The following is a 72,089-nucleotide window of genomic DNA, read 5'->3' as shown; positions in this document are numbered from 1 at the left end:
TTTTTTTTGAAGCTGCTCCTTTTCCAAGTAAGTATCTAAATTTTAACAAAGTCATTCAATGGCTTGTCTCTGAAGGGTATATCTGTTTCAGACTCTTCAGAATTCATGTTCTCCTTCCCATCTTCTACAATATTATCTCCCCAATGGATGATGCGTTATTTCATCATTCCAATTCTCCCTCGTCTAATGCAAGAATGGAGTAATCTAAATTTGACGTATCATTTGCGAATAAAAGTAATAAAAGGATCGCCTTGGAAACTGCACAACTGTCTGTCCAGCATCAGTTGTCGCGATTGCATTAGAAATAAATAGGAGTGATCGAGTACATCTGCACTTGAAGAGGCATGGATTGATCAGGGAATGTCAGCATGGATTTGCTAAAGAAACGTTCACAAATGAGATTATTTTTTAAAAGTAATTCTTTTGAAGGATTCGGAGACGTTAGCAAGGCCTTTGGCGAGTTTCCAGATGGCAGATAGGGCAAACTGGAAAGAGCCCGTGGGAAAACGGCAAAGTGGCACATTGGGTTCAAATAACGCTGCATATTTGAGAGGAGGGATAGAGTTTGATGGAAGATGAATCCTTCTGTGGTTAGACGTCTGTTTCCAGTGAGATTTCACAAGACTCAATGTTGGGATCTGTGATTAAGTACTCCACATTTATGATTCGTCTTCATGTCGGGAATATGATTAAGGGGGTCAAAATATCGTGAAATTTGTCACGGTGGTAAACAGTCATAAAGATATTGATAAACTTGATAAATATACACATCAACAGTAAACAGAATTCCAACACGAATAGATGGGTGAACCATGCAAGGTATTACTCTATGAATGTCAGCATCATACAAAATATATAAAAATCGGGCATACCTGATTGTGCATATAGATAGATACCTGAAGATAACAGGCAGGTAGAAATTGTAGTTAAGAAGTAATATGGAATATTTGTCGCTGTTGGCCAAAGCATAGATTACACAGGCAGTGACATTATTATCGAAATGTATAAATTTTCTGATCAAGTCACACCTCGCGATCTGTGTCTCGTTCTGGTCACTAAATCATGGAAAAGGTGTGAGTGCACTGGCGAAGCTGTAAAGGAGATGAAATAGGTTGCATTCTGAGTTGATGAATTTGAGTTCGGAGAAAGATTGTATATACTGCTGTTCCTTTCCTTTGAGCGTTGAAGATTGAGAGAAAATCATGATTGAGCTGCAGAAGATGAATAGGTGCACATTAAGAGAGGGTAGGGAGGCATTTTTTCTATCAGTAGAGAAGTGGGTAAACAGGAGGTACAGGTTAGGCAAAAGGCAGAAAACGAAGAAGAGATTTTCTTCACTAACTAAGATATGACTCCTCTTCTTCAGAAACAGTCCTGAAGAAGAATGATATCAAAATCAAAATGATACGACAGTTTCTTTCCTCAAATTCAGTCAAACCTGTTCTGTTTCTTCAGCATTTTCTGCATTTGTTTCAGATTACTAGCACTCGTAGAAAATTTGCTAATCTTTCTTTTTCTTTCTTTCTTTCTTTCTTCCTTTCTTTCTTTCTTTCTTTCTCACTTTCTCACTTTCTTTCTTTCTCCCTTTCTTTCTCTTTCTCTCTTTCCAGCTATCTATCAATTCACCTACTTATGTTTCTCTTGATCCATTTATCCATTCCCCAGTTAGACACTCAACAATTAATGAGACTATCACTGTAAAATGGGTCCTGATTTCTCCGTATACATCAGCACATTTATCTGTCGTTCAAATTTACCCCCATGCAAACTGGCACGCTAAAATTCCCAGAATCTGGTAGTGGCTGAAATATTTTCCAAAATTTTGCATGAACTGCAATAACAATATTTTTCAAGTCACTTTTTGAGCTTCTCTCCATTTATTTTGTACATCAGCGTGTTATTTTCCAATGATTTATTCATCTTTTTGCGTACATTTTTGGCTTGAATTAAAGCACCTAAAATAAGGACACTATGTGGTAGCCAAAAGCTTTTTAACGGATGAAGTATTTGATCTGTGAGGCTTTTCAACTTATATTTTCTACTGCACTTTGGGATGCTCTCAGATGACATTCACATATTTACGAATGGTCATAAATAGAAACCAAATGGCTTTGGCACTGTCAGTTTAACACCTGTCACAGGAAAATAGTCGACTCCTTTGTCTATCTGTCTGTCTACCTACCTGTCCATCTAACTATTTGTTTAGCCAATTTTGCTCAGGAATCCTGCTCTCAATTTTCCAACAAATATTTGTGCAGTTACATAGTCGAGGCATATATATTTATGCAGACATCACAATGAGATTTTCATACTCTGGTGAGGATTTGTAATATTTTCCGTGTCCACAGAATAATCTGCAAATGAAAACAAATTTCTATGCAAAGTTAGTTATTGCAAACTTCCAAACGTCATTTGGTTTTTAGATATTTGTGAATAAGTACCCGATATGTACGTCTGTCGCCTATTCACCTCCGAATAACAAACTAGAATACAAGAGGATCTTCTGTTCAACCGTCTGTCGTTGAGCGTTTGAATATATTCTGTGTTAGATCGCTCAATATTACAACACCTCGATACTTACTGGGATGTTGCCTGATATTGATTATATAAATTGCTGCAAAGAAATGGCAGAAAAGATTCACCGTTCTCCCTCTAGTTTCTGAACTGTTATCTGAAAGGTTTCTGAGGTGATAGTTTCGAATTCGATAGATTTTTCTCGACAACCGTAAGGCTTTGTCATGGATGACCTCAAACTTTACCTGTGCTGTTATATATCTGCGTATGATGCAGTGATAATATCACATAGCCTTATATTGTTTTCGCATGTCTATATTGTGACTTGGCATAATTGCCCATGAAATTTAACTGAAATTGCATTTTTTGTCACAGCCTCAAATTGTGCTGGCAGCAGTTATTAACATATGTTAGAAAATCACATTATTTTTTCTTTCATGCTGCTTCCGGTCATTGTTTTGAGAAATTAGCATGAGACTTCTTGATCAAGCCGGCTGCTTCTTGCCTTTCTTGTATGGGTTGATCCACAACAGTGGAAGGAGTGCTGTGGCAAGTTTGTCATTGTTTTGCTGCAGGATGCCTGACCAGGAAAATCCCTCGTACTTACCACCTGCAATGAAGCTTATTGAAAGGGGGAACAGACTGATAATCAAGTGTTATGAAACAACACATTATGGGACAAATGCAATATGCCTGCCAGCATCTGCAGAGAAAGAAAGAGTTATTATTTCCAGTGCAGCGTGACTGTTCTCCAGAAGTGAAATATATTGAAAAGAGCTTCTATTTAATGTTTCTGCCTTGGCAGAGAAGGAGAGAAGCTTACAAGTAATCTGAAGGCCTGGCGCAAAAATAAGCGAGTTGATAATTAAGTTGAAAGAGAAATAGAGATTTAAAGTGGGTGCACATTGAGGTGTCAAGCAACGAAGACTGGTGCTCCCAGCTGAAAGAAAAGCAAAGTAAAGACGTAACGCCAAGGTCTCAGTCGGATCCTGAGGGATAAAGCGAGGAAAATTGATAACAGACATCATGTTATTGTCTGTCAATCTATGGAGTTCAATATTGAGGCTTGGAGTCTGGGAAGTTCCTAAGGGGAAAATTCGATGAACAAAATGGAAACACCAGGAAAGATTGGAGGGCGAGGGTGAATGGAGATCATATTGCACTATCAACAAAAATTAAAGGAGTTCAGATAGTTATGAAGACAAGACAAAATATTGGCCCCGAGTAGATGAAATGGTAGTGAGAGCTTTAGTTCCAAATGACATAAATCACTCTGAGGAAAGTTTTTTTTTAAATTTCTGAGGAAAGGAAAAAGAAACTTCAAAATCAATGACGTTGTTCATGCACTGCAGTTGTGAAGCTGAATGTCGAATCAAGGAGGCTGTAAAAGTAGATACAACTTGGATTCAGAATACCTATGATTTTAATTTCGTTTCGGATCTTCCAACATGCTTATCTTTCACTTATGGACTGTATTGTTCACATTCTGTTTGGCATCCTATGGGAAAGTGTGAAGTGCAGATTCGTAACTCTGTAGCATATCTTGAGAGTTAAATTTGTGATCACGATTTTCATAACCTTAGTTTGTATTCAAAAGAATATAAACCCGAAAAGTACTGTTGTGTTCTCGCGCTGAAAATATCAAAAGTGAACATTCAGTGAATATTTCTATTTTTCTTTGCTTTTTTCAGACAATCATAAATGTAATATTAGAGGTAACAAATGTAACAATGGAATGAGTAACTATACTTACAAAATGGGCGATATTCATTTCAATTGTCTATCATGTGGTTTGAATAGAGATTTCAAGACAAAGTGCATCGATTTTAATGAGGTCAATTCAACACCTATTCTGTTCAACCAGTTACCATTCCAGAACAAACAGATAGTGTTTGCAACAATCACAATATATTTCTGTGGCAGTGTAGGCTTAAGATATAGATTGATCTCCTCTTCCAGTGTTTCACTTCATAGCTCGACATGTGGTTTGTGCAATGTTTACTTACAATTGAAACTGAATTTGAAAACACCATGGATGAATTATCTCTGGGATATACGATACTCAATGATATAGAGGTAGATGCTCAATAATTATATATCCTCTTGGAGTTATGGAAAATTAGCAGGTGTTTCCAAGATATCTGGTCTGGTCTGTCTGATTTCTCTATTGATAGGAACATGAAAGTATTCTCATTTCTAATACTGTTGCACTATTCCGAGGACTTGAAAGAAAATAATCATATCTTAAGAAGCAACGGTCATGATGATTTCTAAGAAAGGAAAGAACAAAATTATTTTGAAACACTGGCTGGAAAATGATTCAAATATTATGAGTAAAATCCAATAACAGGCCACTCAAACTTTGTGTATTCGCTGGAATGTCATATAAAAGATGGACAAACGCTCTAGGATCAAGTCTCTCCTGTCCTATAGGTGTGTCCAAATATTTCGAGAAGGTGAATTGAAATTTCTATAAAATATGTTTCACGGTATGATGAGCAACACGTTGTACGACAGGGAAATCAAGAACAACAGTTTTGGGCCAACAGTGTTTTTAAACACAACTAATATGCATCCATCTCCTCAGTGCATTTCTCAACCCAAGCTGAGTCAATCTTACAGAATGATTGACGAAAGGAAATGTCAGAATACGGCATACAACATGCAAACGTACAGCAGCTTGCAGAACTCGATAAGCATATTCTGCTCAAACATCACAACAAGCTGTGGTTAAGTTTAGAATGACCCTAGTACTCCAAGCTGATCATCACCCGTTAAATGTCAACGGCTTGCAGACGACATTGGACCACATCCTTTCGGCATTGAGAGTTTTCAGCAAGCTAGCGAGTCTGTGCAGGAAAGCTGCCTGTCACTGATTACTGTGGTGAACGGTTTCTATGGTAACACAAGTCTTGGAAGAAAAACAGGGAAGTGACAGAGGAATGTATGTATTAGTGTTGCCACGTTTGAAAACAGAACGGTACACAAACTTACCAATAATATGACCAATTGCAAATAAAAATCTGTATCCATTTTATTCTGACACTGCCCACCCTTTAACCCTGTAAAAGTTTGCAACCAATCATACATCCCTGTTGCAATTGTCTGTAAACGTGACTACAGTGAAGGTGGTCGATTGGGTGTCAACGCAATGGACGGCTTTTCTCGGCTGGTGTATGCTTCTTCTGTGATCGTGAAGCTGTACTCATCCAAGCCAATGGAAAACTTCCATCACACACAGGATTCCTGATTTATAGTTGTGGGAAAAATATTCTGGAAACAGGAGGCGAATTATGCGGTGTAAAATTGGCACTTTTGGACGTGTTCCTGCAGCTACGGTGTTTGTATGATTGTTGCAGTCAATTACTGGTCATTCGTAGCCACCCAAGAGTCTGGAAACGGCAATGTGTCGAACGAAATTATATTGAACGTCAAGAAACAATGTTGAGATTTTCTCTTGATAGAGTTGAGTTATTGCTTCACATTTGTTTGGTGTGCTTCTTGCCACTTATGTGCAAAGCCTAGATGTTCTCTGTTTTCCGATGGACTGTTTCAGATTGTGAGGAGTGTCAGATTGTGGTGAAATTCGTACAATAATAAACAATCTTTGCAATTTCTGACAAAGAAATGTTTTTGATGAAGCAGATAATTATAATTAAAACTATTTTACACCCGACAATACCTGGTGTCCTCAACCACCATAGCAGACCTCAACACTCTCTCCGATATCCGTTATTCGCTCTGAAAATGCCGTCACTGTCTACTGCCCCATCATACATTCTAACAATGCCAAAGTAGTCCCACAATTGCCCTACACTCTATTGACTGTAAAAATACCTGCAGACGAAATTGCTCAGTCGTCAGCTCATGGTCCAGTGTCATTGCTAAATTAACTGTTCTGCCTTCTCTCAGCATGCTGTATCAATACTACATTAAACTCAATGGCCACCTCTCTCTGTAATGCCCGACATATGTTCCAACCTAACGACTGGGTTTTCTCAGCCTCCATTTCACAATGAAGATCTGATTCACCTCTCTCAACGTAGCTCCGTATAAATACCAACGAATCTCTCGGTGCCACACAATCTCGAGAAGCAAGTAAATCCATAAACCATGCCATGATCTCATCCTGCATGTATAATTCTGTATTGAGCATACACAACATTGCTTTGAGTTGTCTCATTGTCTAAAAGCAGCTGATTCCAAATTCAATCACAAGGATAATCGAGGCATAATTTAGTTATGGACGAATTTCAACCTTTTGCTTTCTGCCGAGGTTGTACTATCAGTCCCCAAAATAACATAGAGAAAAAATCTACATGCGTTCAAAAGCTCACCTGGAGCTGGGCTGGGTGTCTTGAGATATGATCAGCAATGGTTTGCTTATTCTTGTCTAAAATGACAGGAGCAGTGAAGGAAAGGCCAGACACTGTGCAAACAACTTCCGGGTGACTTGTCTGCTCACCAAAGGGAAATAGAAAGGAAACTAATGCACGTAAAAATAATACATTTATCTTGCAGATTGTATTTGCCTCAACATAGTGCATTGACGTTCAGGAGTAGCGTGTACGGAGTGGTGACACACTTCTCTATGGGAGAAAAGAAAAATCATGTTGGTAAGCCCTTTAAATGATTTTAAATGAATTGCCACTGAAAAATCAGTGTACTTTTCCTGGAGATATGGAAACAAAGCAAAACAGTGATTTGTCAACAGTTTTGTACATTTATGTCAGTTAAATGTTTATCGTTATGGAGCAAGAAGGAATTGTGTAATCTTAATGTTTAAATTAATTCACGTTTCCCGAGGCTTTTGATCAAGCATTTTCTGTCCTTATGAATCTGAGGGATGATGAAGAAAAAAACTACAAAGAGAGATAGAAGTGAGTAGATGGAAGGAGAGGATTAGGAACAGAGTTTGCGACAGGGCCAGAAGCCACAAAATTCAGAATGACTGACTCTGATAAATGCTTTTGATTACGACTGTGATTGGAAAAAGTGAGATCTGCACGCAGAATCGGCAAGTTTTCTGTTCAAAATACTCTTGTTAAGTCACGTGGCCTGATTGCATAAGGAATGCTGTACTGTACTCATATTTTTGTAATTAAGTAATGCGTGAACCTATTAGGAGGCATGGCGTGTTATGCACCACTGAGTGAAATAAATGAATATGGACAGATTGAGGCAATAGGTAAAAGCTATGACAGATACAGCCAAATGACAAAAAGAAGGAGGCTACCTTGTTTGACTGTTAAAAGGTCGGGGAGCATGATGTGTCAGAGGATGGTGCAGCTGCCTTGCAGAACCAGAAACCTCAGCGTCTGTCTGTGTGTAGTTTGCACTATTCTCCTGGATTCCTCGCACAATCCAAGAATGTGCAGATGGATTCCCCATGGGGAGTGCAGGGGTGCAGGAATGGGATAGGACATGGAATGCTGTTTGGACGTTCGGTGTGAACTCAATTGGCCAAAGACTCTGTTTGTAAAATGTTGGGATCGTATAATAAGTGGCAGACAGACAGAGCAATGCATCAAGGGGACTGGAATACAGAACAAATGATTGTTTGCTGTTGAGAATTTTGCCTGGACTGTACTACCATCACTTCATTACTTCTGGTCTCTATTCGACCATACTTTGTTGTTGGAGGTGTATCTTAAAAGTTGAAGGAAAAATCAATTCTGTGTTTGGGGTTAAATTATGAGAACCGGGATCTAGAAAGAAAGATTATAAAATGTGAGGCTGGATGAACACAGCAGGCCCAGCAGCATCTCAGGAGCACAAAAGCTGACGTTTCGGGCCTAGACCCTTCATCAGAGAGGGGGATGGGGAGAGGAAACTGGAATAAATAGGGAGAGAGGGGGAGGCGGACCGAAGATGGAGAGAAAAGAAGATAGGTGGAGAGGAGAGTACAGGTGGGGAGGGAGGGAGGGGATAGGTCAGTCCAGGGAAGACGGACAGGTCAAGGAGATGGAGGTGCGGCTTGAGGTGGGAGGAAGGGATGGGTGAGAGGAAGAACAGGTTAGGGAGGCAGAGACAGCTTGGACTGGTTTTGGGATGCAGTAGGTGGAGGGGAAGAGCTGGGCTGGTTGTGTGCTGCAGTGGGGGGAGGGGACGAACTGGGCTGGTTTTGGGATGCGGTGGGGGAAGGGGAGATTTTGAAGCTGGTGAAGTCCACATTGATACCATTGGGCTGCAGGATTCCCAAGCGGAATATGAGTTGCTGTTCCTGCAACCTTCAGGTGGCATCATTGTGGCACTGCAGGAGGCCCATGATGGACATGTCATCTAGAGAATGGGAGGGGGAGTGGACATGGTTTCCGACTGGGAGGTGCAGCTGTTTCTTGCGAACTGAGCGGAGGTGTTCTGCAAAGCGGTCCTTAAGCCTCCGCTTGGTTTCCCCAATGTAGAGGAAGCCACATTGGGTTTTACAATGGATGCAGTATACCACATTGGCAGATATGCAGGCACATTAACCTCTGCTTAATATGGAAATTCATCCTGGGGCCTGGGATAGGGGTGAGGGAGGAGGTGTGGGGGCAAGTGTAGCATTCCCTGCGGTTGCAGGGGAAGGTGCCGGGTGTGGTGGGTTTAGAGGGCAGTGGGGAGCGAACAAGGGATTCATGGAGAGAGTGGTCTCTCCGGAAAGCAGACAGGGGTGGGGATGGAAAAATGTCTTGGGTGGTGGGGTCGGATTGTAGATGGCGGAAGTGTCGGAGGATGATGCGTTGTATCCGGAGGTTGGTGGGGTGGTGTGTGAGAACGAGGGGGATCCTCTTTGGGTAGCTCTGGCAGGGGCGGGGTGTGAGGGATGTGTTGTGGGAAATGCGGGAGATGCGGTCAAGGGCGTTCTCGACCACTGTGGGGGGAGAAGTTGCGGTCCTTGAAGAACTTGGACATCTGGGATGTGCGGGAGTGGAATGCCTCATCGTGGGAGCTGATGCGGCGGAGGCGGAGGAATTGGGAACAGGGGATGGAATTTTTGCAGGAGAGTGGGTGGGAGGAGGTGTATTCTCGGTAGCTGTGGGAGTCAGTGGGCTTGAAATGGACATCAGTTACAAGCTGGTTGCCTGAGATGGACACAGAGAGGTCCAGGAAGGTGAGGGATGTGCTGGAGATGGCCCAGGTGAACTGAAGGTTGGGGTGGAAGGTGTTGGTGAAGTGGATGAACTGTTCGAGCTCCTCTGGGGAGCAACAGGCGGCGCCGGTACAGTCATCAATGTAACAGAGGAAGAGGTGGGGTCTAGGCCCGAAACGTCAGCTTTTGTGCTCCTGAGATGCTGCTGGGCCTGCTGTGTTCATCCAGCCTCACATTTCGTTATCTTGGATTCTCCAGCATCTGCAGTTCCCATTATCACCTCTAGAAACAAAGGGTGTGTTCTGTGATGCATAGACGGAGGAGGGGCTATGTAACCTAAACGAGAGAATGGTAACGATTTCAAAATCGATTTTCTGAAACTCCTCTTGCTGCTGTGATAATCGGATTACGCCTAGCACATTCAGGAGTCAAGGTATTGTCACAAAGCGGAGAATTGAAATCAGAAGATATCTCTCTCAAAAGCTAATAGGTTATGCGAATGGTAACAAGTGGTTTTGCTCAATCTTTGCTTAAGGATGTTTAAACAATATAAAGTCAAGATTGCTGAACTGATGTAAGACACAAGTTAAACAAGATCTGAGTTCATGGAAGAATAGACCAAATGTGAGTAGCTTCCTTCAGTTCCTTAGAACTTACATTACTCGAATTATCCACAAGATGGCGCACCATGCTGCTCCTGAAATCAAATTGAAACGGCACCAGCAGCGACAAATCACCAACAAGCACAAATTATCAGCCTTTCTGCTAGGTATCGATTCCATTGACTTTACCTAATTTTGATAGACCAGTAATTGGTTAGTTTTGCTTTCTGAGCTAAACGCTTAAAACTCCAAAGTTTATTTTATTTGAAAACAAGCATTAAGCCCTCAAAAAATAGAGAATGCATTATGCATTGGGAATTTCATGGCCATTTGCTCAGTCCATGGGAAAGACAGAGGTACGTTATTGAAACCGTGTAAAAGGTATGGCATTCTGATTTTTACCTACAACATTTTAAACGCATTTTAACCCTTACCTCTTGACTTCTTCGTATTAATTTCAGACTATTTTGACATAATTTTACGTCATTGCTTCTTTTCAACAAATTCGTTTGACACTGACAAAGACAAATTGTTCAGCGTTCTTGTAATTTCACTTTTAGGTGACATGAGAACCTATTCATATTTAATGGGATAGTCCTTCTAGAAATATAGAGCTGAAGCACATTTCTTTGGATACATTCCAGATATTATAGGAAGTAAATTTTGCTTCCTAAAAGAGAACCCAGCGAAGTTACTATGCTCAGATGGGAGTACCTTCAATCAGTTTCCAGTTTCGTGAATTCTAAAAATGCAATTTTAAACAGAAGTTGTTGAATATTACATTCTTAGGTTCAGTTTATTTATTGATGTCAGTTTTTGTTTCAAACTAACACTGCATTAACAGTTCGTCTGGGGGAATTAAAAGCAAAGATACTTGAAAGGTATGATTTCAAAACGGTAGCATGCTGAAAATTGGCGGTGAAATGCGTGCCTCAAAGGACCATGGAAAAACTGCGAATTATGAAACAAAAGAAATGCGGAATTGTCTTTGCATACTTAATCCTTCTGATCATTTCAAGTATGTGCCTCTGGAAGTTTCCAAATTACATTATTGCATGAATATTTTGAGTTGGTTTCCTATAATAGTTGTTTCAACCGTTATGTTCTTAATTCGTTTTTGGGACCATCTCATCACTGTTCCAACCATCACTGTTTGCCTTGGCCTTAGGGGAGATAAGTGGGCACTTATCCACCGATAAATATCTCACCTGTGGCCTCTTCTTTTAGCCAGAATATGAAGGTTTTAAAAGAATCTCTAGACTCGAAACATTAACTCTGCTTTTACCCCACAGATGCTGCTAGGTATTTTGAGTTTCTCCGGCTTTCAGTTTTGCAGCACCTGGAGTCCTTGGTTTTACATTAAAATAGCGTGCCCATGTGAATCTTTGGTCAATTGAAATACTCAGATAGTTGCCAGAATGAGCCAAATTTTCAAGTTTTAGTTTTGAAACCTGGCAATTACTTTAAAGAATGGATTGAAGATTCAGTGAAATGAAACCTTAAGTTCAATTCAGTTAGCTTGAAGCATTCAGTTCTGTCGGAAATCCCTTGGAATTAAAGACTCGATTTAGTTGCCTGTGAATTTCTGCTGCGGTGACGCAGTCCCTGTCTATGACTTTCCATTTACTATGATTTGAAACTTTAAGTACTTTAATTTCATTCTCTTGAAGTGTGCAACCTCGAACGAAATGGGAAGAATGGGCAAGGGAACACTACTGCATATATGTTCCATGCAAGTCACTGACTATATTGATATGGAATTCTCTCGGCTTCATTGTCACTGAATGAAAATCTTGATACTCTCTTCTTGACATATTTGCATGCGCAGCTACACACATGGTAAGCTCACTAGTATCGACTCAAAAGCAATTGGTTTTGCACAATGCTTTACCATACCCATCTCACGCATATCCCAAGAATGAAACGAAAAACAAAATCAATTGACACTTCGCAAAGTGAAAGTTTGCACATTGTTCGTTTGACTGAATTTTGCCCCGGCATGAGTTCATTCAGGTGTGCTGCAACAGTTATGACAATTGAGGACGAATTTTATAAACTTAATCATTGAGGGAAACTGGAAATTGGAAAAGATATATTCTTAAATACTTGTGAGATTAAAATACAGGATATCAGTGGAAAACAGAAATATAACATCCATCATTTTTGTTACAGCCCATCACATTATGTTGGCGAAGTTTAACAGTCAGTTGTCAGTAGAAGAATTTTGATTATAAAATAAAAGAAGCGTAATGTTCAAAGCAAGGATGCACATGAAATCTATCGTTGGCTGCATTCCAATTGTATAGGCCGATCAAGTGGGAAAACGTTCATATCGATTGCGGCTGTTCATTTATGTGAACCATTCAAGATATTGCCTTGAGCGTAATTCAAGATTTTCATTCAGTGACAACGAAGATATGGTCGTATTGTGTCTTCATAACCTGTCTATTTTTTTTTGAAGTTATACCAGATCTTGAGAGTGGTACAAAGTGGATGTTACTTTCATTATATTTGTTTGGGAAAATGAATCAAGTTGTCTTTCTTGCCAATGTATATCTTTAGATGTGAAGGCTTTCTTGAAGGCTTCCTCTTCTGAACCATTGAAGTAATTGTCACCAATATTTAGTTTAGACCATCTCTTCTCTCCACAGAATAACATGTCGATGGATTCTTTAGTGATGCAAACTAATGAGCAAAGGAATATTTACTTTCCGCTGTAAATATTGCTTTAGAATGTTCTGCGGAGTAATCTTTGGATTAATTCTAAGCTCTATTTCTCCACAGGGAATATCTGGATACTGCGTTGTTAAGGAATTCAAGATGACGAGGGAATTTTATATTCTCGGATACTGTATCTCTGAGTTCAAGACGTAGTAGGTAGTTTTTTTTTAACATTACTTATTGTAAATAACTTGATCATTAACGAAGGCCAAGAGCAGAACTCTATCTCTCTTCGAATATCCGACCTAATCATACGAACAGTCATTTCGAATCTGTTTTGATTTATGCTTTGTAACTTCCTCAGTTATTTGTGTGTATTTGTTTGCATTTACGTAGAATTCTACTTCACACAAAAGAAGGAAGACATAATATGAAAGTGAAAAGTAAAAGTTGAGCAAACCGTTTCCATTGTTTAATTGTGACGATATTGAGACATATGGTGCAGTGGCTGCTCATCGTGCCACTGCTCCATGCTCTTCATTGTCACCGGATCCCATGCAAGTTTTCAACATGAGCCAGAAATGAACATCTTGACCGCCCATAGAAACAATTGTAGAAAGAGAAACCAATCAGAAATAGGGAAAGGCTGATTATAGTAACGCTCATGAGCCAAAAAAGCACATAGGAAAAATCAGAGCGATTAATCCTTGATAAAAAATACAAGATGTTTTCGTTAACTCCTCATGAATTCAAGTAATTCTATCATAAATTAATTTTCATCGCATTCCATGGATTTTTAAATGAGCATTTTCACGACGTGATTAACATTCTATTTCAATGATGTGCACCATTCTGCATGGTTGAGGGAACTCTTCATCGGACCCATTCGCTCTGAAATGAACTCATTGTACAACGGCATTGAACAGAATGATTTAAACCCAAAAGTATTTCGTATATATGTTCAGTGGATCCTGTATTCGTGTGAAAAAACAAAAAAAAAGTTTGTTTCCACCACGAACAGTTTGACATTAATCGTACTTTGTTATTTATAGGCATCGCTTGGATTTCTGACGCTTTTAATTGGTAGTTCCCTAAGTGGTTATCGTTCATCATTGGTTTATTTTGCTTGAAGGAAGAGTAAACATGACTTCAATTCCTATAAACTGTCTTTCCCCTCTACGAACGTTGACGGTCTGTAAATTTGAAACAGAAATAAGGAACATTAAGAAGGAAGGCAGGAAACTTTCCTTCTTTATAGTCGGGATCGGGAGGGGCAAGGCTGGAAAATACTGGAAAATATAGCGCTTGCTGTTTGTCTCTGATTGCCTTCAGACATGTGATTGACTTTTAAATGCGCTTTGAAACTGTCTCACAAACCATTCAGTTTAATCGACTTCATAAATTTCTCAATTCAAATCAGGAAAAAAAAGCACTAAATAAGGTACAAGAAACGGCAACAGCAAGCCCAGCCCTGTCGAACTTACATTTCACAATCCCTTTTATCCGGGATTTCGCGACTGAGTTGGTGAAATTGTCTCACAGACGAGTCATAAAGGAACAAAAATCAGAAGTTACCAAAAATGCTCATAATTTCTGGCAGGATCTGTGAAGAAAATTTTCAGTCAACGTATCAGGACCATTGAAACTTCAACAGAACTCCAGTCAATATTATTGAACATTATCATATGCACAGATTCAATGTCCCAAATGCCTCAATCAAAATCTCTAAGTAATTCATGTCCCATTTATAGGGCATATCCAGCAGAGTTAGTGACAGTGGAAAGTCAGGTAGCAGAAACACCACAACATTGACTCCAAACTTCATGAATCCTCGTGGCATTAGGTCAAAAATATGCAAGGCAACCTTCTCAGCGAATGAGCTTATACTGCCATATATTAAGGATTAAGTAGAAGAAACACGAGAGATTGGTAAGATTTAGACAAGGTGGTGACGGAGCCAACATGAAGGAAAAACATACTTGTGTTCACACTCAATAATTTGCCTTCCGCAACTGCACTTGTACATAACAGTGATGGTAACAGTTACCAGTGCTCACTCACATCATCGCAACACAATCCCAACGTCATAGTGAGTATGCCCACCACTGCAGTGTGTACAACTATCGCCGTGGCAAAAGGGCAAAAGTGATGGACTTGGAACAGGTCTAGGAACTCAAAGTGGGGCATTAAGGAAGCGCTGTGACTATCATCACAGGACACCTCTACTACACATGTGCACATGGCCATCATAATCTCTAACATTGCAGTGCGGTTCTCACTCAGCTTGCTCCACGCGAAAGAAAACAGCTTTTCTAGCCTCTGTTTATTGCTAACATGCTGTCATACAGGCAACACCCTGGTGAACCTCTCTTGCAGTCATACTTCTGAAATTGCAAACAAAATCAGAAATTTCTGGAAAATCTATGCAGATCTGGTTCTGAAGAAGTCACTGGACCCCAAACGTTATCTATGATTTTTGTCCAGTGATCCTGCCAGATGAGCTGAGATTTCCCAACTTTTTTGTTTTGCTTTTGTTTCAGATTTCCAGCATGAACAGTTCTTTCAGGTTATTTTTTTCCAGTGGCGTTCCGCCACTCCTATCACGTGCTGACCACTAAAGCACACAGAACGTCAGCTATGCCCTCACCAAAGTTTTCCACCGTTCCATCATAATCTGCCTGGTTTTATAATCTGTACTAAGATTTCTTAAATCACCCTGTCCTTCCCCCTTCAAAGATCTTTGTGCAAGTACCCAATCAAAGCTTCCTTATGTCCAACCATTCATTGAGAAATCTCTTGTCTTATTACTTCTCCCAAAGAACCACAACTCATATTTTTATGAGAAACGTAACTTCGAATTTTTGTTATCATGAGTATTCAGGGTCTTATCGACCCAGGTAAAGTCAATCCTCTCTTTTATGAACATCATTGCATTTGAGCGGAGTTTGTTAAAATACCTTCATAAAACTGCTCTTTCATTTAAACTGTAAATCCAGTTAAACTTGTCAGAACAACATCTGATGCAGGTACTTTCCACTTTTTTTAAAAAAATTGAGACAAAACTTCAACATAGCCTTTGAGATGTGTCCTCACCAATATTCAATTTAAGTTAAGCATAAACTCCTTGCTGCTTTGGTCAATTCTTCCGACAATAAAAGATAAGATCCCATGGCCTTCTCGGCTTTGTGCTACATCTGAGTACTATTTTTTTGTGACTGACGCATGGAAGCAACTGTAACAATCCATCATTCAATAATTGATCCATAGAATTGTTCAAGGTCATTCAAAATGCAGACGATTTATGGAGGAAAATTTTATCTCGTAATGATGTTGACAGAACTCAGAAGACGGTCACATGAAAGTAAAATCACCCTGGGTTAATGCCAGGGAATATTTATTCACCTGAAGAATCGTTATATTTCAAATTCTCCTCCTCACAAAATCCTATGGACTCAGTGACTGATTAGAAAAGTGAAAACAGTGATTGATATATTTTTTGCCGCACAGTATTATCGGAGACATGCAATTTCAATGTGTATAATTAATTCAGACACGGATTAAACATAACCTGATGCAGAATTGCAAATCATTTCCTCTGCCTGCAACAATCCTTCATCAATCAATGATTTCAACATTCCTTCAAAGTTATGGCAAGTACTTGGAACGTCTGTTTGCCTTCTTCCTTCCTCTCGCTTTTGATTTATTCTGCTCGATATTCCCAAACATAACCCAAAACCGACTTTCTATTTTGTGTGTTTCCAATAACCACAATATACTGGCAAGTTAAAGACCTCCCCTGATTGTATATTTAAGTCCCATATGTCACATGCACTCTACTCTTAAAACATCGTGTGCAGTAGGCTTATTGAACTTGTCAGTTAATCACATGTAAATGATTAATGATGTTCCATTTATGACGTGGCGCTCAAGAAATGTTCATCTTTGTAACGTATACAAACTTCCTGTAAATTTGTACAATGCTATGGGATGGCTGAAATGTGGTCTTCGCTTTAGCGTTGTCACAAATGATTTGTACATCATGCTGAGAGTGAACAGGATGACGAAAACGATCACCATTAGTTCAAAACACACCAAAGTAACTGCGGATGCTGTAAGTTAGGAACAAAAACAAAGTTCAGCAGGTCTGACAGCATCTGTGAAGGGAAAAACAGAGTTAAGATTTCGGGTCCAGTGACCCTTTCTCAGAACCTTTCATGCAAAGTCTATATCGTCATTAAAACGTTTGAAATCGTCTTCTTCTACCTCATAGACATTTGGGTCATCTTTCACTTTAGGGATTTCTGGATGGAATTGATGGTTATTGTTATCAATGTGTTCACGTTCAAAGCAGAATACAATGTAGTGTTGATGAAATGAACCCGGAAATCTCGCGTTTGATGATGTAATCGAAGTTGAACCTACCAATCACTAAAACTTAGCTGCGATAGGGTTCGGGCTAGGGGTAGGGTTACTTTTGCAACGTCCACAATGAATAAAAATAATTATGATGTCAGAAGAGTAGAGATCGCATCGTGTAAGACTCAGTAGTAATTTTATATCTGGTCTGTGTTTCTCGCACTGAGAGAAACATCATCTGCATGCATAGCTGACCAAAGCTTCCCCATTCTAAAACAGCCACCAGCAAAGATGTGTACACCCTTTGTCATTGAGCAGCACCTCTTGCAAGCGCAGACTGTTGCTCCAGCATTAGCAGGTACAACAGGCCATCAAGCAGATACCCTCCAGGATTGACAGATAGTTCATCCCAGAAAGCAACGTTATGCAAAGTCATGGTGACACGGTCAGTGTAAACATTTCTATGTTCCATAGAACAGTGCACTAACTGTTGTCACAAAAGGCCCCTCCCATCCTTGTGTCATTGTTGGCTGGTCAAGCAGATATTGTGCAAAGCTGGTTAGTGAATTCTCTGAGATGATTCCTTCACATGACAGATTATCTCATCCAGAAAAAGCTAATTGTTTGTATTCCTTCTTTTTACTGCATTCAGTAAATCATGGTATGAGAGATACTTAACCAACAAGCCCCGTGCAAAATCTGGCACTTGCAGGAACGGATTGTTGCTGTGACCTTTTGTAGAAACAATGTTTATCTCCTCCAATTACAGCTTGGGATTTTCTGGAGGGATGGACCTGGACAGGAGCATGTCAATCAATTCTTGAACCTGTGCCAGAGGTTCCAGTGTGACATTGTGCACATGATGTATCAACAATACGGCTTAAACAACGATCTGGTGTCCCATGCGACATGAGCATGTAACACCACGATTTTGGCAACCATTGGATTAGCAGAATAATTATAAGCATGGAGCCTCATAATTTTTTTTATTATTATTTTTGTTAATGTAACTCCAACTGCCATTGACTGCCGCCAAGCAGACAATACAAGAGCAGGCTGGAGAAGCGGTCAGTATTACAGGACTACGAAAATGTCTCTATCCTCTATTGTTTCACAAGATGGAGGCACGAGTATTATTTGCTGAACTCGAATTGTCCTTGAATTAGATGACTCCGAGGCTATTCCAGAGGAACGATATAAAATAGCTGTGCAAACTGCGTAAGGTGTATCAGGCTTTGTTTACTAATGGGGAATGCAATGAACCAGTGTTGTTTTATAACAGAGAGTCATGCTCGTTATTGCTGACAGTAATTCCAGGCATGTCAGTGGACCTTCGATTCCACCAGCAACTGTGGGGAGGTGACAATGGAGTTCACCAATCTGGGGGACTGGACGAATACTGCAGTTACATTTCCTTTAAATCACCATATCTTTAAATTTTCTTCATTAAAAGAGTCCAAAAATCATTTATTTCGAAACGGACTGCATGACTATCCGAGACAGCAGAATTTTGAATCAAATTTTAAGAATCATTTGGCTATAATCCATGGAGACAGCACCCGAATGGTCATGACCACTAATAACCAAAAAACTCTACATCACACCTCACCATGAGAAATGTTTTCTCTCCTCATTCCCATCAGCGCAAAGTCAATTTCTGTTCTTGATAACGCGTTCAATCTTCGGCCCTTGCTCCTGCTGAAGCTTTCATCCATGTCGTTATCGATTCTCATGACTGTTCTGGGGCTGTCCTGCTGCGTCAAGTCTTTAGCTGTTCGAATTAACGTCTTGCATTATAGAAACAGAAAGTAATGCAGCACCGAAAGTATAAGGCAATGAGGCTTCCAGTGCATGGTTCTTTGAAGAAATAGTCACATATTCCTGTTGCCTGTTTTTCTCTGGTATCCTGCAAACATCATAACTTACAATTTATCTTGCAACGAAGCGATTTCAAAGCTGTTGTAAACTAAAATTTTCCTTGAAAAGTTAGCACTCAAGATACTTCTACTGCACTTGTAAACAGCACGTAATAGTTCCAGATAACTCAGTAGATACAGCTTCTACATCTGACAGGTGATACAGTTGTGCTATTTAGTTAAAACACCTCAAAATTGAGATCCTGCTTGTACAATTACAGTTTCCTTTACTTCCTTTTCAGATTCTAAATTCCTTTTCACGTCTTTCCTAAAGTCTTTCCAACGCAATAAGTCTCCCTGAACAAGTTTGCTATAATTCGTGATACATTTTTAAGGGCCAGGCGTAATATTTTCGCCTTGTATTACATGGTTTAGTTTAAAAATGGAGGATTTGTCCCCCCTCTTTCGACACTTCCGAATTTTACCGGCACCTTAAAAGGTTTGTGCATGTCCAGCATCAGATCTCACAGAAATATTGCCGGAGAAAGCAATGCTGATGTTTTGACAAATTGACTTTCATCTGTCTGGGCTTTTGCATGGGCAATGCACCAGGGAATTATTGCCGGCAGGTTTTGTTAATTTTAAAGAGACACAACGCGTGATTTTTTTTTCTTTTTCACCCCCGCAGTTTACTTTTTCCAGCATAAGACTACAATGAAATGATTTCCTGTTTTCTGTCTCTGAGCGGATATCAGCTTCAAGGAAAGTTGGCTGGTAATCAATTTTTGCAAAATTTGTATTATTTTCTCCTTCAGGGGTCTTTTTTGGAGCACATTTTGCGCTCCAGGGCATGATAATGGCCTAGTGTTATTATTGCTGGACTATTCTGGGAAAGCGAGCTCAAACCCCACCACGGCAGATGGTGAATTTAAATTCGATAAAATCTGGAAATAACAATCTCATCGTGACTGTGAATCTGATTATCATCTGTTGACACACCTGCCCAGCTAACCAATGTCCTTAAGAAAAGGGAAGTTGTGACTTTATCTGGTCTGGCCAACATATGAATCAAGACCTACAGTAATGTGTTTGACTCTTTGGTGCCCTCTGGGAACCTGAGGGTCAGCGAGAAAGGCTGCCCTAGTCAGTGACAAAGTCATCGTGCGAATGTATATTTTAAAGAAAATCTAACGTCATCTGAGAGATCCACAGCGACTCTTCGTTGCCCCAACAAAAGAACTCAATCAAATTTTCAAGCCAGAGCCAATAGCTCCAAGTCAGAAATACCCAGTGATTTATTCTGGCAGATGAGTAAATTTTAAAAAGGTATAAGGTATTGTGTTAGTGTCAGTTGCCAAGGAAACAGTGAACACACGAAGAACAATTTGACTGCAACATTAGCAATGAATATTTATTTATAATGAGCAACATGTAATGCTTCTTCCAACTCGATCTGCGATATCGGATTAAAGCAGGTAGCGTTGGTTAGTTTGAATTATCTTACCCATTTAATGAATAGAATTCTAATCACCAATTTCACTGCCTCCCAAGCTATTGTCTTGGGCTCAGCAGACAGCCAAAGACTCTAGCTTCCTTATTATAACATATTCCTGATTCAACTTATCCGTCACTCTATTGTAAAGATTGTTCACTTCAGCACCCTTCTCCACAGCCGCACTTTTGCTGTATTAACTGAACTGAGTTGCAAAGCAAACTTTCGCGCATACATTAATCACCTGTGAAGTACGCATGCCAGAAGCATAAACGTTATTACAATGCTCTTCTAATGACTGCTCGACTTTACCAAATTCCAATCAATCCTGTCCGTGCTTCCCAAAGACGTAAACGTAAAGTTATTTTTTCGCTCCTGCCTATTTTGGAATATCTACTACCACATAAATTCCCCGACATAGCATACATTCTAGGGTACAAAACCCATATATTGGGTAAAACTTGAATATGGCTGAACTATAATCATAAAAACAGTAATAAATGATACTGTTGAAACTGTAATTTGTCAATTACTCAGAAATTATGTACAAATCATTCTGAAGGGACAAAGGGAACTTGCAAGATGTCAAAGGCCAGATTGAATTTGTACTGTAAATCTTCTTTTGTAAAATAAGTTTAACTGCGTTTTCTTAAAAAAAAAACAGAACATTTCGCCGATGCAGTCTGCTAAATTTCTGCTATCAGGCTAAAGACATAGCAATGGTCTTTCTCCTTTTTTATGGCAGGACAGATTGCCTTCTTTGAGACGATGTACACCACACCCAAAGAGAAGCATTGGAACACTGACGGCAAATTCTGAGTTTTCTTCATCCCTTTGTAAAACAAAAGCTTTAATCAATTTTAGTAAAACAATCGCTGAAAGTCACGCCTTCATTAGCTCAGAAACATACAATCCATTGCTTGTGTTTTGAAAGAACCACAAATGTCTACATCAACAAGTAGCCTAACCCAGAAAGACAAATGGAAAGCAGTAGCAAAACCTCATCCGACATAGCAGCACTGATAATCTGTTTGAAATAATGCTTGTATATAAGGTGTTTGCAACAAAGACATGGACTCAAATCTAAATCGACAATTTGCTTCTTGAATCAATAAATAACAAATCACAAGAGTAGAATCTGTAGGCCAAAGGCTTACTATTCTTATGAAGATATGTTGTTTCTTTCAAAGTTATAACTAACTAAGAAACAGTTTATTTCACTTCTGCTTGATAAGAAAATTTATGGTGACCAATTCAACTAATGAAGCCTCAAAAGACTCTGTCCTTGGACACAGTCTCATCATGAGGACAATTTGATTCACTCGTAAATAAATATTTCGGAGACTCATTGAATTGTAAATTGACTCCTTGCTAAACTCCAGTCCATCTCCTGAAATCAGCTGCTGACAACCATGTGAAATGAGAACCTGGTGGCATCGTGCCCGCGCAAATCAAGTGTTCAATTCTTCATTCTCATTGGTTGGCTGATACAAGAGGCCCATTTTTGAGTCAGGCTATGTTTTTCATTATGGTTATAATTGAAAAAAAATCTTTTGTAACTTTTTCATTTAATGGCTAGCAATAACTTGTCGCAACACAGCACACGGTACAAAATCTTATTACTCGTTTAGCCTTAATGCGTGAGTCTCAATTCATTCCCAATCATTCGGTTCCCCTTGGTTTGGCATGCTCAATGTTAGTCAAGAATCAAAGTCTTAAATTATAAATGAATAAACCATTCAAAGGACTTGTGCAAATATTGTGGAAACAGTTACTTTTTTCGCTTATTTAAGCATGTTTTTAGAGTGACCGGAATTTCAAATGACACACTCTTCTGAAAAAAATGCAATCATTTCTGAAAAACTTCTTAAACTCAGAATTAATTAACTCTTCCATGTCGACGTACTGCATCAGGGCAATTTGCAGAAAGATGTCAATGAGGAATAACTGCATCGGCTTTGTCCTCCCAATCTTTTCAAATACTTATTTTAGTTATCCTACGTTTGTAAACATTTTTTTAACAGGGTTGTTCAAAACTAAGTAATGAATTTAAATACTCACAAATTTTATCCCAGAACCAAATCTGGAAACTATGCTTTAATTGTAACGAAAAAAAGCAACAACAGTTCAAGGAGAGTTAAAAGAAAATAGTTTCTTGAATTATGCACTTCAAAGACTTTCAAGCAAAACAACAATGCTTCATAATTTCCAACAAAATGGTACCCATGCAGCTGTAATAATATTCAGTTGCCAGGAATCTCAATTTGTGTCGTGCCAACACAGTGGAGGTAAGTATACATCACAGCATATCATCACATGCAATCCATGTTGTAATTACTGCAGAAAAATCAACAGATCTTCCAGGATGTAATTTAACTGGTGCAGCAAATATAGTGCAAATGCTTCTCTTGATATTGAGTTTCAAGAAGACATTTAGAACTCTTAGTCACACATCAAATGTTGGAGAATTATGAACATTCTAATGTGAATCTGGCAATATAATTCAAACAGTAATCACGTAAATGAGCAATAAAATCATTCTAAAGCAACAGCACGTTCCTGATAGTTGCAAGAAATATTTAATTATGAGGTACTTAGGCTTGGAGACAGGAATCTGCAGTAAGAGTTGCTGAAATGATGTATGTACGAAGGGTAAAAAGATTCGTTTGCATGATGCAACCAGTTACACAGTCACAGAGATCAATGTAAACATATCCAAACTACATTCCTGGAGAAGCCACAGGTCAGAGAGTGACAGAAGTCATCGATTCATACAACGTGGACTTCGGCCATTCGCTCCTAATAGTACACACCAACAATTTTCTCAATCTAAACTCGTCCGATTTGCTTGTGCTTAGCCTGTATCTCTACAAGTCTTTCCTCTTCCTGTACTTATCAATGTATTGTTTAAGTATTGTAACTACACCTGCATCCAAAGCCACCTGTGGTAGTGCATTCTACACAAAAAACATCTCCCTGTGTAAAACAGCTGGCCCGATGTCCTTAAATATTCATCCTCAGAAATGAAGCTGCATCTGCCACTCCTCAGCCCATTGACCCAATGATCAAGATGTCTTTACAATCTGGGAAAGTCTTCTTCACTGTTCAGTGCACCACCATTTTTGGTGTAATCTTCAAAATTCCTAATCATTTCTCCTATATTCTCAAACAAATCATCCATATAGATGACAAGCAAAAATGGACTGATTACCGATCATGTGGAACACTGCTGGTTGCACGCCTCCAGTCCGAAAATCAACATACCACCACCAAACTCTGTTTCGTACCATCAAGCCAAGTTTTTACACAATTGGCAAGCTCAACATGAATCTCATGTGATCAAACTTCACTAATTCGTCTATCATGCAGAACCTTGTCGAAGATTTTACTAAAGTTCATGTAAATGACATTGACCTTTCTGCCCTCATCAATCTTTATGGTTACTGACTTTTAAAAAAACTCAAATGGTTTGTGAACAACGATTTCACTCGCACCAAACGATGCTGATGACCCCTAATCAGTATTTGCCTCTCCAAATGCATGTAAATCCCATTGGTCACAATCACCTTCAACAAATTGCCCACTAGCAATGCCAAGCCAACAGGTTTATAGTTCCCAGGTTTCTATTTATAGTGTTTCTTAAATAAAACCACAATATTAGCCATTCTCCAGTCTTCCAACACCTCATCCATGACTACAGATGATACAAATATTTTGGCTAGTGGCCGGCAATTTCTTCCCTCACTCCCTGCAAGATCACATTCAGGACACCTATACACCTTATTCTTTTCTAAGACCTCTTCTTCTGGAATGTGGACTCTGCTAAAAGAGTCTGCACAGAGAAAATCTGACTCAAATCATTCATTTTGTGTGACTTCCACCTCCTGAGTTTCAACACATGGATGACCTCATAGATCTTTAAGGGGCCCGAATCGGTCCCTCATTGCTCTTTTGCTTTGCACACACTTTCAGAGCTCTTTGGTAAAAATGCAAAATGCAATCTGTCTCCCTCCCAAAACATGTTTTCTTGCTGTTGGATGAGCAAACCAGAGTTGATATTCCTCCGTGCGAATGTACAGTGACTCATTGTGTTCGCAAATAAATCAATGTGTTTCTGATTCCAGCAGTAATGTGTGGTCTGAGTTGCTGTATTACTAGAACCATCTTCTTGATTGCTGTGGCTAACATAGTAGCTGCACAGTGGTACATTCCAGTGCAATAGTTAATGGGTCGCACGTTACTTGAAATTACATAGCAGTCCAAAACATCCCTCTCCCCCTCCCTCTATTCCTCTGCTGAAGTCTGGCGTCAATTATTTACAATCTGCCTCCTGCTATTCCACAGCACAATTGGCAGCCTCAAAATGAATTTTGAGCACTGAGAAAATAAAACAAGTTCAATTTGTTGCATCGAAGATTTGAAGGTGTTTTTGTAATGGCAGACCATCAGACTCATTAATACACCAAGAATTGCGCTTATAGCTACCACTGTCTTGAGCTCTCAGGTGACTAATTCACAGAGAAAATGCTTTTGGTCCCTTGGGAACTGAAACAAAATATCATCCACCAATTGATATTATCTCCTTGGCTGTTTCAATATGCACAGCTCGAGTCTGTTAGGACACACTTGATGGTTACTGATTCTCCCAAGTAATTGTCGTTCTTGGCGTGAGAGCCCCGATACTGCGGTTCTGACAACTGAGCTTCCGTTAAGACCTGTCTATGAGTACAAACTTTTGTCCTGGTCATAACAATAAAAACGCATAATTTATTTGGTTGAGTCATTTTCTTTTATAATAAAAACTGAAACAGCCATTGGAAGAATGAAAACTTTGACCATTAAGTAGCTCTGAATTAAACGTAGACTTTCAAAATTGCATATTGTGGAATATTACAATGAAGTCAATCAAAATAAATCAGAACAGAGAATAGAGAAGGAAGAAATAGCATTCAGCTGGATCGAGGTGACACGCATGATTAGCTTCTTGGACGACCTTCATTTGATAAGAATGTCAACTATTTGGATGGCATCCGAGTGCTGCTAAAATTTGAATGTTTTATTAAGGTAGACTTTATCGTTACTCAATTAGAAAATTAAAGAGAGCCTCATAAATGGAAGCAATTTGCTTAAAACTAGCCAATGCAAGTCACTATTATTCCTGGGAATGTTCGCAGTTTTTCAACAAAAGGGCAATATTCAGTGAATCTGCAGATGTTTGCTGGCTTTCTCTGGTAGAGATGTCTCAGCATGCAGGGGGTGAAAACCTGATACACTCGAAAAAGTAAACTTGAACGGCTTGGTTACACTGATGCTGGAGTAAATTATAAATCTCAACCAATGTTGCAGGTTATAAAATTTCAGTGTTCGACTTCAGCTAAGAGTTTGAAAATTATGATTTCAGATTTTGCACCAGAGACTCATTATAATATTGACTGGCATGTAGACATAATGATTTAAATAATAAATGAAATTTGAGTTTTGTTTTTATTGGAATGCCTATGAATATTGGCCAACTTAGTAAAAACTTTGAAATTATGAACGAATTATACACGAAGAAAGTTTTGGAGAGATTGAAGAATCTGGAAATGGGATTCATACAGACTATTTAAATGTAAAGTCTTTGGCAGAAGGCACATCGTCGTAGATAGAATTACGAGGCTGCTGCATCATTTTCCAGGATTGCCATTTCGTGTCATGATATTTCAACAGAAGAGTTCTGATCAAAAGTCATGATGTGAAATGATAATTTTGTTTACATCTACTCAGGTGCCGGTCCAGTCTGCTCTATTTATACTCTATTTTGTGGGAAGTTCCCAGCATTATTGTGTGCTGCTTTTCTTTTAGTACAATTGTATATAAGAAACATTTATTGGGCAGCACGCTTCCAGTTCGCACAAGCACATGACTGTATTTCGACCTACCGAATGAAATGTGATTGGAAGAATATTTACAGGCTTGGAACTATTTGGGGAACATAAATAATGATATTACAATACCATGGGGGCAGTTTAATGCGAGACAATTCTGCCACACAAAGAGCGTGAGTACCTGTAATGTGCTGTGGGAGGAGGTGGTGGAAGCAGAAAAATAGCAGCATTCGAGCAGCATAGGTGGGAAAATATATAGTAACAGAACACCGGGATACAATTCCTGTAGGTGAAGACAGTTTGTGTATGGAAGGGCAGAGTGTTTTAGCACAGGCTAGGAAGGACGAAGGGCCTGATCCTGTGCTGTGCTGTTCTTTGTTCTTCGTCCTTTCTGATCAGTCGCAGCTCTAATCGGTTGTTGTCAATGTGTTAAGAAATTATTTTGCATTCATGATAACTGTGTCTGTTCATGTTTCTTCGTGGGCTAGTGTTTAAAAAAAATCATCTTTCATGCATTATCAATTTGACTAATTTAGTGAGAACTTGGAATGGAAGCTCACGGGGCACAAGGTTTTTACATGCTGTATTCAAGTAAAAATTGTTAGAGCGAATGTGTTAGGACTGCTTCTTTTGTGAGACTGTGTAAATCGATCCAACATTATTCGGCGCTTTGAAGAATGAGATGTCTGCAATTGGAATAATTAGGCTTTTTTGAGGTTTTGTTAAGGCATATCTTCGGAGCCTTTACCTGTCTAGAATGCCCTGAGCCTGCTTTCTTTTCGTCATTTTGAGATATCCGTGAGTTTAAAAATCACCGACAGGAAATGTTCAGCAAACTGTTGTTATGTAATCATTGTAATTGATTGCACAGAGAGCTCAACATCGTCATGTGAATGCGTTCAAGATTGTGATCAATTGTCCTCGGAGCATTCAGGGAATCACAATCAGTTCAAGAAGGTTGAATTTAAAATTGCGATAACTAGAGTCCAAGGTTTATATGCTCTTGTGAGGGCGAGAAGCAAGTTTGGTAGGAGTAGGAAACGTTCCATGACAAGGCGTTTTGAGGCTTTGACAAGAAAAAGAAGGAGGCATAGCTCAGAAACTGGCAGTTCGGATCAAGTGAATCCCTCGAGGTAAACAAGGGACACAGGAGTTCACTGAAAAAGGAAATGAGGCAGGCGAAAGGGGAGCATGAAATAGTGTTCACTGAGAAGATTAGTGTGGATGCAAAGAGATTCTTTGTGTATATTAAAGGAAATAGAATGACCAGAAGGAGCATAGGACCCCTCAATGATCAAAGTGGACATGCATGTGTGAATTGTAGGAGATGGATGAGGTCCTCAATGAATATTTCTCTTCTGTGTTTACCGTGGAGAAGACAAGAAAACTTGGGAACTTGAGTTAGTGTTGATATCTTGGGGACAGTCCAAATAACAGGAGAGGAGGCGTTGGTCATATAAGAATGTATAAAGGTGGGTAAAACTCCTGGAACAAAAACAGAGGTTGCTGGAAAAGCTCAGCAGGTCCGCCAGCAACTGTGAAGAAAAATCAGAGTGAGTGTTCTCTGATCATTGTGTATGTTTGGGCTCCTCTGCTCTTTTTCTTCACAAATGCTGCCAGACCTGTTCAGCTTTTCCAGAACCACTATTTTTGTTCCTGATTTACCACATCCACAGCTCTTTCAGCTTTTATAAATCTGGGCCTGATCAGATATTTCCAAGAATCCAACAAGAAGCTAAAGAAGAAATTGTGGGGACCTTGACTGATATAGTGGCATCATCATTAGCCGCGGTGAGATTCCGGAAGACTGGAGAGTAGTGAAGTTCAAGCCCTTTTTAAAAAGGGTGACAAAGAAAATCCTGGGAATTATAGACCAGAAGGCTTAGTTTCTGAGGTAGGTAAGTTGCTTGAGAAATTTCCGCAGGGAAAGTTATCCATGCGTTTAGGAAACAAAAGGTATGGTTTGATTAGGAATAGTTAGCATGGCTTCGTGCGTGGGAGATCATGCCTAACAAATTTGTTAGAGTTCTTTGATGAAGTGACTGGGAAGGTTGATAAGGACAGGGTGGTAGATGTGGTCTATATGGATTTCAGTTAGGCCTTTGGCAAGGTTCCACATTGTAGGCTGCTCTCAAAGGTTAGATGGCATGGAATCCAGTGAGAGTTGGCAAATTGGATATGCAATTGCCTTGATGCTAGGTACCAGAGTGTAATCATGGAAGGATGCTTGTCTGACTGAAGGGCTGTGAGTCGTGGTGTACCTCGGGGTCGGTGCTGGGTCCAATTCTGTCTCTTACTTTTCTCAACGATTTGAATGAAATGCACAAGACATGACTAGTAAGGTTGCGGAGACATGATTAGCAATTTTGTGGATGACTCTGAAATAGTTGGTATTGTTGACTGTGAGGAAGATTATCAGAACTTGCGTCAGAATCTTGATCAGCTCAGGAAATGGGCCAAAAAATGGCAAATGGAGTTTAATATACAAAAGTATGAGGTGCCTCATTTTGGAAAGTCTAATCAAGGCAGGAATTTCATGGTGACTGATAGGGCCTTAAGTAGTGTAATAGATTCAAGAGGCGATGGAGTTCAGGTGCACAGTTCTCTGAAAGTGGAGTCACAGGTAGACAGGGCAGTGAAGAAGGCTTTTGGCACACTGGCCTTAATCAGTCAGGACATTGAGGAAAGAAGTTGGGAAGTTATGTCGCAGTTGTACAGGGGTTTGGTGGAGTTTTGTGTTCGGTTTTGGTCACCTTGCAGTAAAAAGGGTGTTGTTGAAATGGAAAGAGTGCAGAAGAAATTTACAAGGTTGTTTCCTCGACTCAAGAGATTGAGTTAAAGGCAGATGTTGAACAAGCTATAATTGTTTTTCTTCGAGCATAGGAGACTGAGGGTGGATCTCATACATGCAAATAAGATCACAAGAGGCATGGGTAGGGTGAATACACTCAGCTCTTTTCCCAAGTTAGGAAATCGAGGCCAAGACAGCATCAATTTAAGGTAAGAGGGAAAAGATTACATAGGAACCTGAGTGGCAACTTTTTTACACAGAGGATGGCGCACATTTGGAATGAGCTTCCAGCCAAAGTATTGAGGAGTTAACAATGTTTAAAAGGCATTTGGGCGAATGCATGAATGGGAAAGTTTTAGAAGCTTATGAGCCAAGTGCAAGGAAATAGGATAAACGTGGACAGACATTTTCATCAGCATGGACAAGTTTGCACCAAAGGGCCTGTCTCTATTGTTGTACAACTCTATGACTTTCTGACATTATTTGCGTTCTAAGTGAACAGAGGTACTGTCGTTGCAATCTGAGATGCCTTCTCCTGTTCCTCAGACATGCAATGGCACACGTTAGTCTCTACATGGGTAACAAAGTCAACTGATTCGTCTTTACAGGAGTGTACCATCACATCCAGTATAAATTGATTTCTAACCATGCTGCAATGTGTAATTTTCCGCCGGAAATCCACTAAATTTGACTTCTTTTCTAAGTATAGAAAGATTGTGGGCTAAGTTATCTCCTGAGATAAAAAGCGGAATAATTTCAAATGAATTTCACTTCTGCGGTACCCAATTGAATTGATCAGTTTGAATGCTGTAAATAAGGAAAGAAATTATACAAGAAAGGTTTGCTGGCAGGTTTTCTTTTGTTTTCTGTGATTAATAAAAAGCAGGTTGTTGAAATCGGACAAAGATTCACATGATATGACCATAATAGCAATCAGGGAGATCGCATGGTAGATTCAATCTCATTCTTCCTTGAATCTATTTGCTTTGATTTCAGGCTATTGTAACTAATATGGCACATTCAGTTGTTTTGCACCTGTGTTCTTGGACTCTGCAGGGTATCAAAATCACTTCGTGGAATCCAATATTATGTAACCCCTATCCGTAGTTTCTAAAACATGACAGGGAGTGAAACCATTTCATGTAAAATGTTGAAGATTTTGCTTGCAGGATATGTTGATGAAAGATTGCTTTGGCATTTTCCCATAACTTTCAACAATGCTTGAATGTATAGCTAATAACTGCTGTAAATTACTGACTGAAATCTGATTTTAGAGGGTGATAGCATTTTCTGTCTCTTAAGGCTTTGGGTCATTCGCAATGTCCACGGACTGCATGAAATGCAAATGTTGCTGTAAACTAGTAGTACGATGGAAGTAGCAATGTGAGGCCTACCTTAAAACTGTAGACATAAGGTAACAAGGGATTGCATGAAGAATGAGCTATAGAGTGATGCCAAGAAATCTTTGAACTATCAAACTTACTTGTTTTGTGCCACTGAAAATTGACATTGTGTCCAGTTGCAGTAATATTTTGGTATGACGTCTTATGAGATTGTTCAAAAGACATTTTAAAAATAATTTTAAATGTCGTCCCTGGAATCGTGGCATCTCAATTGAGGCCACTTTTATGGATCTGGCCCTTCAGGAATTACAGAATTCAGGATGTACCCACTGCAGAATTTCAAACATGTGCTTTCTTGCATCAAGAAACCCAATTTCACTCCTAGAACGTAAAATAATTAATTCAGCACGATCCATAATATCCAGTACCAAGGCATCAAGATCTACTAATAATTTTTGAGCAATTGCTTCATTCATTCGTGAATAGAACTACCAATTCAATAAAGATAGATATAATGATTTCTGTCTTCATGAACAATGAAGAATTGAAGACTGCATGCTAATGGCAGCTAAAATCCATGATGCCGATGCAATGGCCTTCTATGCCTCTTCTTTGCCGTGAGGCAAATTCTGACATTGCTCCACCCTCTGGAAGCGCAAGGTCATCTGATGCACTGGATCAATGAGCACTTGGGAATGCCCCTTCACTTCATTAGCTATACTGAAATGCAAGTCGACAGTTTTGTGCAGTCTTCTACCTAGCTTGGAAAAGTGGCCACTATCACCTCTAAAGGAGGAATTAAATGTGAGCAATAAAAGCTGGTATTTTCAATGCTGCCCACTTTTCAGGAATGAGTTGTGTCTCAATCTGATGGTTGTTACTGTGAGTAAACATTGGAAGTAGAGGAATAGGGTTCTGAACACCAATTGCTCAGTTTGCAAAATGATTAATTTCATTTTATTTGCTCAAGGAGCACCATATATGAGACGAATACTGACATATTCATTGAAACAAACGGAAATAAATTGCATTCTGAAAACACGTGCTTGATTTAAGGCTAGGAATTCAGCAAAACTTGACTGAATGACAACATGAAGGAGATATTAACAGTTACATTTCACACCTCGGCGTTGACCGAATATGATGGTAATAACGAAATAAAATACAACAGCAACATTGAAGGCAAAGACATAGTTAAATCTATACATGGCAGCATTATATTTCCAAAGTTTGTGGAAATTATCGCAAGTTTCCAAAGTTATTGACATTTCTTTCTTTTTTTGTAAATTACAGGAATTATAGGCTTTTTAATGAAGTTAATTCAAATGCTCGGAAATACATTGAGGAGCAGAGTGACGGTAGTCAACAAACAGAAGCTTTACAAATGACAAAATTGGCATAAGCGGTTGAATAACCTGTTCTTGTCAGGAATGAATCCTTGACTGATTCAAAACAAGATTTATTCTCTTATATAACAACTAGTCACTTTCATAGAACTTGGAAGATTTGCAGTTCAATACACAGCAGCGAAATCTGCTATTTCAATGTCAACTGCGATGTTACACAGCGTCTGTTGTAGGTTTGCCTTTGCTTTGTCTTTTTTTGGGAGAGAGAGACAGCGAATCATTTCATAATATGTTGGAAACTATCCCTTGCAGCAATTGATTTGGAGCAACTATTGTCTGACAACATATTTAACGGGAATTCATAAGCATGGTTGAAAACAACGATCCTTATTTGGAACATTTTTCTGCATATAAGTGTTGCGCAGTCCAGTATGTGGTATCAATAAGATTTCTACGCGAGTGTCAAATCCTGAGACTGTGCCACGATGGAATAAAATTGGGTGTAATACATGACCTTCTATTAAGTGCTGTCTGGGCTCTGTATACAGCGACAAACTGAAGATATTCTCAAAAATTTCCTCTGCTGGTTCTAGCAAAAGAAATTATAACTCACGTTGCACACTGAGAGCCTCAGTACTGAGCAAATAAAAATGCAACAGGGGAAAACTTCGGCTTGCACAGTCAGGTTGTGAATAACAACAGCGGTGATAAGAAACTTCATAATTGTAGGTATATTTCCAAACTTTTCTACGCAATTTTTAGATGATGTATTTTTTTTTCCTGTCGGAGCGAATGAGCCCTCTTGTGGAATCAATGGGCTTTTATCTGCCCAAAAATCATATGTTTGACAGCCTGTCTACTGGATCTATTCGGAAAGTTGATCTGATTGCTAGTTTCACAGTTATATTGCACACATCTCTAACAGGTCAGTTACATAAGATACATCTCCACTTTTTCAAAATATAATTCTGCTACGTGGCAAATTTCCAAGATTTACCTTCAGCTTATTTAATTGTGGAAGTGTAATTTCCTCAGTCTGTTGCAGTTACGTGGGATTTCTTGAAAACTAACAGCTAAATAGAAGAGAGCAAAGGCAAACCCTTATGACCGAAAACATGCAAGTAGTTCTCATTCCAAAGTTGAGACGACATGGGAACACATGCTGAAGTAAAGCCATGGAACCGTTGATACAGTTGAGAGGAAAAGTAAATTCAGTTCCATTTGCGATCAGTATCTAATGAGGTTTCAGTCATAAAATTTCCATGAACCCAAATGTATTTGTCTTCAATAGTAGTGGTCAGTTCACCTGCAAAGGGAATAAAAAACAATAATTACTTAAATAAAATATATAATCAATATTGCATTCGCAAAAAAAGCCAGACTATAGTTTTGAAATCCAGAAGTCTGATTTATGATCTGGAAATGGTTGACCAAAGCTTATGCCAAGGTCGCCTCAACGCTGGTCAAATGTTTCTTCAAGTACACAAAGGGCAAAAAACAATGTGGGCTTGGAAGAAAGACGAATGGAGCCTAGATTCAAGTTTTCACAGTAGAAAAAGTTTAGAAGCATTGCAAGTAGCGTGCAGAGAACTTTTCTGGCAATTCAGCAGATCAAACGAGAGGAAGGGAATTAAGGTAGATCAAGGCCCGTGTGGGCAAATGTCAAGTCATTTACCGTTGCCAAACAGAGAGCAAATTTGATTTATAAACATCAACAAATTATAAATTCCTGTTGTTCAATTAATTGAATTAATTTTCACTCTACACCATGATCCTGCAACTGGCGTGTCATTTGAAATTCCTCAATGAAAACCATGGTTGCAGTTGACAATGTTTTGCTGGTTACACAAATGCTGGGGGAATAAAGTGTTTCAGTGGCCAGTTCATGAAAAAAACGAAGCAGCACACCCTGCAGCATGTGACGACAAACTGATGAGAACTACATTTCGAAAATTAGGGCAGGGAATTCCAGCAGAACCTGTTTTGCTGAAAAAGATCAACAGATGACAATTTATGTCTGTGTGGGATATTCAATACACAAGCGATTAAAAATAAAATGCAAAAAAGCTCTTGCATTCTCGTTGAACATTTCAAAAAAAGTTGAAATTCTCTAACTTAATCAGGTATCTTGTGAAATGAGGTTTGCAGCTGCTCGCAAACTACTCCTGGAATGCAGGAATTATATTTTTCAGACAAAACATTCTCATCAATCAAGAAAACTAAATAACTGTGCATACTGGCAATTTGAAACCTAAACAGAAATTGCTGGAAAAAAATCAGCGAATCTGGCAACATCTGTGGAGAGAAAGCAGGGTGAACGTTTTGGGTGCAGTGGCCTTCAGAACGCCGATTTCGAATTCAAGGCTGTGTGTGTGAGACTCAAAGAGCGAGACATTCTGCTATAATTACATTCAGCTCTTAATTTTGTGTTTGGTTTCACAGGCCACACTGCCAGGTGGGTACATTTATCATAAATTCTCCATAACACAGAGTCACCAGAACGATGCAGTGCCTAAATATCTGAAACGTACGAGGGTTGGTTGCAGGGATTAGGCTGAAGATCTATCAAAGATGAATTATTCAAGGCGGGTGAAATGAGCTCTTCGAGAAATTCAGTGAAATAAGACAATTCTTGAGATAGGTGAAGCTGATGTATTGAGGTAGTAACTACATCTCACGATCTGATGATGATAATGATGTTGTTGATCACAGACGATACAACTATTAGGGATAATAACAGAATTAACGCTAACCTGTTAGGAGAGATGTGATGAAAAGTTTCCTCATATAAAGGATGCCGGAGATATTGAATTCGCATTCTCAACATTGTGCAACTGTCGTTGAGCACTTTTTTTTAATGAAGCCTCTTGGACACTCACCTTTATCAGTCTATATTGTATAGGTTTAGGATTCGGGTTACGGCCAGGGCGTTTATATTGGAGCTATATAAAATTTTGTTTCGGCCACAGCAGATAACTGAGTGTAGTTCTGCTTGGCAAACAATAGGAAGGTTGTGGTTGCAATAGAGGGGGTGGCCAAGAGATTCACCGGACCCGAACCATTCTAGTTATGAAGATTGGCTGTATATTTCCTGGTTATTTTCTTTACATCTTTGCATGAGCTGGATATGATTATGTGTGGCATGGACAGGGTTCATAAGAAACTGTGGTTTCCCAAAGTTGAACGGTCAATGAGGAAGGGACATTATTGTAAAATGAAGGGCAGGTGGATTAGAGTGAATTTGAGGAAATACTTGTTCAGTCAGACAGCGACAGGAATCTCGAAAGCACAGCCTTGGAAGGGAATAGGCCTTTGATATGAATGTCGATGAGCACTTCAATTATCACAACATTCATTGCAAATGCTGGTAGGCGGGATTGGCGTATTTAGGTTGGTGCAGGCTCGATGGGTCAAAGTTCCTCTTCTGTGTTTCATGACCCTTATGACTCTCCCACCAGGACAAACAATTTTCTGCATCTATCCTGTGAAGTTCCGGAAAAAACCTTGCATGTTACAAATAAATTCGCCTCTCATTTTTGTGTGCAAACATACCAAGCGTTCCCAATATCTTCACACTGATCTGTCGCTGATCCTTCATTAACTACTGTTTTCCTCATTCCGTTGTGGAGATGCTAAATCATTTCGTAACAGGTATTTGTGAAGTCTTTTCAATCTACTTGTTTCCTCCATACACTCTTGTCTCAATATGTTTCACTGTCCCTGGTTTATTAACAATAAATACGAACCAAATCTTTTTTTAGCCTATATTATGTCCTTCTACGAACCGAAGTGAACACTTAAGCATTACCTCATTACTGGCATATTTTTTGTTTCTAAATACCACAGTATTTTATGCTTGCATTCATTCTTCTGTGCAATCTTTCTATCTACGAGGTATATTCAAGAAGACAGTTAATCAGTCAAGCCCAATATCTTTCTCTTATGTAGGAGCATCTATTCTTCAGTAAAATATATGCATTACGAGGTGAAGATTAGCAACATCTCAGCTCTGAATGCATTGCTACTGAAATGTGTAATTACCTTAAGCACAGTTACAAATGTGCTGTACAGCATACTGAGAATAAACAAGATCACGAAAGTCATGATGGATAATGAACTGTTGGCATCTTGATTAAAATTTTCTGGTTCATCTTCTTCTGTGCCATAGTCTTCTGGGCTTTCCATTATTTCAGAGGTGTCTGCAATCAAAAGATGAATATTGTTATAAATGAGCCACATTCAGAAAACAATCTCAACAAAGGTTCTAGAGTACAATGGCACTGGCAATTATGAGAGATGTGACACACTTATGTTTGGACGGAGTGAACTTGGAAACGGAATTAATGTATCTATCGTGGGATATTCATGACATAGTGGCATAGTTGTGACAACAAGCAAAGGAGGCAGATAATAGTGAGCACAGGTTTGTCAGAGTGACGTTGCATCTAACATTTTTAATTTTTATTTTGAAAATGCACTCAAGTGTGCGGATTAACAGTAATTTCGTAGATGTGGTTTATATGTGGATTTTACACACAAAAACAAGTTCTCCAGTATTAAACTTTGCTTACTGTCGATGACATAGTTTTGTATCCATACTGGTCAGATTCGCCTGTATCCCATGGGCTTAATTTTTCTGAACAGTCTTCCATGTTGGACTTCAGCCATCACCTCACTATGTCTATTTAGACCTCACACACAGAACTATCTCCATGAATCATATTGTTCCTACCACACTAAAAGACCATTTAACTTCGTAGGATGCGACGTTCACTTCACAAATTCGTGCAAATTTTCTCTGATTCCACCATGACATTTTTCGAGGCATTACATCTGATCTCTAAATATTGATTCTCTTAACTTGCCCTCCGTGGAGTTCAAACTAACTGACCAATAATAATATGGTCCACTGTCAAACCAACTCCGATACTGGAACAATATTTGATGACTTACAACTCTCTGGTGCCTCACATGCATCTCGTGAGAATTGATAAATTATCCCTTGTTATTTCCTCAACGGTTTCCTTTTACCAGGAGATAGTTGTATGTTTTCAAGGAAGTTAGTATCCCCATTGCTTTCTTTTTCTTTACTATTTTGTCTAATATTTTACTGTAATCCTTTTTAATTACATTGTCTCTGTCAACTGTCTCCTTTGTGAAGACAAATTATTCTGTAAGAACCTTATGATGCCCATTTGTCTTCGACTCAGCACTTCCTTACTTAACAGCATTACCTTAAAAAGCACCAAGAAAACATATGTCAGTATTCTTTGACTTTTCCAGCTTTACCTTTCCTACATCGTCTTTGCTTTCCTTATCTCCTTTATTGTTAATACTATCTTGGATTTCGTAGTTTTCTGCTGCTGTGACCATACGAACGTAGAAACATAGGGGTGCAAGCTGACTACTCAGCCTCTTGAGACTGATTCACCATTCTGGATGGTGGCTGATCACTTACTTTGTTCTATTTTGCCATATATCCACATTTCAACCAATGTCATTAACATCTATAAAGCAATCGTACACTATTTTGAACATGTTTTATGAATGATATAATCTCTCATCATTCCATTTGCTGAGCCTATGGATCCAGTATCATCAATCTCTTATCGTAAAGCCACGCTACCATCGCACAGATTTGAGATCCAGATGTCTGTTGCATTTCATCTGAAGGAGAGCGTATCCTTATTTAAGCGCAGGGAAGACTGTGTACTATATTTTATGAAAACTGCAAATTTGAATCAAGGTATACGAATGGATTCAAATTTTTCTTGCAATGAATGGCCTTAAAACATCGACTTTCCTCATTGCTGACTCTTCAATTTGATTTGATTATTTTCGTGATTGTCACCCGTACCTAGGTACAGTGAATTGTTTCGTTTCGCGTGCAGTACAGACAGATCGTATTGTACAAAGAATATAGGGTCATCAAATGGAGCAAAAATAAATTGCTATGGCTGCAGATAAGATCCATAGGGAGAGATCAAATTTAGTTTAAAATTTAGAGAGTTCCATTCAGAAGTCTAAGAGCAGTGGTGAAGATTGTTCTCTTAAATCTATTCATAACATTTATATTTTCTAACCGATGGAATGGTGTGGGAGAGGGTATGACAGAGATGAGAGTGGCCTTTGATTACATTGTTTGCTTTCCCAAGTTAGAAGGAAATATAGATGAGGTCAATAGGTGGAAGGCTGGCCTGTGTTCACGACTCTTGTGGTTTCTTGCGGTCTTGGGAAGAGTCGTTTCCAAACTGAGCTGTGGTGCATCCAGATGTAATACGTTCTATTGAGAATCTGTAAAAATTCATTTGAGTCCTTGTGGACATGCCAAATGTTCTTCATGTCCTGAGGAAGTAGAAATATTGTTGTGATTTCTTGGTCATTCATTCGATATGAGTGAACCAGGATAGATTGTTGGTGATCATCACTCCTAGACCCTCTCGACTTTCTTCACCTCAGCACTACTGATGCAGACAGGGGCGCGCCCTTTACTCTGCTTCCTGAAGTCAATGGTCAGCTCCTTCATTTTGTTGACATTGATGGAGACATTGTTGTCTGTACTCCACGCCTCCAAGCACGCTATCTCATTCTTGTATGTGTTAGCTTTCAATTACTAATCTATTCGGACTTACAAGTTCCTTTTCGCACCAACAATGTCCAATCTCTTGGCCTTTAAGAAAAAGGTCCTCATCTCAGATCACTCTACCACTGTGTATAACCTCACACATAATCTACAAAATAATGCGTCTGCGCTCTTCTTGCCCAGATATCAGATTGTCTGTATCTGCTTGGAGCCTCCTCACATTCTTAACACAACAAACATAGATATAATACACTCATAATGCTGGAAATATCACATTTTGTCATCACTGTCTCTGACATAGGTTATGAACAATGCTTGCACAAGTGTTCTTCCTTGTGATGCCTCACTGGTAACAATCCTCTAACAAGAGAATAATAGTTTGTTTACTCTATTTAGACTGATTTTGTTCTCTTCAAATTAACTAAATCTTAATTAATACCAGTATAATATCCACTTCCAATAAATTTTGAAATCACATCAGTATAGTTCATGCCGAAAAATTCGTGCTCGTAATGTAATCTGGCAGTTGGATTTTTTTTCATCCAATACAATCATGATCGCAGAAGTGTCGTACTGACAAAACTATTTCACATATGAATTCGCTGTTTACATCCAGGGTCTTATCCGATCTTTGCCATTTCAGGTTGAACTGATCTGCAAAAGATTCTCAGCAGCGGCTGCATCTGGCATCCATCTCAACACAAAAGCACGAAATTTTAATTGATTTGTGTGCAATTCATATCAGGACTTCAGTGCGTTAAGTGACTGAGCTTCGAGTTAGCAAGGAGCAGAGAGTGAAACATGATGGAGTTCGGATGGCACGAGTCAGATATTTTGGCACTGCGGAGCCTGCTCAAGGACTTGTGAAGCAGAGAGAAGGCGTTCCCCAAGCCATTTTTTATGGCTGTGCTTAAACCACAAGTTGCACTTCAAGTAGCTCACAGAGCATCGAGAATTATACAGTTCACCAACGAACTCCAGCATGTAAAGCCGCGGATCGTTCAAAAAAAGAGATACTTCTGACCATGATCAGATATCACACACAATAGTTCAGCGGTTTGTTTCACTCGTGAATCACACAAGACTGTGCATACACAGATGCCATTTCCGGCAGCAGCATCATTCTGCAATTGACAGGCAGTGCTTAACATGTTTAGATACTCATGACATGGCCTAGGGAATCCATTCGACTTACTGACACTTCGGCCAGGATGGGCGAGTGGGACGGTCTACAGCACAGTGTTTCTCTCAGTTAACGAAACAGACACGACATGGATAGATACCACATTATGGATATTTTCCCATTCAGAGGCAGCCTTACAAAAGGATACACAGAATAGACAACAGGAGATCGACTCTACACAATCACCAATCCAGCACAAACCGTAAGCAAATCACATTGAACAGACTTATCGACTCACAGAAATAAATAGCTCATGTCATGGAACAGTGACAACTGCGAAATGTCCAAAGATTCATCAACTTCATGAACAGCGGGTCAGGCATGCATGTTCACCAAAGTAGATGACCTGAGCGTGCTATCTCTAACATCACAGCTGGTGTAGCCTTTCGTGACCATGCATGAATTTCAGAACTACATTCCTTTGTATTGCTTCCTCGTGATCTATTCAGCACACCTGCTGTATAATAAACTGAGATCAGAACAGACAATGCGAAATTTGCGCCTGGTCAATTCTGAATGTCGCAGAACTTTTGCAAAAGTGTTTCTCCCGCCATTTTAAAACGGAGGACTTCTCGGGGAAGAAGGGCGGTAGGTGCAGGACAACGTGGACACCATTCTGCCAACCAATTACCCTGACTGCTCCATTGGTTTCACCTTGTTGTGTGCTGATGTTCAGCATAACAACTTAAATAAAAATCAAAAGAGTCTGTGAATGATGTAATTCAGAAACGAAATCAGAAATGGCTGGAAAAGTTCAGCACATGTGGCAACATCTGTGGAGAGAAATCAGAGTTGACGTTTCGGGTCCAGTGACCCTTCCTCATAGGTCTGAAGAAGGTCCCTCGATCAGAAATATTCTCCACAAATGCCTCCAGACCTGCTAATGCTTTTATGATGGCCTGCTTGGTACACAGGTTGTAAATGCCATAAGGCCATTACAGAAACGAATGGATCAGCTAACTGATCATAGATTTGATCCATTATAATACTGCAATCCCATATTTTCATTGTGTAGATGGACTCCAAATTTGTATCATTAGTTAGAGGTAGTGTGTAGGTTTTACATCAATAAGGCTCTAAGTACAAAGTCTTGTGAGGATGCAGTAGTGATGCTGTGTGAGTGAATAGGATATCACTGTATTTGAATATTTGGCAAGACTGATTAAGTGAAAGTAGGACTGAACAATCACCAATTTGGAGAACTGAATGTCCTTGGATGGACACGATGGTGGCAGTAAAATTCTGAATGCATGGCAGCCTAGAACAACATGGGTACAGAAGGATGGCTTCAAACAATGTGGGAATGGATCACATCAATAGTGATGGAAGAGGAATTGGAGGAATTTGGAGAAGTCAAGAATATTTTGTAAGGGAATCATTCATGGACATTGTTAAGAGTGGTTCAGTGAGTATGGTGGTGATGAAGTAATGGGAACTGCTGCGAATTTGTATGCCATGTAACTGAGTTTTGTGTCAATTTAAGACCGTGGAGAATGGAAGATGTATAGCAGACAATGAGATGCTGAACAGTCAGGTCAAACGACACGATAGGATTGGTTGAGCTTGTCGAAAGCAGATAATCCAGAAGAAACAGCAACCATCTGTCGTTTTGAGCGATGGACTTGGACATTCAAGTTGGATGTCAAGTCTGGAAAGAAAACCTCTCACAATGGGAAATGGCTAAAGAATTCATTGGTATGGATGAGTCTCGTCCTGGGTTTATAGTCTGAATTGAGGACATTGTTTTTGGATTCTGCGCTATTTTATTGTGTGTTCACATCTCAGGGCGTACACAGAGAGAAGCAACAGGCGATTGTGAGAGAGAATTATGTGATATCAGTGTCGAAATAGTGTCTGAGTTTTCATGATATTCATCACGGCCTGCCTGGATGAGGGCTCAAGCATAGATCCTTGTGGGAATGCAACACCAAAGCTGTGGGCGAGATTTCGACGTCACCACAAGAGAATAATTGGCAAAGCTGGTTAAGTGAAGGACAGGGCAATATGGATGACCGATTGTCATACTAAATAAATTGGCCTCACGTGAACTTCAGTCCGTCCATTCAACAACTAGATACTCCACTGTCTAAGCATAACGGAGGATTGCTGCCCAAAATGGCTAGGATAAGTATGGCTTAATCGGTGGCAACCCGACGGGACATAAAATTCTGCAAGTGCAAAAAGGCTGCCGTGCTGGCGCGTCAAGAATGGAGATCGCACACACTTCAATCAAGCTCTAAATCATCTTTGTGAAAGTATTATATATGCAAACCAAGAACAAGTAAGTCAGAAAGTTTTCATTCTGCATTTATTGCAATTATTGGAGCCACATACAGACTGAAACATAACTTCCTGTTCTTTCAGTATCGGAGTGAGAGCTTCAAGTTGTCTTCAGACCGATTACCCTGGCAATGTTTGACTTGCATTTCAGTATCTAACAATAATTATCTTTCACCAACACATAGAGTTTGAAACAATGGTTATTTCTTTTTTTCCAAAAGTGGTCACTGATCGGAAATGTGGCTATTGCGTGCAATGATTTGAAATGCATTGGTTCAGTTGCTTAAAATTTTTTTTTTGCAAGAACGACATTGACCGATCTATGGAAAACAAATCATCAAACATCAAAGTTATGTGCAGGTTTTAGCAGTGTCGTTTAGTATGACTGAAACATTAACTAACGACGGTTTACCGTGGGATTTATTTGTACTTCTGATTAAATCCCGGTTTAGGGACGGGTGTCCCACTAAGCAGGAGTAAGTGGTGTCACTGTTCCATTCCGCCGCTGTGAGTCTCAATCTGCTGGTAACGAAGCTGGAACCATTTCCCTTCTCGCTGTCTACTTGGGTGCGGTACCCAGAATCCAAAAGTGTGTCATTTGCCATCCAACCAATGTAAATCTCAGCTGGGTAAAAGTTGGAGGCTAGACACAACAGGGTAGCTGAATTCTCAGTGTCAATCTCGTCCGCCGATGGATGCAGGAGATAAACCTTGGGAGGATGCATTTGGCTGACTGCAAAGAGAGAGATATTTGTTTAACTCAGACAGTCTTATATCTGCACCACAATTTCTTTGCTACCAATGCATGTGCTTTGTAAAATATTTCCTATCTGTGAGACTGTACAAATATCTCTGAATGTTCGAGAAGGTTACATCACTTTAGTGGTAGGATCGATCTTGCAAAGAATCACATTTTTGAAAGAACTGCCGCTCTAAAAATGCAAATGATTCAACTACTCAGAGTTCATCATGTTCGTCGTTATACTTTGGCAGGAGCCAGAACTTTGGACTCCTGGTCATTCGAGGCAAAAATAAAAGGATAATTTGCAAAGGTGTTTATACATTGGATTAGACAATGAGCCAGTTTTATCTCAACAGTAACATTAACAGGCCTTTTGGAGAAGGAGACATACTGGACTGGAGAGGTTCACCCTATTTCTATCTCCACAGATTGAGCCAGTCCAGCTCAATTTCTACAGCACCTTCTTTCATTTCAGATTTCTGCATCCATTCTTTTTGTTGTTATTGCAGTATTATCCCCACTTACCGTCTACCTTCCTGATAGAGGCCTTCACTGGTGTTGGTAATTCACTGTCTTCTACCAGGCAAACATATTCGGTGCCACTGTCCCACTCCGAAGCCGTGACTTTGAGTTTGCTCACAATGGTGGATTTAGTTCCACTCCACTCGGGATTCTGTGTCTCGACTCCTTTCTTTCTCTCAGCCCCATTCACTTGCCAGAAAACTTTGATGTTTTCTAAGTCGCTGTAAACGATTTCACAAACAATGGTCGCTGTCCGTTGTGTCCAAATCTCTTCAAACGGAGGCTTCAGTAGACTGACAGAAATGTCTGTGTGACGGCAATCATCTGGAAAGAATAAGGAATACATTTTTTCAGGCTGCAATCTTGAAATAAATTCCAAAATACTACAAGAGTTGCGAATAAGTTTACTTACTGCAATCTGTTATCTGTTTTCTCAGATTGTATCGACTCAGATAATTAGATGCTGTGTCCTCTGTTCACGTTGTTTTCATTCGCTGTGTCTGCTGTGGATGCGGCTTTGGTAATATTTGCAATGTATTATTGCACAATTTGGAAATTTTTCTAACTTGGGCATACCGGGTCCTAATTGTTTCTGTTCTAGCGTTGCACACTCTTACCTTTTGCATTTATTGATGCCAGAAGATAATTACTGCAGCCTGGACTGCATTTGTCAGAATACATAAGCAGATGAGGAAAAACATCTCATAAATATCTCCTATTCCACAACTAAAATTAATTTCACAGCATCCGACCAACGAATTCAATTCCCCTCATGTCAATCTGTATTTTGATCGTTTTCATCCTTTGACATGATTTTGTTTTCCTATTTCCTCTGCAGAATCTTTTATTTTAAAAAAGAGATAGTTACTGCACAATTCAGGTCCGGTCAGGGGCATTCTCTGAAGATGGTTGTTGCATTAGCTATTATTTTAAGAGTGTGAAGTGAGGAAATCTAAAATATTGTCAGTACGTTTCTATGATATCTCAACTTTAACACTGAAAATAGCCTCAACTCATAGCTGTCGGTATTGTGCCAACGTTAAAGGGACAGAAAGACGTGGGAAAGCGGGTATTTAGATTTTGAAAGAAAAATGGTCGTTTTTAATACAGTAACAGTTACTTTCTTTGTGCATAATGGAACAAAAACAAATGAAAAGAAGATTCTTGAATGTTTTCCTTGTATTATCACTCTAAATAATACAACCTCCATTATATTTGCAGAATCAGTTAACTCTACAAGTTCTGATATCTCTTGTGAGGGCGGATGTCAATCATACAGTTCGAATTGAATCATTTAATATTGTATGCATTTCGTAAAACTTCTGCATTTCTTCAATGCTGCCAGGTTCGATGGGTGGGGAGAAAAATTGCAGGAACTATTCCTGTGTTGATTAATATTACTGTCTCACATTCCAAACTCTCAGTCTGAATACTTGCTTATCTGCTGGCGGTCCTGATTTAATGTCTTCCACTGACCCTCCATTCAACCTGACAGGCGGTTAACATGAATTTGTGGATTGGCAACCTGAGCACAGTCAGGCTATATTATCATTTCTTGATTATGTAATGTGGACATGTTTCATTTTACTAGATCAGTTCCATCTGATGAGCCTGGTGATAACTGCATCTTCACAACATAGTATCTTTTCAGTAGTGAAACAGAATGTTGAGAGGAGAAATGCTGCTGCGATAAAACCGATTGCAATGAAATGAATCTTATGCATGTGTTAAAAACAGAAATCGAAGACTTAACAACGACTTTTTAAATTTCAAAATGTTCCGTGTACAGACGATGTAATTTTATTTGGGAATCCTTCCCCCACTCCAGCATTCTAAACTGAAAATGATCACAATTTCAAGTGAATTTCTTCCATCACTGTGGAAAAGGAAGTGACATTCCATATTGATATAATGTGGGGTGCAAATTTCTTTGAGGAATCTTGTCTTGACTGATCAGTCATAGTTATTCAACAAGGAAAAAAATGTGTAACCCATTCTACAGCGAGTGAATGAGATTCCCATTTGGCCCTGACCTTTGCAAGAGCATTTCCACCAAAGCCCCTCTTAGAGATTGTATGTAAACTCACATAAGTCTATCCCAGTTCAACTTACAAGTATCTTCAACAAATCTAAATCAACGCATGGGCTTCTGCTAGTTTGCTATTTCAGTGCATGGGTGCTCAACAAGTGGAATTTTTCCTGATCAATGTTTGTGACTGCATCTATGAGCCATATTTTCTCAGATGCATCTTGATGCTTTCTCACTGTTGTGTGTGATTTGTTGGAATCACTTTGTCACCTCAGCTGATTTTTCACTCAAATTTATTCAATAATTACCAGTAAGTGAATGACAGAAAGTTTGCGCGGGCAAGTAATCGATTCCCTTGATCACAGACTTATGTACCAGACATCAGTGTTGAAAACTTGATGTCTTGCCATTCATTTCTTTAGAACATAAATTGGCGGTTCCACGATCCACAACAAAATCGGATCAGATCAATGAGCTAAGCAGAGAGTAGGAATTAAATCTAATTCAGTAGCTTGTGTGAATTATTTATGTCAACAGCAGATTTATTTGTCCGTTCTTGTGGCGTCCCAGGGAATCATACTGAATAATAGGATCCTTGAAATGTACATGATAATTCACATACATGAGTTCAACTCTTTAACTGGTTAGGTTGTACTTCTGTGTACCTTTCAGTTGACTGTCAGCAACCACTCAAGCTAGACTGAAAGCAGAAGCCTAAAGCAGTTGACTGAAGCAAACACGACTCAAAATTTTGTGAATACATTCATCCATTGTTGCCTAAAGATAGCTGACTCTCAAGAGTTAATTGTGTAATTAAGCTCCTTTCTCAATATAGTTTTTTTAGCTAACCAATTTTTCTCTTTCAACCTGTTTAGATAAGTCATTGCACAACTTGGCAACAGGCAGGTATTAAATGCGGGCTTATTGGCCTAGGGCTAATGACATTACCACTCTACCACTAGAGGGCCAACCCCTCCATTCTTAATATCAGCTTTCCTCACACTGCTTGGGGCAGCGTGCTTCTTGGATATTGTTGATTCTTCTATCTATTTACTACCCGCGTGCTGTGTGTTAAAGTTGTTTCATTTCCAAGAGGCGTTGGCCGTTTGCAAGTTTCTGGAACCTTGGAGTATTTGCTCACAGTTTCATGTTGTGCTTATATTTATCACAAAGGATTGATTATGAGAATAGTTGCTGAAAAACTGTCCTTACCTTTCGGGTTCCTGATGACACTCTTCACAGTGGATTGTGAAGGTGGATGTGAGGCAGCACAGGTGTATTTTGCTCCGCTCTTCCATTCCATTGCAGATAAATTGAGGAGGCTCCGTGTGCTGAAGGTCAGGTCCTGTTCCAGAGCAGTGGGGAAATCGGTGATGTTCGCGCTCACAGAAACACCATCTTTTTCCCAGTAAATGCGTACTTTGTCAGGAGAGAAACCTCTTATCAAACATGTGAGAGTGGCAGAGCTGGTGCTTTGAATCTCTTCTGGTGACGGGGGCAGGAGGCGGAGATATGGTTGTTTTGGTTCGACTGGAATGGAAATACAGGTCATTTTAGTTTTTCCGTCATTGCCATTTGCAAATGGCATTACAGAAATAAATACAAATTTTTTTTGCCACCCACCTCTTGCCTTTCCTGTTCGTTTTACGACTGGGGTGGATGACTGATCCTGTTTTGCGGAGCAAGTGTATTCCACCCCACTCTGCCACTCTTCCACGCTGCTGGTCAAACGGCTGACGGTCAGATATTGATTTCCACTCATTGTAGCTGCTTCCATGTGAACGCCTTCATTCCTTACTTTTCCATTTACCATCCAAGAGACGACTGCTCCAGCAGAAACTGGAGAGAGCACTTCGCAAACTAGAGTGGCGCTTTTATTCATCCAAATTTCTTCAACTGTTGGATCCCTTAGTAATACAGCGATCTCTGTCAGTGAGAAATGCAAGACTTTAATTCTGGCCCTTGTTTCAATCACCAGAAGTGTAACAAGGATGTCTTAATCAGTGACAAAGGATGCGATGATTAAAATGTGACCATCTCCCTCACTGATATATATCGAATTTGAAGGGACATTTCTTCTTTGCATGTTTGCTGATATGCACCATAACTTGTATAAACCAATAAAATTGAGAAATAGAGCAAACAGAAAGAAAAACAAGGAAAATATTTTGGAGGGGTGAGAGGTTTGGTATGGGCCCATGCAGTGAGCAATACAGAAATAAACAGAGAAACAATTCGCAGAAATACAAAGGCAGATAGGCCCTAAAAGAGGCACACATATGCGCAGATACAGATACGCAGGGAGACAAGGGCAGAGACAGGCAAACTGAGAGAGTGAGATGGAAATAGAGAGACATAAAACTAGAGAACAACAGCATGAGAATGACAGATAGAAGAAGTCAACCAGAGTGAGAGGGAGAGAGATACCTATGGGATGAAGACAAGAGATGGAGGCATGGAGCCTGAGAGGTGCACACAGGAAGAGGAGCGCTAGGAGCAACAATGAATGATGCACAAAGAGTGACTCGAATCGCCAGTTACAGGAAGATAAAAGAAGAAATACTTCCAAGATGGAAAGTCAAGGACAGACAAATCGAGAAAGAAACACATAGCCAGTAAAGGGAGACATAAACTGATAAAAAGATCGGGATCAGAAGAAATAGAGACGGATAGATGGATGGACAGAGGCAGAAAGTGGCTGACAGTAAAAATGAGAGCAAGAGAGCAAAATAGACAACAGAAGACAGACAAAATCTACCACACCACGAGGGTTGATGAATTTTAACCACAGTGGATTAATGACAATCATTATCCCTGTAAGGTCACGAAACCTGCTGTTCAAGATAACCGATGTGTCTTAGCCTTAATTCGGTTTATACAAAGAACCGTTGATACATACTTCAACAGAGGATTTTGCTGTATGCTTGCTGTCTCTGTCGATTCTCATCGAATAGCAAATTTCCGTCTCTGTTCCACCAGAAACCTCAGTCTCTCCCTTTAGTTTCACTGAACATCATCCTCCCAATTCACCTTTTCTACAAATGCATAGCGGCACACAACAGCAGAAAACACTAAATCCATAATAGTGTCAGCAGGAGAAACAGACTTGTTGAAGTTGAATTCTTTCTGATGAAGTGTATGCATTGCCATGGTGTTTTTCCTGCCCTGGATTGTATTTGTAAATGAGCCAAAGCGTAGTTTTGGCTTGGTTTATAAAGTGTTTTTAATACCGAGGCTGTCTAGAAATTTTGTCTGAACTTGCCATTGTAAAAAGATTTGCAAAGAATCACCCTTCATTCTGTAGCCTTCCTCATAGTGTCTACATTTCTGTCTCTTTTCCTCTATCTTCCATCAAGGCCTTTCCTTATTCCAATAATTCTTTCCTACTGAGAATGAGACTCGCAGAGAGCAGAGGGAAACAGTTTCGAATGTTGTGCTCCACTATATTTTTGAAAGATCGGATACCTGGATCATTTCCAACCGATTTTTCCTCTAGCATTTCTCTCGACCATAAGATGCTATTGATATCACTCACTGTAACCAGTTCAAGAATGTTTCATCCTCAGCAACAGACCACCAAAACCAGATGTCATCTGGTGCAATACTGAAGATGAAAGTTTACACTTCATTAATTTGAGCTTGTGAGTTTGTTTAAATTTCTTACCCGATGTTTGTCTAATTTCTTTTGTCTGTACACTTTTGGTTGCAGAATGAGAAACTTGGCAACTGTACACAGAACCGCTGCTCCATTCCTGTAGGGGCACTTGAAGTAAACTTGTACGGCTGAAGGCATTGTTCGATGTTTTCATTGCGGGTGTAGTTGTAAAACCTGATCTTATGTCATTCGTGTTCTTCTGCCAGCTCACCGCAACATTTTCAGGATAGTATCCGGTCATTAGACAAACCAGCTGCACAAATCGGTTTGCTCTCTGTTCTTCCGTTGCAGAGAATAGGAGACTGACTATTGGTGGAGAAGGCTGTACTCCTAGAATTACAACAAAGAAAAGACTTACTCTCTCCTGAATCGATGCTTATACTGCTTCTTGGATGTTCTTTCTAATCGATTGCTCTCAAGTATTACATAAAATGTATGTTTTGGCCATGTTATAGCATCATTATACAATGATGCTGAAAGACACTGTTCACAACATTGGTGTCATATTTAACCTTGATGCGATCTCTAAATCAAGTAGAGCGGTAGAGTCCTACAGAATGGAGACAGATCTTTCAGTCCAACACATCCAAACTTAACTAATCCCATTTGCCGATGATGTACCCACATCCTTCCAAATTTGTTCCTCTCATATACTATCCAAATATCCTTCAAATGTAATAACAGCACTTGCCTCTACGACTTCTCCTAATAGTTAATTACACACACACCATCCTCCATGCGAAAACGTTTCCACTCAGATCCCTTTTAAATCTTTCTCCTCTCACCTTAAACCTATGCCTTCTAGTTTTGAACTCCCCTGTCCTAAGGAAAAGATCTATGATATTTATCTTGGCACTGCTTGTCATGACTACATTAACCTCTATAAGATCACCCTCAATGTCCTTGTTAAGACCACCCATTTTTAATTCTAACTTCACTGATTTTTGATTCTCCACTCACCTATAGTTTTAACATTACGTCATGAAATTGCACTATCTGGGAATTCCTCGGCGACCTCCAATTTCTAACTTTGGGGCTCCAAAGTTATGCTGCCAGTGTCTTAATCCGCGGCCAGGCACATATCCCAGATCCCCACTGTGCTTCCTAACTTAAATTTTGCGATGTCAAACCACGCCTCGATCTGAAAACTGCCTTATTCAGCCTTAACTTCTCAATGACTTCACTCAACTCTAGCTCTAAGATTTTCTCCAGCCCAAGTCATCTGAGAAACATCTATTCATCTAATACTGGCTTCTAGAGAATTCATGATTTTAACCGTTCCAAAGTTTGTATCTGTGCTTCTAGGCTCCAAGATTTGGAGTCCAATATTACTCCCCAATGAACCTTTCTCTTCTTTCCCCTCTTTACACTCCTTGTGCACTTTTGAAAGCATGTCTTTATGTTGAAGGCTCTAGCCATGTCTCAAAATATTAAGGATTTTTGCCGATAATCTGTTTTACATTTCCTCCTTATCGAACATTTTTATCTCATAAAGTTATCAAGAAACAAGTTTGAATAGGCTTTCGAGAAGTAGGTGTCATTTGGGTTTCTATAAGATAATAGAAATGTTTTTGACACCAGAGAGTGAAGACATTTTGGGGTCTTGCTCATGTGGTTGAGGGAGCAAAACAGTTCCTTGGAAAGTAGAAAATCTACTACATTAACAGGTGATGGAGTTTGATAGGACACACAGATCAATCCCCAATCCTCGAACTGCGATTCAGTCTCACTGCTTTCAGAGGATCACTGGGGGTTATAAATGGACATTTCATGACTGTGACAGAGCAATAATCTTATTCTCAAGTACTCTACCCGCATGCTAATTTCACAGTTACTTTTCAAATTGATTCTCATCAACCTGTTGTAAAATGAGCGCGCAACGGTACTGTGAGCATCACTGCTCTTAAGCAAAGTTCCTTGAACCAAATATATATCTCCAATGTAAAACACACCACTTAATATCTTTCTTTGTGTATCTGGATATTTTTAATTGCCTCATATTCTCAATACACCCAAAACGGTTTCTTCCCATTCGTTTTTTGATTAAACTTCATACATTTGAAATATTCTTTCAAGGAAAGATACCAGACTTCCTTGTCCCCAAAACGAAGCCTATTGTCACCTAAACAGTCATCTGGCCAGAATGTTCACAACCGTGGATTCACTCGTGACCTTGAGTTGAGCATCAGACTTCTTACTGTAGCTATCAGTCAGATCATCCTCTTATTGTTGCAATGCTTCTCCCTTCTCGGAAATGCTACAGATGAGATTCTACCATGCCGTCCAAGCACTTCAAGGGTACCGTCGACTATTCTGATACTCTCACTGAAATTCCACCTTCAAATTATTTAAATTAAAACTAACTCCAACTCTGCTGCCAAGTCCTAAATTACACCGCAGCTCATTCACGCACCACTGCATTTACTCAAACTCGAGCAATAGGTTTTAGTTAAATTTCTCATACTTTTTAAAATCAAATACAGCCACAGCCACAATGGTACTTCCAAAACACCAAAGGTAAACACGGTTCTGGCTTTCTACAGTCGTCCAATCCTGGCTTTACCACACGTAAACTTTTATCATGAAACAATACAACAGCCTTATCAACCCCATTTCTGAATGTTGAACTGTGTCCTCTGGTCTATTCACACATGGGCACTGCTCAGTGATCTCCTGCAAGCATACTTTTGACAGATTCTCAATCCTTTTTCGGCCAGAGTAAGAAATCAACATGTCGCAATGCCTTCCACGGCAATGACGACTCGTTTCAGTCTCTGTAGCGTCATAAACCAGAACAACAACTGACCGCACTTGCAACTAAAGCTGTCGGGCACATGATCGTGTCAACCCAGATCTGGAGTGTGGAAACAGTGGGTTCTGATACTTTCCAACAAGAATCACGGCTGCACTAGTTCGAATTGATATTAACTCTGTCTGCACTGATATTCACTACATGCTAAGTCCAAATTTGAGAAAACTGCTGATGATCTTCGCCACTCTCCTTTTGCAGGAGAATGGATTGGCTTGGATTGACATGGATTGGATTGGTAGAGGTGGCGTTGGAATGATCGAGAGCTAGGAAATCTGTACGTGTGACAGTTCATTTGCAATACAATTTTCATGACAGAAAGAGGGTTAGCAGAGTCGCATCCGACTGGAAACATAAATTATGCTTCTCTCTTCGCAGTTGCTGCTGAGCTTCTTCCTAATTTGCTGTTCCTATTTAATGAAAGAGAGAGGGGCGACCCACATTTCAGGAAAGCAGCACTTGAAATGGGTTTGAGTTAAATTGAAAAAAAGATCAAGTCGATAAGATATTTGTGGGAGTTGTGTTCAGGTAACCCATCAGTAACTACACGGTGGAGTGAGCACAAAGGAAGACAGTATGAGAGTTTGTCGGGATATCGGGTCTGTAATGATGGGCGATTTTATCTATATAACAGCTAGGAAAGTCAAATGTGCAAAGGTAAATTTAATGTGGAGTTCGTACAAAGATTTGGAATAGTTTCTGCAAACTGCATGTCCTGGAACTCTGCTGAACTTGTAACAGTGAAACATGATCTGATTAATTCATGATCTCGTATTGAAAGTCCACCTACGTATCAGCGACAATAATACATTTGCTTTTAATTTGAGGAAGAGAGGATTAGCTCCAAAATTTTAAAAAGAGGTGTTATTGTGACATGAAAACGGAGCTGCTTGAAATAAATTGGAAAATTAGGCTCGAAGAGAAATCAACAATGATATAATGACAGACATTTAAGGAGACATTCCAGATCGCACAAAGTAGATACGTTCCAAAATTGTAAGGAGAAATCCAAGGGTCTTACCTGCCATCTGTGGCTAAAGATAACATCGACATTAAACAAACAGATTTGATTGCAGACAGACAGAAGTCAAATCAGAAAATTAAACAGCATTTACAGGACTAAATCATCTGAAAATTAATAAGTAGTGGAACATCATAGTACGATAGGAAACAAAGTCGAGATTAAGAACAGAGCGTGTGAGTTCTTATAGGTTTTGTAAGTAAATGATTTACAAAGTGAACATCGTTCATGCAGCGTGTGAGTGTGAGGAATTTATGCTGTAAAACAAGTGAGATAGAAAGTTTATAGAACACTTATTTTGCATCAATTTACATGACAGAGAATAAAAGCAACATCCAAGAAGCAACAATGAATCGGCAAATGAAAGGGAGGTCAGAAGCAGGAAAATCACTATCACCAAAGGAACAATCTCGATTAAATGTTTGGAGTTACGAGCCAACACCTGCCAGTTCTCTCATGGCATCATCCTAGAGTCTGAGCAGAAAAATGCTGTTGAAATAACTGATGTCTTGGTTTTACGTTTGTGTGACATCCTCGATTATGGAAAAGACCTTTAGACTGACGGGAAAAAATTTAAAACTTTCAATCAAAAATAGTGGGCGACCATGAGCAAGAAATGATTGAGAATTTAGTATCGCAGCAGGAGTAGCAAAATGTTAGGGTATGCAATAAAATATGTCACAGCAGGGCACTTGATAAGTTCAAGGGATTCAGTGTGAAAGCAAAATGACTTTGTGAAAGGGAGGTCATATTTGCCAAATCTACCAGACAAAGGGAATTGGTGGTTGCAGTTGTCTAATATCTGAAGACATTTGATAAAATGCTGTGTCAACGTTGGCATCCCGAAAATGAAAGACCTGGGTGGAGGATATAGGAATGGACAGAAGACGCGCTGGGCAGTCGGAAGCTGACAGTAAGTGTACAGGACTCATTTTAAGATTTGAGAATGATGTGCCAGAGGGACCGATGCAGAAATGTGAATGTTTGTAATTTATCACTTGGATGAGGATGTATAAATTCTGTTTTCCAAATTTGTTGCATCACAAAAATAGAAAGGACATTCAGTCAGTCATCAGTGGGCACAAGTAATTACAAAAATACGGTCATCGGCGTGGGTTGTGGGAAATTTTGGAGGCGGCACGGTGGCTCAGCTGTTAGCACTGCAGCCTCACAGAGCCAGGGACCCGGGTTCGATTCTAGCCTCGGGTAACTGTCTGTGCGGAGTTTGCATATTCTCCCCGTGTCTGCGTGGGTTTCCTTCGGGCCCTCTGGTTTGCTCCCACAGTCCAAAGATGTGCAGGTTAGGTGGATCGGCCATGCTAAATTGCCCGTAGTGTTCAGGCGTGTGTGGGTTATAGGGGGAAGGGTCTGGGTGGGATGCTGCAAGGGGCAGTGTGGACTTGTTGGGCCGAAGGACCTGTTTCCACACTGTAGGTAATCTCATCTCATTGAATAAAGAAAGACCATTTCAGAAGAAGAATAGAAAAAAACGTATAATCAAAACAAAGAGAAATTGTAGGAGTCAGAGGTTCAGAGGAGGCCTGATGAATGTATTGCTTGAGATTAGTACACACAGACATAATGTAATTCAGAAAAATAAACCAATTATATCACTTATCACACAAGAAATTGAACACAACGACACTGAAGTTATTCTCTTTTTTCAGAAAGACTAGGCGCATTAGATATTCCTCCCGGAGGATAGTGTGTGATATTGGTTATCTCATTTATGGGAGGATGTAAGTGCGCTAGAGGCTGTTCAGAGAAGGGTCACCAGAGAAGTCCATTAAATGATTATGTTGTCTTCTGAGGAATGGTTTTGCAGTCCTCTTGCCTGAACTGCTACTTAAATGTTGTATTCATACTTGGATATTGCACAATCAGGGCCATAACAAAATATAAATTTACTATAAATCAGATGCAGTCAGTGTACCATTTCCCAGCAAAATGAAAGACATCTAAGGAAACACAGAGTAAATTATTCCTGTGGAGGACTAGGAGGTTGTAACTGATTTCATTAAATCGCATGCCAGTTTGAAAAAAATGTTGGTCAGTTTACCAATAACTACAATAAACCGTTGGAATTATTCTGAACTGTGCAACCAAATTTCTTCTATGTTTTATACGGCAGAGTGTGTTGTGCCCCAAATTTGCCAAATTGAAAATAAATGTTGGCCCAGTCAGCGACTTCCACATCCCATGGGTGTTTTTCTTCTTCTTTTAATCAACGGAAGAGATATATTTCAGTCATGCAAACAGCGTTTGCTCCATTGGTGAACAAAATGAAATTGCCAATAAAGAATGGAAATTTCAGAGGATAAGTGAAACATTACAGCGATAAATATTGTACGAGGACTCATTAAAATGATAGGGCTTTTGAAGTACTAACTGGGGCTGTAAAGAAATTCAAGTTGGAAACAAGTGAAAATATATTGCTGGGAAATAACTGTCAATGCGTGTATTAAAGTAAGAATGCTGGGCAATTTCGAAAATTAAATACATATAGAATGTTACTGAGAATACAAGTGACATAGATGGCAAAGCCATGGTTCATTTGCTGTTTTCAGGGAGAGGACACAGGCATTAAATTAACCTTAAAAAAACGCTGCTGTCTACTTCAGGGAATGACATTTGACGCCGGATTTTCATCAAGTCACCATTCCATGAAATGTCTAAACAGCTACTAACTGAACCAATGAAACACGCATGCACAAGAATGTTATCATATCCAATCAGAATGGCCTGGGATCGGTTTTAGCGTTGTTACAGTTGAAGGGGAAGCACTTTTCTTCCGGGAGAGAATGTCACGAGTGAACAAACTGCATGAAGCATCGAAGTGAAATCGAACGATTATCTCACTGCACCCTATCCCTGTGTCATTTGAAAAATGACCAATGAGTGACCATTTCATCTTTCTGATAAAAATCCTGCACCCCCACATTTCTCTGAGCCCAATCTGCATTTTAACGTTTCCTTTCAGAGACAGGACGAATACTGTCTCTGAAAAACTAGGTACCAGATTAATTTCCGGGAAGACAGGACTGATGTCTGAAAAGAGGCCGTCTCATAAAGTCAGAGAGTCATGCAGCATGGAAACGGGCCTTTGAAGTCAACCAGTCCACGCTGAACATCTTCCCAACTAATCTGCCTGTATTTCACCCATATGCATCCAAATCATTCCTATTCATAAACGTGTAAAATGTCCTTTAAAAGTTGTAACTGTGCCCACATCCAGCACTTCCTCTGGCAGTTCATTCAACACATTCAACAACCACTCTCTGTATAAAGAAAATGTCCCTCATGTCTTTTTCAATCTTTCTCCAATCGCCTTAACAGTATGACCACTAATTTTGAACTCACCTACCCGAGATGAAATACCTTTGTTGTTCCCCTTAACATAGCACCTCATGACTCTGTGAGCATCAAAGAATACCCTTCAACCTCCTACCCTCCAGTTTAAATAGTCATAGTCTTTCTAGTCTATTTTTGTACCTCAACCCCGCACGCCCAGCAACATCCTGGGAAATCTTTTCTGAACCCTCTCCTGTTTAATGGTATCCTTCCTATAACAGGGCGACCAGAACTGCACATTGTACTCCAGAGGAGTCCTTGCCATCTCTACAACCTCAACATGATGTTTCAAATCCGATACTCAAAAGTCCAAACTTGAAGGCAAGCATGCTAAACGCCTACTTCACCACCCTGTCTACCAGTGATGGAAATTTCAAATTAGTATATACCCGACCCCTTCGGTGGCTCTGGTCTATAACATTACGCCTTAAGTGGAAAAGTACTCTCTGGGCCATATTCGCTACAGAAAAAGTGGCTGAGGCTGAAACGTTGAATGTTTTAGACAAGAATTCAGATTTAGTTCTTTGGGTGAAATTGATCAAACAGCCTGGCAGAAAATTGGTACGCATTATGCAGCTGAATTATCAGTTATGATCATTTTAAATTGTGGAGCAGGCTCGAAAAATCAAACGCTCTTCTGCTCTTCCTACTTCCATGTTTCCATGTATTATATGGAAGGCTATTCCTCAGGGTTAATTTTATTTGCCACTTGCTGGACTGATTTAATCTCCCATAAAATTCACTGTATACTTTTCTTTATGGCAAACTGGAAAGCAGTAGTTCAGTTTTGATTTTAAGCATGTTTCAGCAATTTTGCTTTGCACTAATTATAGCCCTTTGCAGCCAATTACAGACACTTGTGATATTCGTCTACAGGAAAGCTTCCCAAGTTGAACAAGTCATCGCTGTATTGGTGAAAATACTCCTACTGATGTCTAAATCAAAATCAATTTAAGCAAGCTTGCAAAAAAGAAAAAAAATGCATTTGTAACTCATAATTTGTAATTTGTACAAAACACGACGTTGCATAAAAGTAAAATGAGCTTTTCATGGTTAATAAAGATACCGGGTAAACTAATTAAAATTACATTGTGTAAACACACTCGGTCCCAATTCGTTCAAACTATTATAATTATTTTCAGGGAATTTACCATCGAGTTAACAATATTACAGTCGAAGCTCTTGTCAATTTTTAATTGCATGAGACGTCCCCTCTGCATTTCATTCAGACACAATTCAAAAAAGCGTTACTGCTAGCATAAAGCTTTTCTCAATTCAGACTTGGCTAAACTGTTCGAATGAAATGCTCTGTGTATCTGTAAAACTCTAGCACGGCAAAGTACGGTGTAAATTCGTTGTCTGTTTACTTTGTAGCAGCTGGATTCAGTGATCTATTAAAATAAGCATCTTACATTCTTCATGCCAAGTAGATTATATGTTGAAGTATTGGCTTGCTCCCAGCCTAATTATATATTTAACAATATACTCATGCTCCAACGAAATCTCAAAATGAGCTTGAAACTTAAGACACATATTTGGCAACACTCCTAACCGAGCCCGTGTTAAAAGCATTCTTCCATTTATCACGTTATGCAGTTCAAATTGTTTTACTGAGAACTATGATTTTTTAAAATTTGTCAGCAAAACCATAACGATTTGTAACGAGGGAGGTCACTTACCAGGATTTACAGTCACGACAGTGCCATCTCCGTATACATCATAGTAGTCACAGTCAATCAGTTCTCAATCAGTACTGCCCAAAAAGGGTCAGTGAAGCGACGGTAATATCGTCAACATTTAAAGACACGTCTTCTCTAGTGTCTCCCACATACATGCATAGCATTAACTAATCCTCATTTATGGACAGTTATAAACCCATTCACATTTTCCGTGTCTCCAGTGCGAGTGTGAGAAACATTGGAAAAGACAGCATGCTGAGTTTACATGCCAGGATGTGACGAGAATTCCAGAAAACGGCAAACTAAAATTGATGTTAAATTTCATGAAGCAGCAGCCATCAGCAAGAAAGTTCATTATTGCAATCGCGATCAAGAAGTAAAACAGACAACTGTGGGGAAGGTTTATGCCGTGACTTGTGTCACTGTGTCCCCAGCACAGCACATCACTTCACTCCAGCACAAGAAACCCATTGTTGCTAATATGGACAAATATCACCCAGATGTTCCAGGATATTGGTGGACTGATGCAGAATGTATGATGCAAATCATTCCCTTTACATTGTGTTCCCAGTCAACGTTTCTACTTCTTGGGCACTCAGTAAACGCTGGATAATTGTCAACATTGCAATGTGAATATGATTATGGAATTCACATACTCATCAACTGAAGGACTGCGAATATCATTCTACAGCAGCAGCCAGACTTTAACAGTTGCAAGGAGCATTTAAGCATGCTGTGTTTCGGCGTGGAAATAATAATTTGCGTTAAGAAGGGACTCCAAGGTGTTGGGAGGTTTCAGTATGACGGGAATCAAAGATTCATTGCTGTGCTACACCAAGTAACACAGTCACACAGATCAGTACGAAAACGTCTCGCATTCATTCATACAACAGCATGAAGTCGAGGTGCAAACTACAATCCAGATTGCTACAATTGTACATTTTTTGTGGTTCTTTCAGAAAACTAACATTGACAGTCCTCCAAGCTACAGAATAGATGCTCATCCCGATAACCAATGAACCAAGGTATTTCTGATTCTGGTGACAATGTGTGCTGGCCGTTTCTGTATTACCAGAGGCATCTTCTCGGTTGCTGTGCAGTAGCTGTCACAGTGTTACATCCCAGCGCAAAAATGAATGGTCGTACGTAATGGTAAATTGGACAGCAGCGCTGAGCATCCAATTGCCTCTTGCCCAGACTTTTTCTGCTGAGTATTGGTACCAATCATTTATAACGTGCCTCCTGCTATTACAGATCAGAATTGACGTAATCAAAGCTAATGTTCAGCATTGAGGGAAAAAATAAGTCCCGTATTACTTCATAGGAGATTTGACGGTATTCTGTAATGATGAAAGAGCAAGCTCATTACTGTGTATGCTCTGCATCGATACGTGCCACTGTCTTGAACTGTTAGACCATTAATTCTCAAAGAAAAGGACTTTGATCCTTTGTTAACAGTTTCAACATATCGTCCACCTCTCGATATGCTCTCCTCGTTTGTTGCGCCCAATTTTTTTCGATACCAGTACGTGTTGCACAATTCATAGCTAGTATCTCTTAGGACACAGTTGATGGTCAGTGATTCGCCCGTCTCCTTTGTTATTGATTTCGGTGTTTGGTCCACTCGAGCAGTAAAGACACCTGGACAGAGAAAGGCATATTTATTACATGATATTTGTCTGTCAATAGAAGAGTTTTCAGAAAGGGACATTACAAAAAACGTAACAACATTGCACAGTTTAAACAAATAAATATCAATATGAAACACCACTTACTTGGTGATAAGGCTAAAAGGACTGAGAGCAAGAAAATACTCATTGTTTCTGCACCGATGGAACTGAAAACAGCAAACTCTAGGTCTCAACGCCGCTTGCTTTGTGTAACTGTGTGTATCGGAGCACTGACTTTATAAGCCTTGTGAGACTGGGTTTATTTGCATGGCATGGAGCGAGAAACCAATCACATTCGTCATAGCTCAGGGTTGTGATGGGCTGAGTTTTGTGCCCTCTAAACATAGTCACGTTATGGGGATCTGCATCGACTTAGAATGAACAGATCACTAGTATAATGGAGAAACCACTTCTATGTAACTATGCCACATTTCTTCACATCAGGCTCCATCATATGTGTTTAATTTCCTTGTGTTTTAACTTGGTGATATATTAATTTCATTTCTGGGAACATCTACTGTGTTAAGACAGCGAACTCATGGACATGAACACACCTAAAAGCTCATAAGTTGGAACTGTTAGCACACGGAACTCACATTAATTGTTGATATTTTGCAGTTTTTAAACAAAAGCCAATGGTAATGCTTCGAATTGGCAGAGGTTTGGTGCTTTGATATGAAAGGATTTTTTTGACGATACCTTTCAAGCTTGATACGACTCTAACAAGAATCACAAGTAACTCCAGTACTTTTTCTTGTTGTTAAATCAACACAAGTCAGTACATATTATAAATCACAAGAGGCCCCGAAGACCAAATAACATATTTCAAGAGTTCAGTATTCGATTCCAGCCAAGAGTTTGAAGATTGTGATTTCAGAGCTGCACCAGAGATTCACGAGAATGTTGACTTCTATGTACAAATCGTGATATGAGGAACATATTAAATTTGAGCTGTTCTTTGTTCGAAGAACTGTCCTTATTGGCTCACATAATAGACTTGTTTGAAATTCTGAACAGGTGGGGCCTCTTTGCAAAGAGAAGTTGAAGAATATGAAAACAGAAACCGTTTATACACGTGTAAATATAAAATCTTGAACAAAGGGGCAGAAGACAAGCCATTGGAGGCAGGGCTGTGAAGCGATGGAAACATTTACCAGTGTTGTCGTTTCAGGCTGTAATATTTCCTCAGGAGTGTTCCGATTACTACTCATGACATGACGTTTTAACTTACTGTTCGGCTCCTGAGATGCTGCTGAGGCTGCTGAGCATTTCAAGGTTAATCTATGTGCTTTTTAATGCAAAATTTCGAGTGTCATTGCATGTTCTGTTCTTGGTGATGATTGACTGAATTGTGTACAAGAATCATTTGATCAGGCGGTTTCTAGTTCAATGAACAAGAACACAATCCCGCGTCTCAACCTGGGAGATGAAATTTGGTTGGTAAAACATTTTTAGATTGGGGAATATTTTGGGAATGTAAATTGACATATCATCATTATGTAATCAGCTGTAGTCTTCTGAAAGCTGGTAGTCTAGTGGGCAATGTAGAAGATTATCTCAGAGTCCAGCGGGACCTTGACCATATGAGCCAATGGGTCAAGGAGTGATACATGTGAGGTGATGAATTTTGGAAAGGCATATCAGGGCATGACTAAAGGACATCAGTTCAAGGTTAGAGGGGAAAAATTTAAAATAACAGGGCTCAGAAGTAACTTCTTTACACAGAAGGTGGGGTGCGTATGCAACAAGCTGCCAGAAAAAGTGATGGAGGCTGGTACAACTGCAAAATTAAAAACACATTTGGTTGGAAATATGAATGGGAATGGTTTAGAGGGATATGGGCCAAATGCTGATAAATGGGGCGAGTTACAATTACGATGACCGATCGGTGCAGAGGAGTTTGACTGAAGGGTCTATTTTCATGCTGAATGATTCTATGCTTCTATGCCTCTGCCTAATTTAAGTGAGCCATGTGAATACTCTGACTGAAAGAACAGACCGTTGCTCGCAATTCTGTAATCAATAACTCTTCAGGTTACCAAGATCCTGTCCTCTATCTGCAAGGCAAACTTCTAGAAGCATCAATTGGCTGGATGGATGCAACTCCACCCACTCGAGGCACTATCCAAGACAAGTCTGACCAATCATTGCACAGCCTCCAATAACACTTGGTCCATGACGACCGAATCATTGTAGCAAATGCATTTATTATCGGCAAGATTCACTGCACTAACTCTCCAAAATTTATTCGCCAGGGTCCTGAAAAGATGTGACTTCTGAGATCTAGAAGAACAAGAACAGCAGACACCTTGAACAAAACAACACTTGATAGCTTCAGAGATAACAAAGTGTGGAGCTGGATGAACACAGCAGGCCAAGCAGCATCTTAGGAGCACAAAAGCTGACGTTTCGGGCCTAGACCTTTCATCAGAAAAGGGGGAGGGGGAAAAGGTTCTGAAATAAATAAGGAGAGAGGGGGATGCAGACAAGAGAGTTGCAGTGGGAGAGAGATCCCCTGGGGTTTGTCCGGAGGGAGGAGGGTAACCTTTTCAGGTTAGGCATCCCTGGAAGAGGCTTCTGAGATAACAAGTGTGGAGCTGTATGAACCCAGCAGGATTCCCCAGCATCTGCAGTTCCCATGATCTCTGATACAATTTTATCCTCACTGTCAAGCCTCTTCCTGGATTGTCTAACCTGATGAAGTTACCCTCCTCCCTCCAGACAAACCTCAGGGGATCTCTCTCCCACTGCAACTCAATAGCTTTACGTATTCTCAATTTGAAAATTTGTTTCTGCCCATTCACAGCCTGTTTCTGGACCTTCGACATTTATGGTCCCATCTTTCCCATTTTATATTCTGACTTATAGTGTCATTTGAGGAGAGAGATGTAATTATGTAAACTCTGCGCCATATCATTCTTATCATGTCAACTTTAAAAAAAACTCTTTTTCACACCTGACACAAATTCCAACTTCTGTTCAAAGACAGGCTCCAACCTTGTGCACTCTGACTTTTTGTAATAATCTCAATTGTGGAACCTTGGTGAATCCTCCTGAAAGTTATTACAAGTAATTTCATTAAACATTCTGGTACATAACCACCTACTTCAAAAAGAAACTCAATGGTCTGACATGATGAATCATGAACTGAGCTCTGTTGATGTTTGGCCTTCAGTCGCACAATCGGAGAATCCGTCCGATGTGGAAGCAAGTCATTTCATTTGGCACATAGAGCCCATACTGACTGTCTGAAGAGCATCCCACTGAGACTCATCACCCCACTCCATCCCTGTAACGCTGCATTTCCCATAGCTAATCCACCTTGATTACACCTCCCTGGATACTTTGAGCAATTCAGCTTAGTTATACATTTTTGGACTTTGGTGGAAACGAGAGCACCCAGACGAAACCCGCGTTGATACGTGCAAACTCTACAAAGGCAGTCGCCTCAGGGTGGGTTAGAACTCGGGTCCTTGGCATCGTGAGATCGAGTGCAAATCATTGTACCAGCCGATGCCACCCTTGTGAGTCCGGTGGCTTCCACATACTGACGGTGTATTAACAGGCAATTGGCTTCCTTGATTTCATTTCCCTGATCGATGTTTTATAATATAAAATGTTGATTGATTTTGTTGTCACGTGCACAGAAATACAGTGAAAATCTTTGTTTATGAGTGGTGCACATAGATCAGAGCAAGCAAAGGATGTGCAGATCGAAATGATTTCAGAGCATACAGATTACATTGTTAGCTCCAGCGTACATTCAACGGTCTAATAATATAAGAACATAAGAAGTAGGAGCAGGAGTAGGCCATCTGGCCTCTCGAGCCTGCCCCATCATTCAATAAGATCATGGCTGATCTTTTTGAGAATCAACTGCACTTACCCACCCTCACACCATAACCCTAAATTCCTTTACTGTTCAAAAGTTTATCTAACTTTGCCTTAAACACATTCAGCGAGGTAGCTTCAACTGCTTCACTGGACAGGGAATTCCACAGATTCACAACCATTTGGGTGAAGAAGTTCCTCCTGACCTCAGTCTTACATCTGCTTCCCTTTATTTTGAGGTTATTCTCCCAGATAGTTTCACTTGCTAGCAGAAACAACCTCCCTGCCTCCACCTTCTCCATTCCCTTCATAATCTCAAATGTTTCTGTAAGATCTCCCCTCATTCTTCTGAATTCCAATGAGTTTAATCTCAGCCTATTCGGTCTCTCCTCATAATCCAACCCTCTCAACTCTGGAATGAACAGAGTGAATCTCCTCTGCACCCCCTCCAGTGTTAATATATCCCTTCTCAAGTAAAGAGACCAAAACTGCACACAGTACTCCAGGTGTGGCCTCACCAGGACCCGATACAGCTGCAGCATAGCCTCCCTGTTTTTAAACTCCACCCCTCTAGCAATGGCAGACAAAATTTAATTTGCCTTTTTAATTACCTGCTACACCTGCAATCCGACTTTTAGCGATTCATGCACAAGGACACTCAGGTCCCTCTGCACGGTAATGTGCTGCAATTTTTTTTACCATTTAAAACATCGGCCATTTTGTTGTTATTCCTACCAAAATGGATGACCTCACACTTATCAACATTGTACTCCATCTGCCAGATCTTTGCCCACTCACGTCGATTATCTATATCCCTCTGTAGACTTTCAGTGTCTTCTGCACATTTTGCTCTACCACTCACCTTAGTGTCATCTGCAAATTTTGACACGCCACACTTAGCCCCATCTCCAAATCATCTATGTAAATTGGAAACAATTGCGGTCCCAACACAGATCCCTGAGGCACACCACTAGCCACTGCCAACCAGAAAAACATCCGTTTACCCTTACTCTTTGCTTTCTACTGGTCAACCAATCCTCTATCCATGCCAATGCATTACCTGTAATACTGTCCAACTTTATCTTATGTAGCAGCCTTTGGTGTGACACCTTGACAAATGCCTTCTGGAAACCCAGATACATTATATCCACGGGTTTCCCTTTATCCACTATGCAAGTAAAGCCCTCAAACAATTCCACCGAATTAGTTAAACATGACCTACCCTTCGTTAACCCATGCTGGGTGATCCCAGTGGGAGAATTTATATCCAGCTGTCTTGCCATTTCTTCCTAATATCTGGAAAGAAACTGTTCCTGAACCTGCTTTTGTGTGTGTTCAAGCTTCTGTATCTTCTGCCAGACAGAAGCGCTTGTAGGAGGTCATTACCAGGGTGCGATGGGTCTTCGATGATATTGGCCACCTTTCTGAAGCAGCGAACCATGTACATAGAGTCCATGAATGGACGTTTGGTTTCCATCATGGCCTGAGCTGTGCACACCACTTTCTCTGGCTTCTTACGGTCCTGGGCAGAGCAGTTGCTAAACCAGACCACAATGCACCTGGACAGTATGTCTTTAACGGTGCATCTGTAGAGTTTGTGAGGGAACTCATGGACCTGCCAAATTTCCTGAGCCACCTGCAGAACAAGAGGCCTTGTTTTTTCTTCTTGACTGTCACATTTACATGGGAAGTCCAGGACAGTTCATCGGTTATCGTCACCCTGAGGAAATTGATGCTCTTCACTCTCCCAACCTCAGTTCTGTTGATGTCGATGGGGGCGTGTTCTTCTCCTTTCTTTCTGAAGTCAACGATCAGTTCTTTAGTCTTGCCAATGGTGAGAGCCAAATTGTTTTGACAGTACCACCTCACAAAGCCCTCTGTCTCTCTTCTGTATTTTAACTCATACGGAATGACATCAATAATTTGATGAATCAGTTGAGATCATAAAGAGATTCTTAACCAGTAACTTTAAGGTACTGGAGTAGAAAACATTCAGAGTAATAGAAGTAAAACTTTTGAAACATATTATTTTGCCAATAGCAATTATATTTTGCTGGTGTTAACCTGAAAATGCTAGCTACTGTACGTCTGTTCAGACACTGCAATGTCCTTCTCATGTTCTTGTGTACACAGTACAAAGGAATTTAGTGAACAAGTGTGTCATTATCTTCTGACCGTGATTCACTGAGGTTTTAGCTGACAATTTGGTTGCATTTTTTAAGGAACTGCAAAGAGTATGAGGCATAGAATACATCAAACAGCCTTTTCCCCCAAGCTTTCAGTGCGTTATGTGCAGCCCATTTGAGACGTATGCCATTGAATAATGCAAATAATTAGCCTACTTTCCCATCTGACTTGCATCACCGCCCAACATCTCCATTACTGCACTCATAGATTTAGTTTCAACTACTGTCAGCTGTCTCCAATATCGTATTCTACTGTTCTCAGTTTGCAGTAGATTGTGATTTGGGATTTGTCCTTCTACTTAAAGATAGGAGCAAAATCCTTTGGTGGAACATTGGAAACGGAGCAGAGGTGAAATTAAGGGGACCAGGAAATCTTGATGCTGCTTGGTTGAAATTGAGTAAAATGTAATTTTGTCTGATCAATAATCTCTTTTATCATATTAACATCCTCCGTAACTATAGTGACCAGTATTGTATTCTGCATATTTGATGTGATCTTACCAATGTCCTGTATTACTAAACATAACCTCTCTACTCTTGCATTCAATCTCCGTCACTATAAAACTATCCAGATTACTGCCTGTATCTGGCGACCAACATTGCGCAGGTCATGCACTATGATACCAAGATCTAGCTGTCTGTCTGAACTCTGTAACTTTTCACCACTCAGATAACATGCTTTAATATCCATAAATCCATCTTAAATATTATCCTGTAAAGTAATAGCTCATGGCATGGTATTAGTTCATTCTTTGCAGAGGAGCTCCTCACTGATCATTGTTCCCATTTATTCATTCATGGGCTGAGGGCACCGATGACCAGACAGCATTTATTGCTCATCCCGAATTGCCCAGAGGGTAATTCAGAGTCAATCACATTGCTGTTGGTCTGGAGCCATCTGTAGGCCAGACCAAGGAAGGATGGCAGTTTTTTTCTTTTTTCCAAAAGGGCATTGGTGAACCAGATGTTATTTTTCCGACAATGGGCATCTGGTTTTCAATTCCAGATAGTTCAAATTCCACCATCTGCCGTTGCAGGATAAGACCACCTATCCTCAGAATATGATCTGGGCCTCTGGATTAATAGTCCAGCGATAACAACACTCCAGTATTTCTTCCCAGGTCCAGAAACCAGCATTAAATTGAATTGGTTCTGATCTGTTGTTTCCAATGTTTCAGGAAACGATTCTGGAACGATTCAACAAATTTAGACCCATGATAACTGTGTCCTTTCAAGTTGCTTCATGGGCAAGTGTTTGACCAATCCTAATCTTTTCGTGACATTGCCAATTTAGCTAATTTAACGGGGTATTTGAATGAATGCTCACAGGACATTTGACTTGTACATGATGCATTAAGCCTGGTAACTCAATGCCTGAGTAAGGAGACAAAAAAAATCTGATGAAATGTTTTATACATTAACGGGTAGAACTGTGTGAGACTGAATAATCTGATTCTGTACTCTTCAGAGTTTTGAAAAATCAGAGGTGTTCGAATTGAAATGAATAGAATTTTTAGAGATTTCGGTAGTGTACATTTTTAGAGCATTTCACTTGTCTAAAATATCGGAAAACGGCTTCATTTCCTCATTTTCAGACGTCAATCACTTCTATCTGTGCTGCGAGGTAATACTTAGTGAACAGGAGTGATTAATCATTTCAATTCGACACTCAGAGAGCTCAATATCATCAACTGAAGATGTATAATACTGAAACTGATGTTGTTGGAGCACGAAAGAAATCAAGAACACTGCAAGAATTCGTCCATTTTCTCGGATCAGTGGAGAAATGCATCTTATACATTCAAAGACAGGGCATGCCAGTACACTCAGATTCTTTTAGATTTATCAACTAATTAACACTCTGTTAAATTTCTCACAACTGCAAATAATGAGACATGATGTCACATCTATTCCAACAGCTATGAAATCATAAAGCTAGTCAAAAGGGACAGACTCAGTGTCTTCATATCTGATCAAAAACGTTGTTTCTTTTTCGCATCTGATCACAAACCAAAAGAATTTTCAGGAAATAATGTTCCTTGATTGAAGAAGTCTATAATACACATAGTCACAACAGGCAAATAAATAATCGTGCCTAATGGCATATTTCATAAACCTTAGCAGCATTCTTCATTAAACTTTGCAGCAATTTCACGCTGTTTTAATCGTGCAGGCTCTCTGTCCCTGCAGTTCAGCCCATTGTACTCCACTGCACTCTTCAAATATCCCTGCAAGTATGGCCTCCTCTGATGATTATCAATTCTGCGTTGAAAACCATGAATAGTTCTGCTTCCATGAAACTCTCGGACCATGCGTCCTCAGGTCTAATCATTCTCATCTTTTTTTACCAGAAGCCATTTTCACAATAACCTTTAGTTATATCCTGTGATTCTTGGCCCTTTAGTAAAGGGAACAGTTTCTCCACGTCTACTCTTTCCAACTCTCAGTAATGTGAGAAGACAGGCAATGAATCCTGAACTTGTTTAAACAGAATTGCGCAACCACTTCAATCTATCTTCTTCAGCTAATTAACTTATCCCAAGAACAATTTTCCTGACACATTTACCATCTGAGTCATCCGAAGAAGCTGGAAAGTGGGAGTTAACTGAAAGTATAATATTAAGAGTCTAGTACCATTGAAAAGGCTATTGCAGGGTTTAACAAGTGAGTGGGACTCCCCAGGAACAGCCATCAGATTTGTACTTGTTCCAGGTGTTCTTCACTGTGGAAAGGAATGGACGCTAGTCCAAGCTCGGGTAAAATGAAGTCTTTTTTAAATGAAGATCTAACTTGACAACTTGTCTGTTACAGGATAAATTAAGTGACAAGGTCATGTGAATGAGAAAACACGAACATGATGTGTCGTTAATCGAATAACATTTGAAGAAAAGTACAGGAAACGTGAATGTGTTTGTGCTCCACCACCGCTGGAAAGCCTGGGATAGTTTAGTCTTGAGTACAATTGCGCCCTTGTCAGATGAACACACTTCTTCTCCAGCAGCAATTGGAAAATTTGGTACAAGTAATTTTATCATTTTTTTGTAAAGTTGTGTTGATCTAGTGCGTGATTCCCTAGTGTGATTTCTCCCAAGTCATTCTATACCTGTAGGTGCTGAAGGTGTAACATATGAATATGATAGAGAATAAGACCTTGTTTAAGAACAAGATTAATGGCAATTTATTAATGTTCAGTCTCTTGTGATTGATCAGTTAATTCAAAAGCAGACAGTAGTACAAGGAAGGATCAGGGTCATCGTCTTTTCTGCAAATAACTCGTGCAGGAGAGAGCATCAGAAAAATCTTGGTTCATTGATCCTTGTAACAGATAGTGTATTCATGAAATTGAAAGGTCTGAATCTGGCTCCAGACCCACTGCGAATTATGACTGAGGCACAGAGGCAGGTTTTTCATTAAAGGCTGTCTAATCGTTAGATTTACTTCTGAGGAGGATGTGTAAACACGATTATGTGAATTTTTGGATCAACCAGTTAAATGAATAAAATCCTCGTGCTTATGTTTTAAATCCACCTCACTGGCTTCAGGTTGTTGTCACTAACAACTACGCCAATAATATCTGGAGCAGAAAATAAATCAGGAAACACATAAAGGATGTCAGAAAGGATTAATTACAATAATCTTGGGGGAATTCAATATGCAGCCAGACTGGGAAAATCAGGTTGGAAGCGAATCCCAAGGAAATAAATTCATGCAATGTCTAGAAGGGTGCAACTTGTGGTACAACCCATTGGAATATAGGAAATTCTGGATTTGGTGATATCCGTTGGGGAGTACTTGACTGGAAGCTCAAATAAAGGAACCCCTCCAGGCAAATAACTAATAGGATGTAATTCAGCCTATATTTTGAGAAGGAGAAGCTTGAATCAGATGTCTTGGCATTATAATTGATATGAGGGATATTAAAATGTGACGGAGGAGCTGTCTAGACTGCACTGGAAGGGAACAATAGCATGAAGATACGAGAGAAACAACGACAGGAGCTTCTGAGGTAATTCAGGAGGCATGGCAGAAATTCAACCGAAGGAAGAAGAAACATACTCTGGGGAAGACGAGGTAATCATGGCTGACAAGGGTAATCAGAGACAGCAGAAAAGAAAAAGATGAAGCTTAAAATAAATGAAGTGTGTGGGAAACGAGAGGATTAGGAAATCTCTAAAAGCAGCAGTGGATAGATAACAAAATGGGGAAGAAAATGACATGTGAAGTTAATCTAGATTGTAATGCAAAAGAAGATAACAAGAGATATCTTTAGATATATAAAAGGTAACAGAGAGGCAAGAATGGACATTTGACCACTGGGAAACGAGGCTGGAGAAGCAGGAATTAAGATGAAAAAAAAGTGTGCAGAAAATGAACGGGTGCTTTGTGTCAGTCCTCACAGTGAAAGACTCCAGTAATATACCAAAACTTCAAGAGAGTCAAAGAACAAGGGTATGTGTGGAGTCCATCACTGAGGAGGAGGTGCTGGTGAAGTTGGTTTGTCAGACAATGTATAAATCATCCGTACCAGATGCGCCAAATTCCAAAATTCTGAAGGAGACAGGTGAGGAGAACATGGAGACATTGGTGATGATCTTCCAGGAATAAATGGAGTTTGGGAGGGTACCAAAGGGTGAGAAGTTGTCTGATGTAACACACCTGGTTAAGAAGGGAGGGAGTCAGAAAACAGAAAATTGCCGGCCAATAAGTTTAACCTCGCTATTTGGTAACATTTTAGAGTCAAGTAATCGAGTTTGCAGAGTGCTTATGTGCGTTTGGTAAATTAGGACTGGGTCAGCACAGCTTCATCATTGGCAAGTCATGGCTCACAAATCAGCTAGAATTCTTTGATGAGGTAATCAGCAAGTTAGACAAAGGAGAACTAGTGGACGCGATCTATTTGGATTTCCAGAAGGCTTTTGACAAGAATAGGAGGCTGCTAATTACGAGAAGAGCCTTGGTATTTGGGGCATTGTACTAGCATAAATAGAGGCTTGCTTAACTGGCAGAAGGCAAAGCGTGGGAATAAAGTATCTATTTCAGGATGGTAACCAGTGTCAAATGGATTTCCACAGGTTATCAATGCTGGAACCAGAACTATTCACGTTATTCATAAATGACCCAGATGAAGAATCTAAGGGCATTTTTGCCAAGTTGGCAGGTGACACATTGATAAGTGGAGGGACAGGTCATTGTCTGGAAGCAGGGAGGCTGCAGTAGAACTATGACAGACTGGGTGAATAGCAAAGATCTGATGGATGGAATATAATATGAGGTTATGAATTTTGGCTGGAAGAATAGAGGTGTAGACTATGTCTAAATGGGGAAAGACTTCTGAAATCTGAAGCACAAAGGAATTTGGAAATCATAGTTCTGGATTCACTTAAGGTTAACATACAGGTGGCAAGTCGAAAGGTAAATGTTACATTAGCATTCATATCAAGAGGATGAGAACACAAGAGCAGCGATATACCTCTGAGCCTGCACAAGGACCACATTTGGTTTTGAGTTCTGTAACTATGGAAGGATATGCTGGCATCGGAGGGGGTCCAGAGGAGGTTTATAAAAGAGATGCAGGGGATGAGTGGCTTATCATATAAGGAGCAGTTGAGGACCCTTGATCTGACTCAATGCAATTTTAAAGATGAGGGGGCGCTATCTCATGGAATCTTACAGAATACTAAGAGGCTTGTTGAGAGTAGACATGGAGAAGATAATTCCACTTGTAGAAGAGACTTCGACCTGAAAGCATAGCCGCAGAATGAAAAGACAATCCTTCAGTATGGAGTTGAGGAGGAACTTCTTCAGCAATAATGTGGTGAATCTGTGGGAGGAATCAGCACAGAAGTCTGTGGCACAAGTCATTGGGTCTATTTAAGAGAGAGAGATAGCGTCTTGATTAATAAGAGCATTAAGAGTTACGGGGAGAAGGCAGCAGAATGGTGTTGACAAGCATATCAGCCATGATCAAGTAAAAAAGGAGACTAATATACTAAATGACTTTATTGTTACTCCTACATCCTGAGGTCTTATGGTTTAGTACTGACAGATTTTGCAGATTCATTTCAAGTACATGAATATAGGCAGCTTTTTTCGGTTCACAATTCTGATCTACTTTTCTGTATTTACCATCAGAATGCATTCATCCCCTTTTCATCAGAGCATAGAAACCCAACGTTATTTCAAACCACAAAAACATTGACATGGAACGTTCAAATCTTCTCCAAAATGCCCGTAAATCTGTCTCGATTCAGAATCTACGGCAACTCATTATTTCTGGATACCTGTTCCAACCAAAATGTTTTCATGGCTTTTGCGAGAATGCTGAGAATTCTTAACAAAGACAGAGTTTCATTCAGGGAGCAATCTCAATGCGTCAGCAATTCTGTATGTTGCGGGAAGAATATTAAACGAAAAATGTGTATCCAAATGGATCAGGAAAGAATATTTGGAATTGGTCTCCGAGTTTACAACTGGATGTTTACAACTACTTCTGACACTGCAGTCCCTACAAAAATATTCATTGTCTGTGAAGCTCTCCAGTCGGCACGACACGGTGAAACTTCCAATGTAGATGTAAGGTCTTTTGTGTAATAACGACCCTCATTACCTCATGTACACGACCTGATATATTGCATTTTATGAAATAAC

The 72,089-nt window shown here is 39.8% G+C and overlaps 1 gene segment (V, D, J or C); it reads right to left on the bottom strand.

Annotated features, from left to right (window-relative positions):
• Positions 1–31,574: 31,574 nt before the first annotated feature.
• LOC125448883 (Ig heavy chain C region-like) lies at positions 31,575–59,632 on the bottom strand. The segment is given in 10 exon segments: positions 31,575–33,206; positions 35,942–36,099; positions 42,359–42,679; positions 43,214–43,534; positions 46,452–46,769; positions 46,863–47,165; positions 48,904–49,224; positions 58,941–58,999; positions 59,089–59,395; positions 59,530–59,632. Coding segments are annotated over 10 exon segments (2,160 nt in total).
• Between the last annotated feature and the right edge of the window lie 12,457 nt (positions 59,633–72,089).

The sequence above is a fragment of the Stegostoma tigrinum genome, chromosome 43, assembly GCF_030684315.1.
Source record: "Stegostoma tigrinum isolate sSteTig4 chromosome 43, sSteTig4.hap1, whole genome shotgun sequence".
Classification (NCBI taxonomy): domain Eukaryota; kingdom Metazoa; phylum Chordata; class Chondrichthyes; order Orectolobiformes; family Stegostomatidae; genus Stegostoma; species Stegostoma tigrinum.
This window is presented reverse-complemented; position numbering and strand designations above follow the sequence as displayed.